Here is a 72,089-nt window from a genome sequence, read left to right on the forward strand (position 1 = left end):
TGTATGTTTTTTTTTTTTGAACGATTCTTTAGGTGTTTGTTTGGAAGCCATGAAAACCCTCATGGGAAAAGGGTCAACTCTCAAGCTTCTAATGTAGAAAAGAAATTAATTTCGGAAGATTTAGTTCATTTTTCTAAATTTATCACGGATGATCTTTTTGGTAGACGATTCCTTTTTTAGTCACTTGTGCACCTTTACTCAATCGAAGGTTATCACTTCAAACCCTAAATCATAAGCAGATTATGGTATTTGAAAATTATTATTTATTTTTTGATGTATCCAAAAAAAAAATTATTATTATTATTTAAAGTCAATATATATGAAACTAAAATTAATGGTGGCTATGGTTACCCTTCGAGATTAATTGTAAAATAATTTTCAGTAAATGATCTTTAAATATCGCATATTAAATTATTAGTTTAGCAGTTAAAATTCAAGTTACTAATCATAAAATTGTAAGTTTAAATTTCCTACAAATAATGTGCTAAATATTAGGTCCATGTCCAATCTTCCCTGCCAAACCCCGTCTAATAGAAACTAAATCAGGGGGCAATTTGGAAACTTGCTAAAAAAGTTAGTTTTTTGACTTTTTAGTTTTTTTACACCCAAAAAAAAAAACATAAAAAATATCTTTTTTTACACAAAAAAGTCACCAAAAGCCAAAAAAAAATTAAAAAGTCAATTTTTACTAACTTTTTCAAAATACTACATAGGTGTACTTTTAAATCTTTAAATATAGTAATAATAATAATAAAATAATGATGATACAAGAAGAGAATGATGATAACATAGTTATAAGTGAATTTAATGCACAAGTACTAATTTCTTTGAGGTTAAATAAATGTTATACAATAATACTAGAGATCTAGAACTCTAAATTCTTGGTTTCTTGCATTAATTAATGTTATATGATATAATTATCAAATTCTTTTTTTTTTTTTAGATTTATTTTCTTGGATCTTTGGAGATAAATTTTAAATATGTAAGCTTATTTCATATTTTATTTTTTCACTTCTAAACATAAGTCAAATGAGACTCATATGAGACCACTCACTCGTAACTAGAAATGATAAAATACAATAAAGAATGAAATTATATGTAACATTTTTTAAATTATTAACGAATGCTTTAAGAGCATCTCCAACGGTAATAGGCATTTTACCTATTTAAACATTACTATAAAGTATATATTTTATTTTGCCTATCAACTATTTCATGATTTTATTCCAACCATGCTCTTTATTTTAGCTATTCATCTAAATACTATTAATTTTATCAAATGCCACATCAGCAACAAAGATGGAGGGAAATGATCCTAATAATTAAATACATTTTGCCTAGCCTTGAAGGCTAGCTACATGTAGCTAGTGAATGTGAGTTGAGATGCCTAATCATATGCCTAGTGCATTGGAGTTGAAAAAAATGAGTTATACTAGGCATTTTGACTAACAAGCATGATATACCTAATGGGTTGGAGATGCTCTAAGAACCAAAATTTCATCATATAATTATGTTGCATCTTCTTGTAATTATTGATTTTATTTACATGGGTATAGGATGTATATCAGTTTATTGTCAATCTATAGAAAATATGTTGCCGTTATATGTTGGTCAGAACTTTAATGGACACATTTAAATGATGGAAAGAAATCTTTTAGAATCATTTCCATTTACTCTACTCAAAGATCTTTACTGTCATTTTTAAGAAATAATTTATGCATATGATTATTAAGCTAAATAATGATGTCATTTATTTATTCAAAAGCAATACTGGAAGGCAATATAATGTTTATAAGTTATATATTAGATATATATACATATATTAAGGGAAAGTTTTTAAACAAAAATAATTGTTATAGGAAATATTATGATCTCCTTCACATTTCATGCATATAGAAGATTCTGTATGTCTTCAAGATGTGATAAGGATTTACTCTCTCCTTGGGATATTATTGCACATCCCCAAATTTCATTTCCTGTTTTTCCTTGAAAATACAGAAAACATATGGCCTTTCATTGATAATAACCACACAAGCTCAATGAAGCTCGGCTCATTGATAGCAGTGAGGCCTGTTTGTTTCTTCATCCTTCTGGTAATTTCTATAACTGAATGATTACTTGTACTATATTTGATTTTCTCAATCATGTAGCGGGATCATAGTTCTAAAAAATAGCCGGTGAGTACATATCGTACAAGCCTATACGTATTGGAAAATTAAGGTGGCGATACGGATACGAACCAATATTGCGGTGTGACTGAAAATTGCCACCGAACCATCTAGTTCCCGTTACCTAATGGATTGTAACCATTTTTCATAGGCTGATACTCATGTAAAAATAGTTAAGAAATTTTATGGCCGCAATATCCGATACTGATACTCTACCATCAATATCGTTACATTACGCGATATTGGAATTCAGAGCCATGATTGGGATTGCTTGGTTTATGTAAGTGCCAAATAAGATGTAGGAAAGCCAAAATGATTTGGATTCTTATGACTACTTATTTAAAATATTCAAGATTTTAGGGTTTTGTTTCTTTCTTTTTCACTCATATCACTGACACAAAATAGAGCATAACATTCAAAAAGAAATATAGTTGGAATATAGGGGTGTTCGTCTTGTTTGGCTAGCTAAAAATAAAAAATAAAAAAAATACTGAGCTTTTCTTAAATATTTTATGCAATTTTCTTGAATAGTGGTTATGATTTCTTGTTTCTTTTCTTTTGTTTTTTCATTACAGAAAAGAACTACTGTATTTAATTGCATCATGCAGGCTTTCTTAGTGTTATTGCTTCCCAATCTGGTGATCCCATATTGGATTATTAAGGTTAAAAGAGTTGAGCAAGAACTGAGGTCGAATTCCCGCAATGTCATCCATGAAGTGCTATCAGAAATTGAAAAAACTGCATACTTGTTATCTCCAGTGAATTCATCGGCAACAAATTTAGCAAGAATTTTGAGTTCATCATTGGATGGAGTGAACCTTTCATTCTCTACCATTGAAACTCATGTCTGTATACCAAAAAAACCCTTGTACTAAAATGTAAATGAAAAAAAGAAAAGAAAAGAAGCTAATGTTAATTGTTTGATGCAGGTGGCCCCAGTACTGTTCCAAGCATTATCAACAATTCCACACTCGTCACATATTTCGTATATCGGAGCGGATGGTTTGCTATTCTCATACTACACCAATGGCTATCAAACATTCGCAGTGTATGCTAATTCTTCATTGTTTGTCAATGTGAGTGCCCCAATAGCCAAACAGTACACTCAGCCGGTGAATTGCAGCACTGGAATGCTATATGGAGAAGCTGTTCCTGTTAGGTCACATCCTTCATTTACAGTTAATGGAAGCTGGTTGCAAAAGGCCGTGGTTAGTACAAATAGGCATGTTTCATTAGGAACTGGGTGGGAAAACGATCAAGATCTTCTGTTTTTCAATACAGCTGTTATGGATGATAGAAGAGGAGCTCTCTCTCTAGGGTTTCCAGTGAAATCATTGACTGGCTTTTTCTCTGGGATAGACTTTCATGGTGGGAACTTGTATTTTGCTACAAAAGATGGGACAGTACTGGCTAATCAAGGGATTCCTAATACTCGTGTTGTTCTTGTTGGGGATTCGGTTTCATTTGAATCGTTGAATCCGAATGGAACTCAAATAGGTCTTGTTGGTAATGTTTCATGCAAAACTGATGATGATCATGGCACATTGAGAGCATCCTTGAACATTTGGGAAACCAAGTATAAGGTTTACTGTTCACCATTTGACATCGTCGGAGTAAAATCGGTAATTATTTTTTATTCTGTTATATAAAACACGTAATTCACATGGTTGAATTTTTGTCATACAATTTCTATTTCTAAAAAAATTCACATCACCAATATAATCTCTTTAAATATTATCTTTGCCTAGTAGTTACTATTAAGTAACAAAAAGTAAAATCAACATATAAAAAACCCTACATTCATAATGTAAGCACAATATTGTTGTACTTTGTGTTTAGTTGTATTTTCCTTTTCTTTCTTTTTTGTGTTTTTGAAATAAAATAATGAAAAGTTTAAAACTACTCGTTGTTCTCATATTATTTTCATTTTTTCAAAAATAAATTTTAAAAATTCAAAAAAAATCAAAATTCTGAAAGTAGTTTCCAAAAACAATTCACCAAATAAGAATAAATAAAACTAAATACAACCAAACGGATTCAATAGCACACGTCATAAATCACTTATTGTGCACACATGTTCTTGTTCAGACATGGCTCATTAATCCGTCATTACATGTAAGTAGCTTCATATATTGATCCATCAATTTGATTACATGTAAGTGAGCATATAATTATGTTTGGAAATTGTAATTGTGTTGCAGGTATATGTATTGGCCTTGCCACAAGAGGGACTGGAGAGCCTTGATAAACATATCACGTTTGCATTGATAATTCTAATAGTGGTGGTTGGTGCTATGGTTGTCTCCATTGTGGTTTTTGTGTTCTTACTTCTGAGAGGAGCAAGAAGAGAGATGTACTTATGTGCAACACTCATAAAACAAATGGAAGCAACTCAACAAGCAGAAAGGAAGAGTTTGAACAAGATCTTAGCATTTGCAAGTGCAAGCCATGATGTCCGTGCTTTGCTCGCAGGCATTACCGGTTTGATAGATATGTGCCATGATGACGTTACGCCTGAATCAGAGTTGGAGAAAAATTTGATGCAAATGGAGGATTGTACAAAAGATCTTTTGGGTAAATTTCTCAACTAATTTTTCTATCTTCATAAGATTCTAGTCAAGAGGTACATATATCATAACTGCAGCGGACTAAAAATCTGTGTACAATTCAAAAAATTTCTAGTGTGGTTCACATTCATTTAGTTGTGAGTCCATTATACAAAAGTTGAATACGGATCGCACATTATTTTTCTAAATAAACTTCTCCATATGAGTTGTGGGTCCTAGCTTTATTTACAAAATAAGCTTCTATGGAAACTTTTAGAGTAAATTATGCTCTTTTTTTTCCTTGAACTTTCTCCTTAATGTCACTTCTGTTTCTCATCTTCTAATTGTAACAATCAAGTTTTCAAACTTCCACCCATCCTTGATTGAAAGTTGAAACATGAGGAACCAAAGTGAAATTTGAATGAGAATTAGAGGGTGAAAAGTATAATTTGCCATACGAAAATTTTCCTCTAATACCCCAAAAATGTGCTCATGTGACCCTCATGTAAAAACTTTCCTTTCGAAATCTTAACAATAAGTGACTGCAAAACCAAATTGAAGCACAAATTAAACTTGAAGATTTGATTGTTGTGTGCAAAAAGATGAAAGACCAAAGTGAAATTTTAGTAAAAGTTTGAAGGTGAATTTTTTTTTAATTTTCAACTTCTATATATATATATATATACAGGTATTTTGAATTCAATTCTTGATACAAGTAAAATTGAAGCGGGGAAAATGCAACTTGAAGAAAAAGAAATTGACTTGGCTCAACTGCTGGAAGATGTAGTTGATCTGTATCATCCTCTTGGCATGAAAAAAGGTGTAGATTTGGTTTTGGATCCTTGTGATAGCTCTGTCTCCAAATTTTCAAAGGTTAAATGTGATCAGACCAAACTCAAACAGATACTCTGCAACTTACTGAGCAATGCTGTCAAATTTACATCTGAGGGACATGTGGTAGTTCGGGCTTGGGCTAAAAAAGCCCATTTTGATACCACCATGTTTTCTTCTAGCTCGAACAAGTCCTTGCATTGTCTTTCATGTTTGTTTTTCAAGGATGATGAATCATACAATGGCCTGGAATCTATGAACACCATCCAAGAAAATTCAAACAGTGTGGAATTTGTTTTCGAGGTGGACGATACAGGACCAGGAATTCCAAAAGAGAAACATAATTCTGTTTTTGAAAACTATGTTCAAGTCAAAGGGACAGCTCTTGCACCAGAAGGCACTGGCTTGGGGCTTGGAATTGTTCAATCTCTGGTATGTTGTAAATTTGTAGTAGTAGTTCACTGCTTGATTTCCATACTAAGATGTATTGATTTGCTTTCAGCTAATAAGTTACAACTGCTCTAAATTAAATGACTGATGTAGTCCTAAATTTTCTTCCTTTTTCTTTCTTTTCGCCTTGTAGGTTAATTGATTTCCAATATTTTAGCTTCTCAATTACTTGTTATTCCATTCCAGGTCCGTCTAATGGGTGGTGAAATCAGTATTGCAGACAAGGAAATTGGCGAAAAGGGGACCTGCTTCAGGTTTAATATATTCCTTACTATGTATGAGACGACAGATTCGAGCGCTAATGCAAGAGAAGATGATGTTGAGTCACAGGGCGGTTACATATCTTGTGATTCATCTCAACATTCAAGGCCACTAAGCACCCGCACCACCAGCCCTAAACCGGAGGGATCACATGTTGTACTCTTTATCGAAAGCGAAACGCGACAGAGAATTTCACAGAAAGTCATGGAAAGCCTAGGGATAAAAGTGTCTGCTGTGAGAGATTGTGAGCAACTTTCACATACCCTAAAGAAGCTAAAACAGAAGCTAAACCTCTCCCACTACAGTTCTTCGGGCAGATCAGATTTGAGTTCGGGCAGTCTCAGCAGACCCGTGTCACGTGATTCCAGTACGAGAGCCAAGGAAGTCCCATTAAGTGCATTAGATGGGACAGACAACATACCACATTTTCAGAAAAGGACAAATCTGAAAGGTGTGTTAAATTTCATACTAATTGTGATCGATACAAGGGCCAGTCCATTTCGAGAACTAAGCAGGGCAGTGGCAGAGTTCAAAAGAGACCTTCAACATACTTGTTGTAGAATTGTTTGGATCGATAAACCAGGTGCACATAGCATCCATTCAAAAGGACTCGACTTGGATAAGCTCCCTCCTACTGATTTGATCATATCTAAGCCTTTCCATGGTTCTCGATTGAATCATGTGATCGGACTTCTACCAGAGTTTGGGGGTACTTTGCCCGATATTTCACCCAGAAAAAGGAGACGAGACGCTCTTCAACTTGAAAAAATTCCTTCAGGATTGCGCTTTTCAACAAGTGAGGATCATATGATTTCAAAATCGAAGAGCGGTGAGAGGCCCTCTAGTAGCAAGGAAGTTTTGGGTTCAGGTGACAAGCTCGCAGTCAAACCAGTTGGAGAAATAAAGGAACATGGTGGGACAAGCAGTGAGAAGCCTTTGAGTGGGAAGAAAGTATTGGTTGCAGAGGACAATGCAGTGTTACTTAAGCTGGCTGCTACTATTATTTCAAAGCTTGGTGCAGATGTTGAAACATGTAGAAATGGTGAAGAAGCTTTTGAACTAGTCTGCAAAGGTCTAAGCAATCGAAGGAAAGATGGAGGTTCTGCATTTCTTCCTTACGACTATATTTTGATGGACTGCGAGGTAAAAGAATCTTCCTACCATTTCTTTATGCACACCCTCTTGCTTGTGTTATGTTGCATTTTTATCAACTACTCTATCAACTGCATTAGCGGTAAAGTTGTTCCAGTGTGACTTAGGCATCATAGGTTTAAAACACCAAAGCCACATCTCAATATACAGAGATAAAGCTATGTATATCTAATATTTTCTACCAATTGAATCATATTATAATCATAACTACAATAAAATAAATAAAGGAAATAAGAAAATCTTATAAAATCATGAACTATGTTTAGTTTAAGATTACATTTGTTTATCCAATTTTTTTGTCCTTGTGATGAAATTAGTACTCCTATTTTGATTATAACAGATGCCGATATTGGATGGGTTCACAGCAACAAGACGAATACGGGAGGAGGAGCAGCAATATTATGGTGTTCACATACCCATCATAGCACTCACTGCTCATACATCTGGGGAGGAAGCAGATAGGATGATGCAAGCCGGAATGGACTTTCATCTACCCAAGCCACTGAAAAGAGAACTGTTAATGGAAGCTATTTCACAAATCAATAGTAATAGTAACCAAAACATGTGAAGCATTTCTTGTATTTGCCTTTTACCTTGATCAGTTCTTAGGTGTATTAGATGTGGACTTTTTTAAGCAAAATTATGCAAACATGTCAAGTCGCAGGGCTAATTAATGGGTCAAATAATTTGAAGAAAATGAGTTCTTTTGTTGTATGAGATTTTTGCAAGTTTCTGGTACCGTTGTCCCATGATGATGTAATTGAGTTGAGGTTGAAATCAAAATTCAAAAGAAGTGGAACGTAATATGATAAAACATATATGAAATATTTCTTATATTTGTCTTACTTTGAACAATGTGTACTTTTTTTATATGTTATGATAAAAAATATTTTTTAGGAAGATTTTATTTACACACTGTCATTTTTCTCAATTTATATTATTTTTTTTAAAAAAATTATTTTTTGTACAAATAGAAACTCTTTAGATTATAAATTTGATTTTAAAAATATCTAGCCTTCGTTTGGGATGTGTGTTGATTTTTTAACTTTTTGACTATTTTAGCCTAAAGTTAAAAAGTTTCGTTTGGGAAAAGTTTTTTAGCTTTTTGTGACTTTTGTAAGAGAAAAAATGAAATGATTATGTGTTGGACATGATATTTTGTTTTATTAATTTTTTAGTATATTTTATCTTTTTATAATTATTTTGGTTCAGATTTTTTTATGTCAAATGAGATCTTACTGCTTAAAAAATCTTAAATGTAGAGATATTAGAAAGATAATTTGTAATCAATGTCACTATGCTTTTTTGATCAAGAACCGCACTAACATATGAAATCTATGATCAAAATTATTGAAAGTAGAAAGTGATGACAAAAGTAAAATCTAAATAAAAGTAGGATAATGATTGCACAATTTGCCCTTTCTAAACTTTCATAGCCAATAGTATGAAGTCTAATAAATCTTCTTTTCACAAACTTCCACATTACCAAGATTGTACTAATAGAGTAACTCGAATACGAATATTTCGATGTAATAGAATTAATTTTTTCCACTTCCTTCAACGGTTGAATTGCTTTGGCTGGCTGATGAAAAGTTGAAAACTCAAAAATAGAACAATTAAAAATCAGGTAATGATACTAAAATTTTGAACATAGGTCAAAATACAAAATACAAAATACAATTTAACCATGTTGACTTTTGACTAAAATAGTAAAAGAAAAATCAAAAAATCTTTCACATCTTTCTTTATTTTTTTTTACATATCTTCTTGGTGAAAAAAATAAAAATAATAATTAAAATAGGCAATTTTCAAATGAGATGTAAAGCAAAAGAAAGCAACAGGTACAAGAAAACTTATTTTCCAAGGTACCAATTGAACGTCATCATTGACAACATTAAAGCAGAAACATGCAAATATATTGTAAATATTCCTAAACATGAGAGAAGCAAGAGCCAATAAATTACATGCAAAGGACCGAAAAGCAAACTACCATTTTCCAGACCGCCAAAGAAAAAAAAAAGAAAAAACTGACATTTTCCAACTTTTGACTCTATTTGGAAGAGCTTTGGAATTGTAATTTTAGCTCTTAGTTTGCACATAGTGTTTAATTGTGACTTTCAAAAATTAATTTCACTCACTTTTGAAAACTCACCGAACGTCCTACCAGGCGTCCAGCCAGTTAAACGGAACACTGCATAATTTTTATTTTTATTTTCAATTGACACATGTTAATTTTTATATATTCAACAAAAAATATTTTTCAAATTTTTTAAAACTTATTATGAGTTTAAAATAAAAGTTTGAATTGCATATTTTGTTATGAATTATAAATTTTTGTATCAAATATCATGTCACATCAAAAAATTTCCACTTAATTCAAAACTTTTTTCAAAACTCACTCACCAAACAAATTTTTCACGCTCAAATCATAATTCTAAAACTCACAACCTCAAAATATTACTCTATTATCAAATCATATTTAAAAAACTCTACCAAATATAGATTGATTTCCCCATACATCTTTCTCGCACAAGTTGAAAGAATGTTTCGACAAAATTAGATCAGTGAATCAGAAAATTAGAAAAAGTAAACATTATATCTGTAATAAACCTTAATACAACCTGGATAATTTCCTACTAAACCATTCTGATAGGCGCGCCAACTTTGCTGTGAACTGTGAATCAAATACAAAATATTCTCGCGCATTTTTCATCATCATTGTGATGTCATGTTGCACTGCTTCCAAGCTTCGATAGTATTTATTCTTTAACCTCGATTCAATTACTTCAGGAGACAATGGTGCCGGGAACCTGCAGAAATCCCATACAAACAAATAAGTAAACTTCCTTATATGTTTTACCCATCAATCAATAATATTCAAATTCAGACCCTACGACTATTTCAGCCTTCAGATTACCCTGATGCGTTTGATGTATAATTAGTTAAAATATCTCACAAGTACCTATAGCAAATAAACTTACTAACTGAATATCTCACAAGTACTTATAGCAAATAAACTTACTAACTGAATATCTCACAAGTACTTATAGCAAATAAACTTACTCCACTATGCATTGATGCTGTACCAACTTAATTGTCATTTTAACTATAGAGATCTTTTTGTAGTAGTCTAGCAGGTTGCAATCACAATTTATTAGCAAGAAGTCAACCAGAGAAATAATATGCACTACAAATTACTAGAGGAATTTATCAGAACAGCACATTAGCATAATGCATGACACCCACTATGCAACGAGTAAAGCTAGATTAGTTCAAAACTCCACTAGAACAAATAAAAATGTGATACCAGAAGGGAAAAGAAAACAATATAACAAGGCCTCACAAAAGGATTACCTGTTTATGAAATCCGACTTCCGAGCAACTTGGTTCAGTCTTAGGATTCCATAACCATCCTGCAACATTCACAAAATATTCATGAAAAAGAATTTGAGACAAACTACATCAATCCCTTTGTTCTTCCTTCCTCAATCACAACAACTAAAGTTTCACATTAAATATAATAGCAACTCAAAGCAAAAGAGAAAATAGAATGTCAAAGAGAGTAACCTGGTTTTTGATTGCTGACTGCTGCAAGTGATTGAAGGAAGAAAGCAGCTTATCTCTACTTTCATCATCAATATGGGGGTGCCCCCACGGAATATCAGGATCATGTAGTTCCCAAGGACTATGTAGATGAGAATTTGTGGGATCACCCTTGTACTGGATTTCATATCTTTCCCATGGACTGCCAGGGAACTCATTAGATTTGTCCTTTGAAGAAAGAATCCGACCTTCCCACCAACTACCACCTTGCTCACTCTCATCCCTCCACCACACCAGGCACTTGTCCCTACAGGTCCAATTTCTCCTAACAGCGGCATCATACCGCGCTCTCTCAACCACAAAATCCGGAAAATTATTCAGTTCTGGAAGAGTGAATTTAAATGATTTACCAAACACACTAGAAGAACAATCAATAAACTCGAGTGTGATTTTACAACAGCTGTCTCCAGAAGGAACTGTGGAATAATCAAGTAAATTGACTGAACACAATTCCACAGCTCTAATGTTATTCTTAAAAAATAACCAAGGACCTGTTTCTGACAAGCAACTCGTTCCTAAATACTCTTGATGGCCCTGAAAAATCACACAATGCCATTCAAAAATCATTTACAAGAGCAACTCAAGAAACTTAAAATCAAAAGATACATGAAGGTTTAATATCTCTAGTCAAGACAAATCAGAAGTTTACCTGTCTCAAGTATAAAACTTCATCACCTAGTTGAGGGATGTAACGGTAACCTTCCTCCTGATGTGACAGCGTTAACCAATTAGGGCCATTAGATGTTCTTAGATGGTAATGAGACTTCCTTCCACCAGAAGAACTTTGGTCATTATCATAATAAACGCTTCCCTTGTTTCTACTAGACCTGGATCTAATCGAAATTTTTGAACTTGTCATCATATCTTCCGAAAGGTTCTGATCGTAAAACTTGGAGAACTTTTCTGCACTTTTTGAAGTCCCCACTGATTTAAGGCCCTGCCGCACCTTAAAGTTGTGGTTCACAGCATCTGTCTCCCGAGAAGTTGCTGTCAACCCCATGGATCTAGTTCTGCGCGTTGCATCAGTTGCAGCTTCAGGGAAATTAAATCCCAAATCAAGATTACGACCAGTGGCCTTTGCAGCATTCTCTCCTAGATCAACACTGTAATCTTCTGGATTGCTTCTAGACCAATTTGACTTTACTGCTCTGTAACCAGCATCATCCAACTTTCTGTTAGAATCAGAATGCAACCTCCGCATTGAACTTGATAGATCACAGCCTTCATCCTCTTCTGGTACTCCTGGGACATCCACTGGGGTAATGAACTTTGGTTGGGAAGGGCTTTCAGGATCCCTGAAAATCTTCCTTGATTTAAACCTTAACTTTGTTGGCTTGGGTGGAGGGTTCTCCTTCAAATCGTTGAAGTGGTTTGTAACAACTACCGAGTCATAATGTCCGCATACATCAGGTCCAGAACAATCTTTGTGTTCCTTTCTGAGATTTCTATCATCCAGGGGTGAAAAATCACATAATGAAGATTTATGCACATCTTCAGTAGAAAGTTTTTTATTTTTTGAACCATCCATGTTCTCTAATGGACTAGTTTCAAACCATTCATCATCCCTGTAAGCCCCACTCAACAACTTGTCTTCATAATCGAAACTTGCACTAAACCCAATCGATGCATCTGTTGGCATGAGATCTTCTGATTTCATTTGCTTGGATGTTCGTACTTTAACCTCCCCCCATTTGATTTTGTTCTCCTTGTAATCTACAGATGCCTCCAGGTGACCCTCAGCCTTTTTAGGTTCTCTCTCTCTCAAATCAGTTCTTTTGTGGTCTTCAGGAAGCTCTGCATTGGTAGCATTTGCATTTGCATTTGCATTTGCAGAAGATGACCCCAGATTCTCTGAGATCAAATTGACCCTGCCTTCTTTTGCAGTTTCTTGAGTAGGTGAAGAAGACGAAGGTGCTAAATCAACCAAATTGTCAATCTGGGGTCTAGTGTTTACTAAAGTTATAGACTTCTTAGAATCACGAAGTGAAAGCTTCACCACCAATCTCCTTGTGTTTTTACTATTAATCTGAGATTCAAGCGGTTCAGGAGGCTTGACTACATCCTCAGACTCATATAAGGACACTTGTTCAGTTTTTGGATCTTTCAGTTGCACATTCTGTAAGCTATAATTGGGTTCATTGCTCTGCATGTTTGAATCCTGCAGCATAGTCTCGCTTTCTGATGAATCATCTTCTGAGCCACCTTCATCTTCATCTGTAGAAGCTCCTGTTGTAATCTGAGAGAAGAGATTCAGAGCATTGCGTGCAGCAACTCGCTGAGGTCTCGATGAATTCACCTTAGAAGACTTCCTCCTAGAAGTTTTCCTGCCACTTTTTTGCTTCTTAACTCTTTTAGTCCTAGACGAAGTGCCATCATGCTCATCCAAATTCCTCCTCTTGACACACCTCCCAGAAGAAGTCATCAACTTGACCTGAAAAACAATGACATTCAATGTAAGCCAATGCAAATAAGAATGAACTGATATTAGTGAGGACAACACTTACTCCTGCCTTGTGTTTTCTCCTCTTCGATCTGCGGAGACCATCTTTATGACCCTGTTCAACCATATTGTCTTCTGCACTGCACTCTAGATCACTAGAAGATCTGGAATTTAAAGTTCCCTGCTCACCTTCACTGGAATATTCGTCAGTAACATTATACTCTGAATCAGTGTCATCATTGATGACTTCATTCTCTGGTTCCCAGTACATGGCATCTAGAAACTCCGGTAGTGGCTCAATCACTCTGTCCAAGTCTGCTAGGGGTAAAATTTCATGACCCAAACCAATATCTGTGCCAATAGCAAATTTTATGGAAGATGGACGCCATTCAATACCCAGTGCACCCAGCCGACGTTGCTGATACATACTCTGATAAGGTTCTGGATACGGTATCATACCTGGTATTTCTCATTAAATGGAGATGATTATTTGTGTTAGAAAAGTATTTTAAAAGAAAAAACCTTCAAATAAATGGATCCATTGACATACTTGAATCACAGAGTGGATCTTGAATATTCCTTCTGTATGGAGAAAGCTGCGTCTCCTGCATCAGGTGCAACATATTTACCATGCTAAAATAAAAGCAATGGAAGATCTTTGACCAAAAATCAGTAACCTACTGATGTATAAGCAGTGATTGCGACTAATCTTAATGCATGGTGATCTAAATCTTTTCAAAATTGCTAGAGTCATAAGCTTGCATGAATTAACAATTCTTGAAACAAGTAATTAAAATTGATTAGAATGTATTCAAAACTCTCTCTTGTTGCATACATAAATGGACCACAGCTACAGGAGACAAACCCCACCATGCACAATGATGTGACGAATAATTAGTCAGCTCACCTGATCAAGAATATTTCCAAGAGTGTCCTGGATAAGGGGGCGATAATCCCCTAGGAAGAACTGTTGAAAGAACACAAAGAAACAACCATCATACGCAGGAGTGAAAAAACTGATGAACTCGTAAAACAACTGCTGTATTTAATTAGAAGTTCTTATACCTGATCATATTTGGCATCCTTCTGGGACTCGCCTTGGCCAGTGTTCAGCAAATAAATTTGTCCAGCTTCATCTGAAAGTACAATTGACGTCCCATCCCTATGTTACAAAGAAAAGGTATGTCTCATTAAGGACAAAGCTAGAACTTAAGCATTGTGAGAGATGCGCCTGCATAAATGTAGCAGAAGCATAAGGATTCAAAATGCATGAAAACATAGGACCCTATTTTTTGTTAATGTAGAGACCCCCACTTCAAAACATAGCTTACTGCAAAGCATTTTACCCCTCGTAAGGAGAGTCACAAGCATATATAGAAAATAAAAATAGTAGTAGCAGTTGTAGTAGTAGTAGTAGTAGTAATAATAATAATAATAATATAGGAGGGAAATTTACACCTTATCCTATTATCGTGGACTACTTTACTGACAGTTGTCTATTGCATGGAAACCTTTGCCTATTTCTCACCACAAGCAGGTGCCTTTGTGATGCTCTTTGCCCACTTTTTGCTAAATCAAAGATTGATTTAATGCGTCACATAAGGTGAACACCCTAGTTTGAGTGCATCTGTAGGAGAAACTAGTATTTTACTAATCATTATGGATTTGCATAGGCAATCAGATTAAGCCTTAGTTTTTGCAGTAGTCATAGAAAATTAACTAAACACATTTTGGATGAGATAATGCATATCATATTTGGTAATATATTGTTTCAGTTGATGAAACAAAAGTAGGGATAGATGCTAGATATTAAAAGTTTGGAGAGAAGCTTTAGAATCAAGAGAGTTAAAGTAAGACTAGAATTTGAATATGTGGAATGTAACATTAGTAGATCCACAAATAAAGATGAGAGGGTAATTAGGGTTGAAGATTGATGAATACCAAAGGGTGACCGATTTCAATACCTAGGCTTGAAGATAATGAAATCAACAGAATTAAAACAGGATAGGCCAGATGGAGGAATACTTCCAGTTTATTGTGTGATCGACTTGTATCCATGAAATTGAAAATAACATATTAAAAATGACTATACTACCAGCATGTTTTATGGTCAAAATGCTGTACAACTAAGAAATAACATGTCCATAAAATGAGTGTGGCCAAGGTATGAATGTTGAGATGGGTTGTGATAAAATAAGAATGGACAGAATTAGAATGAACGCAATTGTGAGATGATAGAAGCAGCAGTTAAAGGATATAAATAAGGGAAAAACAACTCACATTTTAGAACCAAAGAAAAATATTATGAAACAAATATATCATGTCTGCAAATGTCATTCTTTGTAGATGAATGATAAATCATGTTAAATACTTTTTCTTATAAAGAATGATAGGAAACCCAAAAAAAATTGAAATACTAGGTTCTACTAAATGACTTACGGAGAGAACTTTCCATCAACCAACTTAAAGCGTCCGATTTCATATATCCGGATAGGCGTGCCTTCCCATATCTTGCAACATAGTACACAAACTACTCAACAACTAGGAGCAAATTTTAGGTGGTATAACAACATATATATTTTTTTTGATAAATGGTATGACATATATTAAAGAAGCAGTAACTCACATCCCAAACTATGGTTTTCCCATCATATCCAGCACTCATGGCAATCCGGGGGTTGAAAGGATGAACATCCAAAACATAAGTCTGCCAAGGGTTGAGGTTGAAACAGTAAGAAAACATAGAAAAATCAAAATTGAAGTTTTACTTCAAATGACAAAAAAATGGATGGAGCAGATAGTGTTGATCAAATAACCAAGCATGTCAAGAACAATAAAGTATCAAAAGCAATCACAAGTACACAACATTCTACAAGAAATGAACTTCGTCAAGGGCAACCAAATTTGAGCATCAAGATTTTCAATAGACAATGAATCAAAAAACAATATCTACCCTAATCAACTTCTGAAAAAAATTGAAAGATCGTTTAACACATACTATTCTCACAAAAACTACCTGAACAGGATTTGTTTAACCCACAGAAGGAAAAGCCCTTCCCTTTTAGGCCACTTGGCCAAGGAGGAATTTGAGTCCTTGATGCCATGGTCATAACCATATGCTCTCAGCCAGTGCTCTACAAGCTCAGCCCAGTTATCTTTCCTTTCCCAGGCCATTTCAGATAAAATTAAATGAAAATACATCTCTAAGAAACAAATTCCAAATTAATCGGAGTCTAGAAAATAACATTCAATCTAACTAGCAGGCTAAACTAAAGAGCCCGATGGTAGAAAATAACATTCAATTCTAACTTTAAGTAAAGAATTTAAAAAAAGATACTTTCAACCACAATATCATTCAAAAAGTTAGACACCACTTACAGATCCACTGTGACCAGTCAAGGAATGTACCAAGCTACCATCACTAGCATTCCAAACACATATTCTGCAATCTGCATTTAAAAAGGCACTAACAAACAATTCATAAGGGAGAAACAACAGAAGATTTTGCCCTTTGACAAAATCCATAATACAAGGTTAAAAACTGCAGAGAGTAATTGGAAAACAACCTCCAGGTAACCATCATCTACACTAGCAGAGAGCCATGTGCTATCTATGCATATCAAATTAGATATTTGAATAATAGTGATCCATATTATGAGAAGCAGCAATGGTTTCACATACCATGAAAAACATGTTTTGAAATAGACAGGAAGCATGAATAAATAAGCATTATTCAAGCACATAGACTATCAAACTGAAATCATTGCTAAGAAAAATAAAAAATAAAAAATTGAAACTTGTTAAGAAAATAAGTCATGGACAAAAAATTAGCAAGTCAAAAACTATGTCATGAAAAGCGATAAAGACGGAGAAGCCCTAAAAAGTTTTATAGCTTCCAAAATCTGGGAGGGTTATTAAGGATCAAACCATTGACAAACTTATGGTTTAAATTTTTTATAGTAAAAAGAAAATTAATGTGTACACACCTATGCCAAAGGTTAGGTGTGTACCCAATTTTACCCCTCCCAAACACACATTAATGTATACTAATTGGGCATTGTTTAGTTTTAAAAAAACAAAATTACATGCTTCTCTCTTTTTCTTTGTTGTTTAATTTTTGTGCTGATCATCATTAACGGCTATCCTGTAGTGTATCCTTTTTAGGCCACTATGGCAAAAACAAAGGGGGTACTAATCGTTTCAATTAATATTCAAGGAAGCAACATGTGACTACATAGACAACCAATTTCAGATGAGCTGAATAGTTGTACAAAATTGCCTTGTTATCCTAATTTTATTTTTATGCAATAGGGATAGGTTTAAGTTACATAGCATATTTGGTCCCATTCTTGAATCCTGACACACACATACTTCAACATAAAGAAGGATACACAATTAGAGCTATTAAAGTTCTCTCAATAGGAGAAGAATATAAGACAGGCCAAATAGATAAATATTAAGCAAAGCAACCACAAACGGCAACAAAGAGCAGGGTTGCAATTGTATTTAGCAGGTTAAAAGTTATATTATGTACATATATCAAGTAAATACTTTATTACCCATCAAATGGGGAAAAAATTATTCATAGTAAGTGGATTACCCATGATGGCAGCAAGCACAAAGCGATTATCCAAACTCCACACAATCATATTAACACCCCGAGGAGTTGGAAGAAACCTCTGACGTGGGCCTCCTCGAAGAGGCTGAGGTGGCATAGGGGGAGGAGGAACTTTGAGATGATAAGCTCGTGTCCAACGTACAGTTTTTCCCTGAAATGATTGAATGATTATGACAGAAAAGGAAACCAAAGCTATAATGATATGTTTATAAATCCATTCCATGGATATTGAACTTCACAGCAATCAGCTAGTACAGCATCTAGGAAACAAATTTTTTAACAAAAACAGAATGCGTTTCCACAAACATAATATATAGTGCCTAAAACAGTAAACACTCCAAAAAGAACTCACATGAGATTTGCGTGACCTTGGAACCCAAATAATCGCGCTGCCATCACGTGAGCATGTAACTATGTTATCGTGATTAAACCTGTGAATATTATTCAAGCAACAAGAGTTGGATATGGTTAATAAGTGAAAGAGGGTATACAGACAATTGAGCCTACCGTGCCCTTTTTTTATTCTTCTTCTTTTGGTAAGTTAAAATCAGGAAACAATATAATACACAGATTAGGAAGGAAGATGTCTACGAACCAAGAATTTTTAAATTTTTGTTTGTTATCCTCAGTGAAGGAATCAAGCGATGAAGATCTTGGAGCCACAGCACAGCCACTGCATATAAAAGGCACTGGAGATGATAAGAAATTTTGTCAGGAGACATTTGATTTATTCACCAGTACTGACTAACCAGAACTGCACGTAATTGACATCATTCTCATGGCCAGCCAATAAATCAATTTCATGGTTTGGTTGCTCCGAGTCATTTGTATTGGACTTACAAGCACCCCAAACCTGCAAGCAGCTAGTTCTTAAGAAATCAATCCAACTACATTTTCAACAATTTTTACTGGCACCCATCCCGTAGAGAGGAACAACACACGCATGGTAAGAACTACTTTAAAAATTGTGTGTTGGAGGGTACCCTTGCAAAAGTGTCAGAGCTACCAGTAACAAAGACGGTTCCATTAGCATTGTAAGCGCAACATAGTATTTGATGACCCTGCAGACCACTGCTTGAGGAGGGACCATTACTTGAGGAGGGGCCATTGTTCTTTCCTGCATTAAAACCAATATGTTCAAATAAGTCCTGTCATCCAAATGCCACTTAAACAATAAGACAAATATACAAGCAATAATCTAAGGAGGAAACACCATCTGTTGGCTTTGGCAGGTAAACACGTGGACTGCACTGGGAGTACCTAGCATCCCAGATCCGACAAGTTCCATCATCAGATGACCTACAAATGTCCAGAACAACAATGAAAAAAAGCCAAAAAAAATACCGAGTTACCAAAGCTGTCTGCACAAACTAACTTGCAGTAGAAAGTGTGAACAACATTTTTTACAAGTTGAGCCTAAGTGAAGAATAGACAAATAAAATGCTTTAGGTGAAATACAAAAATGGGAAAAAAAAAAATAAAGAAAGAAAGAAAAAGAATCATGATCAGGATTAGGCCCAGTTAGACTAAAATAAAAATCCTTCACAAGATTGACAAGATTCATCAATTGGAATGTATCTGGTGCTAAAGAAATGGATAGGACTTGAATGTAGATAGGTCCAAGCAAAGCCTGATTTGAGTCCAAATAAACCTATTCACAAGATATAATGATTTTACATTTATGCATCTACATTTTGACTAGACAACCCCCTTATTCCCTCTAGTACTTGAACCCTACACTTCAATTTTTACTGCTGGTAGGAAATAACACTTGTTAGTAGCTGATGGTAATCTTAAGAGAGAAAAAATGGCCTGATATAGTAAACTGCACAAAAAATTTTACCAACCTCCAGAAGATACCATCTTCATGTAACATAGCAAGATTATCTCCACAAATTCATGTTTACCTAAACATTTTCAAAGCTATAGTTGGAAAACTGAAGTTAACCCAAAACTTTAATGAAGATCCCCAAATGCCCGAAACGTATTCGATTCTAAAAAAAATTAACACAACACATTTGGAGGTGTGTCCAACATTTGCTGAGGAGTGTCCAATGAGTGTCAGTGTCTGGCACGTGTCCAACAAGGCCACAACACCTTAGAAGTGTTTGTGCTTGTTAGCTTATGATAAAATTTCTGGGTGCTAGGAGAAGAAAGAGCACAACTATCAAATGACATATTAAGAATAAAGCCATTAGATCAATGAGGGACTATGAGGAATAGAACATGCATTTAGAAGTATGGGATGCAACATACGATAACAGCTGGTACATAGAGCTAGGCCTGGGACTAAATGCAATGGCAGTAACAGCTCCTATATGTCCACGCAAAACTGAAATAGGAAATCCATCTGGCAAGCGCCACTGTAATACACAAGAAAAAACTATTAGGTCACCAAGGCATAAATAGTATGATGGATTTATATTTTAAGTGTAAACTGGAAAGAACCCTTACAACTCGAATGCTGTAGTCATTTGAAGCAGATGCCACCAAAGCATTGTTTGAACTTACAGCCAAGTCAGTAATGTCACCCTTTCAGTAAAATTAAGACGAGTAGACAAGTAAGACAAGGAATGAAAATGGAGTTCTATCCAAACAAACTGAATATGGCAATATATAAACTATTAATATTGTGCTCTAAAAGCCAATATGTGAGATGTGGTTGGGACAATTTCGTAAAACAGTCCTATTTAACTAATTAAAAAAGAGCAAATTTTATTAACATGTTTACTTTGTGCGTGTGCATGTTTGTTTGTTTGTTTGTTTTTTTTTTTTTTTTTTTTTTGATTGGTAAAAGTCAATTGTTAGTTGTTAGATTAGCTCCCGAGGAGAACGAACCCCCTCCCTATCCCTTGCAACCACCTAAAGTGTTGCCTGCATGCCACAAGGCCATCGGCACTGTGTGTTACTGTTTACAGGATAAGGCCATAGAATTAAAGTTGAGAAGACATTTTATTTTTATATGAGATTACTGAATATTGAAAGTTTCAAGTTATAGGATTATTAATTGGGTGTTAATAATCTAGTAAGACTAGCATGTCACTAGTGTGGAGACATGAAAACAAAGAAGTGGGTGCTTGTTAGAGAACAAGTTCACTGACCATAACTATCACATAGATGTTCATTAGTTACAGTTGTGCATGTAATTCTTAAACCTGAGAGCATCATGGTTATCTTGTATATGTGTGATTAAGCTTTAATCATATAATTTGTTTATGTTCCAAGTTCTAACCATGAAATATAAGCACTAGTTAATTGGGCTTAGTGAGATATGAATGGAGGCATTTGAATGTTCAATAAGGGATTTATCACTCTCAAGTAAAGAATCTTGTAGGATATGACTCGAGGAAGACTTTGGCAAGGGTAGGGGATAATTATGTGGATACTTTTTAGAGGCTGGACAATTGAACGGCATCGGATTCGAGTAGACCCAAAAGATCAAGCGTGGAATTAGATTTTGTGTTTGAAGTATTTATTCTAACTATCTCTATGGACGGTTAATTTGAGTTTTGTATAGATCACAAACATGCTCATTGGTATTGTATTGTAATTGAAATTTAAAATTTTAAAAATTCCATTGTGCATACAATTCTTTCTGTAAAATTGAGAAAAGCAAATAAGTAAAATAAGTAATAAAAATGGAGTTCTATATATACAAACTGAGTATGACAATATGAAGACATGTTCACATACTTCATGTCCACGGCAGCTGGCTAGGCAAAATGCAGTTTCCATTGACCAAATCTTGACCAGACGATCGTCTGATCCAGTAATCACGTATCTCCCTGACCGATCAAATATTGCTGTACAAGAAAAATTATTACAAAAGCATCCCTAATGTGTTATTTCTGTTTAAGATACAACAACATGAAAACATATAACCCACAGTGGAATCAAAAGGCATGGTGGGATAGATAGATAAACAATAATTAGCAGAAGAATAGGGAGCAGCAAACAGCAAAAATTTTAAATAATAATAACACTAAAATTGTTATCCAAAAAAATAATAAGAAGCTAATATGTTGATTTTTTTACAATTACTGCCACCAAAGAACCACCTAAGAATAACTCTACCATTTGAATGAATGGAATTCCCAAAACCACACTAGTTAAATATAGTTAAGGATAAGAAGATTACCACAATAAACAGCATCCCTATGTCCCCTTAGTCTCTTTATGTTTTGCATCTTTTGCACCATTGTTAAGGGTTTAGCAATAGTGTAACAAGCAAAGTGAAGAGATGGAGCACGATGGTGTTTTGGAAAACCACCTCCGATTTCTCTCAAACTTAGTCCACGCACCTGATCAGCCTGCATGTGAGGCCAACGCAAGTATGCAGGCACAGGATTGACTTGCTTGTTTTCTTCATTCCTGCCAGCTGCATCATATAATAACAATACTAATAAGAAAAGAGCAAACAAAGCTTATCCAAAGCTATACATTTGCATGAGATTTCCACAACTACATTATGGCCGTTATGAGCTCTATATATGTGCAAAACAGTTACTGCAGACGGAAATCCACCCATGGGACACTAGTAAACCAAGTTCATTACTCTACGCAGAACAAGGCAATCCAATGGTGAATGAATGCAACGCTATCTCTATAATCGTGAATCTTTTTTTTTATTTATAGGTAATATGTAATTATGAGCATATAATTAAAAGTATACACTCCAAAGTTTAGAGAAAATTGGACATTAAAAACATACTCCCATGTTGATAAAATCTGTGTAAGAATGAGAGATGTTATACGAGTTGCCAATCAGACTACTATCTTCCAGGTAAATCATCCACGCTTACTTTTACAACTAGTATTATTTCCCAACTGAGACTTCAATTATGCACCTTTTCCTAAAGCTTATTCTAAGTGGTGTCAAACAGAGATTTTTATTTTAATTGTTCACCATCCAGATAATACACGAAGTTTACAACAGCCGATCAAAAATATATATAAAAAGTTTACAACAGATACAGAACCAGAAGCAATCCAGGGTTCCACTTGTCCATGATTTGAAGCACACATGATCATGAAATTAATTGGCAGAACAATCCTTTTAAGAACAAAAATAAGAGTGAAGAAATATAGTTTACGAAATCACGTACAACCCACAAGTGAAAAGGGACCAGTTCCAAGCAGTGTAGGAACGTCAACTGCAGTTAGAGCACTCATTCCACCCATGCTCTCCAATGAAGGGGCTGCATTCAGTATCAGTTGTTTCAACAGCTTTACCAAGTGATCCTTTTCAATGTGCAGATACCTAAAGGAGGTGCATAAAAAAGGTCAGCAAAACCCAGTAAGAGCAAAGTGGGAAAATTGTATAGGTATAAAAGGAAATAAAGAAAGAATATATATGGAAAAAAAATAGATCACTAATATTGTTGTTGGATGGGCTCTAAAATGACATCACCAACTCTCTTGCTTGCTCAGTTTACAAGAGCTGCACCCAAGTTTTGTGCTTTGGTGGTTACTTTTACTTCTTTTCTTTTTAAAAGAAACAGCCACCTTTGAGCTTGGACTCTACCAGAAATCATTTTCCTTTTTCAACTTTCTTTCACTTCTAGTGAACCAGTTACTCTCAATCTCAGCAATTTTTAATCCCTAATTGTTATTGGATCCATCAGGAAGCATTTTCTTGCAATAGTAACATTTGATTAAAGGAAACTGATTTATCTTAGGGAAGAGTATACATTGATTCCAATAAGTTCAGGTGAAAAAAGGTAAATGTAAAAGAATTAATTAGGGAATTCATCATTGTGCTAAAACTGAGAAGAAATACCTACCATATAGAGAAACCACACTAAGATTCCAAATTTGGCATATGGTCTGTTAGGATAATATCAGTTTCCATAGTAGGCATCCAAATATAAAATTCACGAAGTAGACTATGGTTAATTCAACCACAATCCACAAAAGAGCTACCATTAATTCATGCATAAATCATAGATAAAATACATAAACAAGATCTAGAAAAGGAATGTTAAAGTTGACTTTTTTTATTTTTCGAAAGAATATGGCCTAAGAAGTTTAGCACAGACATTACAACACAGCCTCATACTTTTGGTTCTAAATACTTAATCAAGACAAGAACTAATGAGGCAAGCAAGATATTTGAAGCATATGTACCTTTCAACTAATTTATTATAACTTAAAGGAAAAGAGACACCATTGTCATTTTCATGCCCACTAAGTGCACCACTCCTTGAGTACCAAGCATGATATCTCCTAGGCAGTAGCTGATGTTCCAGAAGTTCATTCCAAAATTGTCCAAAAGTTCTCTGACATGGCCCAGCTGATAAAAAATGCATAATCAAAAAGTAAACTTCTCTATGGTCAATATCTACATCTGCAACAGCAGCGTGATCAGCAACCGTCTCCTGTTCTTCAAATTGAGCCTTTGCATGGTCCTTATTGACAAAATTCAAAGGTGCCATACTCATGGAAGGTGCATCAACGACAGACGTGCACTTTCGAAAATCCATACTTTCATGTACAACAGTACACCTGAAGCAATACACAAGCACCAGCTCAAAACCCTCGCTTCAAAAGCACAATTGATGCAAAAAAAATTCACACACACAGAGAGTTGTTACAATCTTGAGAGTTTTATTAACAACAGCTTAATCAGCAACAAACCTTTAACAAATTACAAAGTTCTTATGATTTAAGTGACAACAACTACATAAACCAACTGTATAAAACTAATCACTTGGAGCTCAGTTTGCTTGAGCCTGTGAGAGAGCTTGAATGAGTTGGCATGGCAACCTAGCCGTGCTTTACGAACCTGATAGATTGAGATTTGTGAGCCATGATACACCACCAAAAAAATCAAATTGATATAAACCTAACATGCCATTCAACTAGTTATAAGTAGTTCCCTTTATTAGTCTCATTCACCGTAAGTATCCAGGGAAAGGTTGCTTGAAGAGTAGTCATATGGTCCAAACCCATCGGAATAGGGCCAATTCTAATTGAAAAGGATCCAAATGATAAGCCAGGTCCTTATTAATATTAATTAGAGAAATTCAGAGTGTTTTGTAACTGTCTGATCAGATTCCACAGAGAGTTACATAACTAGGGTTTCCTCAAAAAGGATTGCAAAGAAGACATTAACTGTAAAAAGACTTTGCCTCCACAAGTACATGTATATTAGTTCCCCCAAATCTTAACGCATTCAATAAAGGCACTTTTGCTCAAGAATTCAATAAAATTATACTCATGTCTTTCAGATTCAGATTTCAACAACCAATATGGATGATTAATTATACAATCAGACGAGAGAGAGAGAGAATATAGGAATAATTTGATGTGAGGTTTTAACCTACAGATTGTTTATATAATAACCAAAAAAATGCAGCATAAACATCAAAATCAAGTCACTATTGTTCACTGATTACATGAAGAACGGACTTAGATCAAATCAAAGGCACGTGCACAAGCACAAGCACTAACCCTATGTTTGGTTGCCGAGAAAACTAATAGAAGAAAAACACATCTTGTGTTGTGTTGTTTTCGGTTCCCACAAGAAACGAAAAAATACTCATTTCAACTACGCCAAAACAGTGCACTGAACGCAGTCAGTGGAGGTTTTGCTTTTTCAGGTTCAAAAAATCGAAAATTTTTAAAATTGAAGATTTCATTTTCTTCTTTTTCCAGCATTTTCTCCGCACCCAAACAGAGCGCAAACTAAGCTCACATGGGTAAATTAATGAATTCCGTTTACAAATTTGCAACAAAGATCTGATCATTTTACCTTTACCAACTTCGATTCGGACATATAAAAGGGCGAGCTTTTAGAACACACTGATCCCTTGTAGAGATCTTTCAACGAAACAAGTTTCGTGAGAATCCACGATGAGGTCTGTTTGGGTTATGAGAAAAAAGTGCTGAGTTCGTTTTATTTTCTTGTTGGTTTTCTCGGAGGGTGCTATTCAATAAAATGGAAGAGAAAACCTGACATATATATTTTTCGGACAAAAATAATAGTAAAACAAATGTAGGTTGGATGGTAATTAATGACCAGATATAGCTGGGGTGGGATCTTTAAGAAAATGTTTCGTAATTCAAATTTTGTGGTTTAAATGGTCAAAACGATGTCGTTTTGGTCATTTTTATATTTTCCTGTACTCAAAACGACGTCGTTTTGGCCATTTGAGCCATTTTTAAGTCACAAAATTTGAATTACGTAATATTATCGGATCTTTAATTTCCGCACAACAGACACGAATTTTCTTAAATATGTACAAATAATAAAATTTAATATCCTAATCTACACCTTACTCACTTTCCAACAATATCCCTAACATCCTTTAAATTTTTTAATGTTAACCCTAATCTTAGGTCTCATTTAGAAATATATTATTTTAGAAAAATTTTAAATTTTTATAAAAATATATACAAAAAAATAAAGAGTGATGTAAAAACTTATAACGACTTTTTGTTAAAATGTATAGTTAACAAATGACGCTTTAATCCTAATCATAATCCTAACAGCTATTCTTTCAACAACTTTTATTATTACTGATCGTCGTTCTTGCCCTCCCTTCTATTCTCATTATCATCTGCACCTTTCTCCTTCTATCGTGGACTTCCTTTTTCTTTCTTTATTTCTTTTATTTGAAAATATCAAATTTGTTTAATAGTAATTTTTTAAGCAAATACTGTTGGTTCAATAATTAGTGCTTGTACTATAGTCCAAACTGTGAACAATAGAGTGGTTAGGGTTTAAAAATGGTAGTGTACGTGATCTATTTGGGTTAGGGCGACAATGAGACTTTGGATAAGGAAGGAGTTGAGGGGATTGCAACGTCAAATAAAATGTTAGAACTAATCGATGTCGCCAGAGAAGGGTTTAGGAAGGTTGGCAACGTTGGCAACATCGAGGATGATAGGAAATTATAATTTCGAATGAATAATGTTATTTGTATAGTTTTATTTTAGGATAAAAATATAATTAACAAAAAATGGTTTGGGAAATTTGACTATAAATCTCTCCTAATTTTTCTTTATTGTTAAAAGGATTAAAAAAAAAAATAGTACTTTTAAAATCCCCTCATAATTATAAAATTCTATACAAATGATAAAATTTATTATTTGAATATTTTATTTAACCATTATACCATCTTTTTCTTTTACATCTCTCTCTCTCTTTCTCTCTAACTCTACGGTTGTTCATCGTCTCCACTATCTTCATTGTCTATCGGTGTCGCACATCCTTACCATCGACCGACAACCACCATTTTTACTATCAAACCACCACCATCTCAAATTTGATACCTACGAACTCATATTTGAGATCAATAACTTCAAATATAAGATAAAAACAAAAGTAAATAAATAAATAAAAACTTAGATTTGCTATAAAAATGAGAAATCGATATATTATAATGAAAAATCAAGAGTTTTTTTGTTTGTTTGTTCATAAATCTAAAAGTAAAATTTGACTCTGGTTCGTTCATTTAGTATGTACTCTATTTTTGTAATAGTAAAATTTACTCTAGTAAACAACATGATGATCTGCTTAACGATAGTAAAATTTTACTTTAATTCAGAGTAAAATTTGACTCATTTTTTTATTACTGAGTAAAAGAGTAAAGTTTATTACGATTAAAAGTAAAATTTTACTTTGAAACAAACTGTGAGGATGGCTTTATACAAGAGTGTTACGTCATGAATCAGAGTAAAATTTTACTGTTAGAAGAACAGAGCATCATGAGAGGAAGAAAGAGAGATAGAATTCAAAAATAGAGAATCAATAAAATAAGAACAAGAGAGAGAGAGAGCATAAATGATGAGTGACATACATACACACATATACACAGAGAGAGAGAGCATCAAAACCAAAAAGAGAGAGAGTGAAATATCTCAAATTTGAGGTTTGTGAATTGTCGCAAATCGCATTTTCCGGTGAAAAACAACTATGAATGATCTCAGATCTGAAGTTATGAATGCAACAAGTGATGGTGTCGATGAAGACGGTAGAAAAAGAGTTCCATGGTAAACAGCGGTGGCATCAATGGAAAGCGGCGATGGTGCAGATAAAGAGCAACAATGACAAGAGTAAGATAGATAGAAGAGAGATTGAGATGAGATAAAGTAGTTGAAATCTAATATGCACACACACATATATATACAAGGGTATTATAGTCAAATAAATAAGTTTTAAAATATTTGAGGATTTTGAAAGTATTTATATAATTCTTATCATTTTGAATGACAAGTTAGACATTGAAATGCCTATCACCAAATCCCCAAAAAAGTTTTACGGGAGCCTTGCTTGGAAATGTTTTCATTATTATTATTTTTAAAAATTAAAAACGAAAACTTGTTGGATATATACAACTTTATTTTCAAAAAAGTAAAATTGATTTGATTTTTTCTTTTATTTTTCTTTGAAAAATGAAAAAAAAAATTACTTTCATTTATTTTCAAAACTCTCTCATCCCTTTTGATGCATTACTCATCTCCACCAACCAATAGATAAAATGATTGAATGAAAAGCGGTTTTCTTTGGATTATGTGTAACATTTTGAATTGTTTTTAAAGTATGATAGATTAAAAATCGGTAAGATAGTGGCCCTGTTTGGTACAGCTTAATTTCAGCTTATTTCAACTTTCAGCTTAATTTAAGCTATTTTGATGTGTTTGGTTTAGCTTATAGCTTATAGCTTATAGCTTTGTGGAAGTCAGAAAACAGCTTATTCTTTAAGTGGGGCAGGAGATGCTTTAAGAATAAGCTGGAAATCAGCTTAAGCTGAAAGTTATAAGCTATAAGTTGTTTAGCCATAAGCTATAAGCACTTTCCCACAGCTCTACCAAACAGGGCCAGTAAGATTTTTTTTAATTAGGTGCAAGTCTCCTATATACTGTGCAAATTACTTTCTTTGTCTAAAATCTTTCTTATGTCAAATTTATGCCCAAAAAATTTTATATATAATACAAATATTTTAAAACAATTCTCCCAAATTATGTGAGCTATATGTGTTAGGTTTTATTATTAACAATTTAATTTGACAAACCTCATTTCAATTGTAATTTTATGAGAGACTATGAGTTTTTAGATGCAAATTCAACCTGAATTATGTCTATGTAGAGGAGTTTATGATCTTAATCCTATCTTGATTGTCACTTCGCTAACTATGTCGAGGAGTCAGTTCACGGGAGTCCAGGGGACAGCACCTTTTGGCGGGTCCAAGGCCCCTGATAGCGTCGAGAGGCAACACCTCTGAAGCAAAAAGTAAAATTGCAGTCGAAGTTGTTTGCCCGTTTGAACGGTCATTCCTGCCCTCGAGCGTAGACTCTATTTACTCACACGCGTTTTAGTCAGTCCGTTCCAGCGGCCATTCCTGCTCTCGAACAGAGATCGCAGATCTGTTTGTTATAAAAACTGCAGTTCAGTCAAGTTTTGGAATACAACTTCTAGATCTTCTTCTTGAGTATTATGATTTTCATATGGAGTTTCTTTATTTGTTTCCTTTGATATCTGCGAGAGTTTAATCATGAATTAAGTAGATTATGTCAAAAGGCTTGTTTAGTGTGTTTATTCAAAAAAAAGAAAATTGTTCTTCGATGGATTCTATGAAATTTAAGCCTGAAGTTTTGGTAAATTCTAAAGTGACTCATCATCATGGACTCGATATCAATGTTGTGAATTCAACGTTAAACAAAACAATTCTAAGATAAAAACGGGACTAAAAGAGGCATATAAAAGTCAGTTTGATCCAAGCGTAGATTCACTAAGTAACTGAAAGTACACTTGTCTAATTTCCTTGTGTATTCTTATTGAATTATTTTGTGACTTTGACTCGTAATTTTTTATCACAATTAAAGACACTCCAATTGAGATTTTTCCAAATTAAAATTGTTATGTCAATTTATCTTTAATTATTTAATTGAGATTATTATTTATTATTTAAAATTAATACATAATCACAAATCAATATCTCTAAAATTTTATATTTCTCAATATGTTTTCAAGTCAAATCACAAGAGATTAAAACGTAATTAACCTATTTGGAAAAAAATATAAGAAATTCCATTAGAAAATCTTATTTGTAATAGTTGCACTTGGCATTATATTAACTTGATGATGTTGAGAGGTCAAACGACACAAATAAAAACCTCAAAATAAGTTTCTAAATAAAAGTCAATATTCGAAAAACACACAAAAGAAGTTTATAAAATTTATAAAAACATTGGAATATAATCTCAAAATAATTTTTTACCATTTGCAAAATTGAAAAGCTAAAATGAATAATAAACAACAATTAAACAGCAAGCTGTTTAACCTATTAATTAAAATTTCAAAAATTCTTTAATTTTTAATTTTTTCTTTTAAAGACCAAAGTCACTTCTACTTCATTTTTCTTTTTCATCTGCAAATTTCTACTAAAATCCAAATTCAAATTTAGCCTCAACACTATATCAGCTAGGAAATCTGCAATACCTCAGGCCTTTGTTCAAGGTTTCCTATGCTTGCTAGTTGTACAGACCCAATGTATCTCTTAAAGCAACCTTAAATTCACTTAAAAAAATATTAAAACACTTCAGAAACTAATTGGTGAAGATTGTCCAGTATTAGGCAAAAAATAATACACAGATCTAATATTTTAAGCAAATACATCAAGCATCAATGAAGCGGATATCAAAGGTGTTTGGATGAATTTGCCACACATTCAAGGCCGCATATTCCTCTAAGCATTCTTTCAACTGGGCTTCGCTGTATCCCTGGTCAGAACAAAACATTTCAGACAATTAAAAGACTAGCAAGTTGAACCGACTGGGCTCCACTCCAATGCACATAACACCAAAACTTTGAAGATGTATACATAATCAAATTACAAAGAAATCTTAAACAACCCAATACCCTGCTTTCAGATTTGGACTAAATGAGCATTTTAGAGTTACCAGCAAGTCACGCTTTGATGTACTTGATAAGTCCAGATTCAAACTTAGACCCCCAAACAAGGACCGTCATGTTCCGAGATAGGACTCCCCGGCCCATAACCAATCTAATTATTGTCTGAACATTTCCCTATCTTACACTTCTTTCATTTGATGACATCAAAATGTGATTATAATTTTTCGCTAAGGTATCAGATTTTTATTTTGTTAGTTTTTATTCTAGTTGACATCCCAAGTGGACTAATTGAATCAGAGCAATGTCCCCTTACTACCGTTTTGACCTCCACTTCAGTTCTGAAGTACACTAAGCAAGTTCAATTGTGAATTCAGAAAACCAGTCCCAAATCAATTCCAACAATTGGTTACTGACCTTCCTAGAAATCCAGTTAAGTGCATGAGCATAGCTCACATCCATCTTGTTAGACCTTGCAGCTTCATCTCGCAAAATTGAATAGATATCCGAGATCGCATCCAAGCCAGATCTCTGGCGATCCTCCGAGTACAAAGAGAACTTTGACATCTGCATTAATCTGAGTGCCTCATCGACATCACTCTGAGCAATGGTATCTGAGAACCGAAGTCTTGCCAGTGCCTATAAATAAATGGAAGTAGAAGAGCAAATACATTTTGTCAAATATGAAAGTAACATAATGACTTCTAGTTTTGCATCTTAAGGGATACTATGTTCATCAAGCCAATAAAGCCAACTGGAGAACTGGCTACCCAAACTGATTCCCTTGTGGTATCTCTATCCCAGATGGTGATCCAGTTGAATTGTATATCAGGCTAAGGTTGTTTGGAGACCCAGGGCTGGACATACTAATCATGCTATGCATTCCTTTTGGCCACTGCTAACCTAACCACACCACTCCATCTTAACAAATGCATAAAAAATACCTATGAGGATACCGCAGTTAGTATGAGTTGGAAATAAATTAAATAAAAACTTACAGCTGATATCCGGAGAATACTGAGCAGAGTTCTCACAGTCGTATAGGAATGGGGAGCGTTTGATTTGGCTTCATCTTGCCGGATGCCAGAGTACGCACTAGCAATATACTCCTCGAGCTCTTTTGGAACATAAGGGGATAATTTTCTAGCAGTCGAAATATACGCCCTGGCAAAAATGAACAAGAAACCAAATTTAACGTTTTTTTAATATTAATTCTCTAGACAGCAATTGAAATGTCAGTTCAGTTATATACTGCTAAAAAGATGATTTGTATACTACCGAAGAACAGATGGTTCAAGAGGAGTGAAACCAAGAGCTGGAGATTCTTTATTCCGGTGGACATAGACAACATGCCTAGCCAATTCAAGATCACTATCCATATCCGCCCGATCTAAGATCAGCCACAGAAGATCAAATCTTGATAAAAGAGCTGGAGGGAGATTAATATTTTCAGCTGGAGTTCTTCGTAGGTCATATCTTCCCCTTCAACACAATTATAAAGAAGTACTAATAAAATATAAAACCCATTATAGACTAACTTGTTTCATAAACAATTTAGAAGCCAGCCCTAGAGCAAGGCAGAAACCAAGATGAGTAGAAAAATAAACGGAATGGTTATAAGCACTTGACAATATTTTCTTTTCTTTGGACAAGTAACTTCATAACCTGTAGGTATTATTTTTACCACGCTGGATTTGCAGCAGCAAGAACAGCAGTTCTTGCATTCAGAGATGTCGTGATCCCAGCCTTTGCTATGCTAACAGTCTGCTGCTCCATTACTTCATGTATTGCTGTACGATCTAATTCATCCATCTTGTCAAACTCATCAATAGCACAAATACCCATATCCGCTAGCACCTGAAAGAGTATTAAATCACAGAATTTGATAAAAGAACTCTATTGAACCCCAAAATTGTGAGAGAACTTTTTTTGTTTTTTGCTGGGGTAGAAATATGAGATAAACAGGAAAGAGCTGGATTTGTGAAAACAATCATTCAATGTTTACTTTTTTTTCTTTTTTTTTTTTTTTGGCTCAAGGAAATTAGGTTAACAGTTAGTTAATACACAGCTCCACCGTCCAAATTATAATGCATGCATAAAAAGGACTACACACATTTCTATGCTATACTCGCTTTTGTATAAAAATAGCAAGTATATGGACAAATTTGATGCACACAAAAAGTATAGTCTCACCAAAGCTCCACCTTCCAGGACCATCTCATTTGTTACAGGATCTTTCTGAACAGCAGCAGTCAGACCAACTCCACTGCTTCCTTTGCCTGTGGTATACACTCCCCTTGGTGCAACATTGATTATGTGCTTAAGGAGCTGACTTTTTGCAACCCCAGGATCACCCATCAAACATATATGCAAGTCTCCTCTAATCTGCATCCATAGTTTTTTGTATTATGAAGTGATAGTAAAAATGTCATTTTTTTTATAGGCAAGACATCACTTAATCTTAGGCAAGAATGTGTGGAAACCTGATAACAGGAATTAATTAAAGAAAATATAAAACTTATTTACTAGAAATACAATAAATAACAGCTGGCCGATAACATATATGACAAGGTGAAAAAAAAAAAAAAATCAATGGTCTCAAAGAAGAAATGAGTAATCTTCCACCTTGTTCATATTGCGTTAAAATTACTTTCAAACTCAGATTCTAATACAGTCCCAATGTTTTTCAGTTAACTGAAGTGCTTCTATGCTTTCGTTTGGCAAGTGACTTTTTTAACTAAAAAGTCAAAAAGTTACTAAAAAATCAAAAAGCCAATAACATATATCAAAAAGTCAAAAATTCTCTTTTCTCTCTACTTTTTACACATCTTTTCGTAAAAATTTAAAAAGTCATCCCAAACATACTAATTTTTTTATATCATATTCTAGCTAAAAAGCCAAAAAAATATTAAAAAAACTTGTTTCCAAACGAGGCAGTTTGCCAATCAGCGCTTAATCTCGGAATGCTGGAATAAACTTCATCCCCAGGTATTTACCTTCATCCCATCTTTCAAATTCCGATGAGGAGCACCCACAAGGAGAAGAAGAAGAGCCTTTTTAATATCTTCATGTCCAAAAATTTCTGGAGCTAAGGATTGTGATAGTTTGTTATAAATATCACCATCCTCGCTTAAGCGTGCAATTTGTTCTTCCTCATCTCCTCTAAGTTCATACCTGCAACAAAAATGACTGATTACATCAACTGACCAGTTCTTCTTTGACCCAACTTGTTTAGTTTTTAGCAGATGCATTGAAATACACATCCAAATAAGATTGCATATTTGCTTAAGAATGGCATCTCTATTCATATACTGACAATAATATGAAAAAGGAAACCTTGTTTCTGCATTAGAATATCTTGTATGTATTTTTATGTTAGATGAAGGGAGTGGATGTGTGACTATATGAACATTTTTATGCTTTATTCATAGTTCCATTTTAGAAAGTTTGCTTATAAAAGTTCAGTTTTAGCTGCTTTTATCATCAAAACCCAATCAGAAATATCTTTCTCCTTGTCACAAACTGAATGATAAGCATTGATCTTTAGGGTACTATTTAAGCTATATAATATATTTCTCCAAATTTCTTTTGTTTAAACACAGCATTTCAAAACTTTCATTATCCTTTTGCATTTGCAGATCTTGCACTAAACCTCTATGTACCATAGACCATAGCACTGCTAAGTAACGTAACTAGCAATTATATAAAAAGATACAGATGGTACATTACAACTTTTCTTTTCCTTTGACCCTTTTTGCTCGGCAAGGCATAAGTTATCCACTTTGAACGGTTAAACTGACCTCCCGTTTTAGATATAAATAATTAAAAGGAAGGCAAATTTGCATCAATTGCCTCTCCAAATATGGGGTTAAGGATGCATACATTTGACCCTCCAAAGTGTACAAAGAATATATTTATTTGAAGTTAGATAGAACGAAAGGACTAATGAAAAGAGCATAAAAAATAAAAAACTTCTTTTTTGCAACTGCAAGAATTTGCAACAGGTAAAAATAGCCATTTCCATGATTAAATATTCCTTAAGCTAATTAAGAGATGGAAATGGCTTACTCCTCATATTTTTTCTTGAAATGGGAAACGGACATGGCCTCCAAGTATGTATCTGCAACTAAACCAGCTCGCATTGCTCTAAATCCAGTGTATGGAATTGGAAGAAAAATCCCTGATAACTCAGCAACATCACCAGGAGCTACCTGATAAAGTTTACGACAACAAATACCATAAAAAACATGTAAATAAAAACTAAGGATGTTAGAAGTGTGTAAAAAGAGCCAACAATCAATCTGCAACCAAGCAAATTCAAAAGGGAAAATAAAAACATAGCATAAATAGATGATAATATGCCAAATTTTAGAAAATGGAAGGTGAGATTAACAACCAATACTTTGATAACTACTAGTAGTGGGTAATGGATATCAAAAAATGTGGTGCAAAGACGACATCAGCTAGTAAGTCATATATATATATATATATATATGTATATATCTGGAAAATGATTGACATAAGAACCACCGACCTTCCTTGTAAGTTCTCCCCTAAAATGAATAGTCATTGTTCGTGGAATATGTCCTTTTGGGACATGTTCAGCTAACTCTTGAATCTTAGCCTGAAATTAGGTGACATCATAATGTTAATACACATAAGACGAGGCATTAGAAATCACCTTTCAAGTAATACAATATCAATTATCAAAAACTGTTGAAGAAAGTCATACCAACAAATCATTGTTATTATGATAAAAAATAATAATAATAATAAGAGACAGGAAAGAGATACCTCCTGAAACTTCAAAAACTTTGATGCCCTGAGTTGAAGGATGAGGTTCCCTTTTGTCTTGTTGGTCTTACAGCGGCTAGATGGGCACTCAAATAGTGGCATAAAAACTCTAGCAGTTACCTCCTGTTTGTCACGTAAAATATCTAAACATGAAACAGAGAAAAAACAGAATAAACAAAGCTCCACATTTTTTCAAAAATGTTCCATTCAATTCCAAGAAGATGAAACTTGCAAGAGTTATTGTAGCATAGTAATAAAATTGCTCAAATGTAAACCCCAAGGGGTTTTATTGGCAAGTTTAGCCCCACGATGCATAGGTTATGAGTTCCAATTGATAATTACCCAATATGTGTGGGACAAGAGGACGTCTATCTAAGAGGGAATTGCTAGGATGCCATAAAAGAGGAAGGAATGAAGGATTTGTTCTTACTTATATTAAAGGGGGAATGGGTGTGTTAATTGAATGGGATGAAATGTATCATGTGCCCAAAAAAACAAAAAAAAAAAAAAAAAAAAAAAAAAAAGCACACAAACAAACAAACAAAGGATCATGTAGGACAAGGGCTTGAGAAAAACCCTCAGGTGCATCATAGCAAAAACAGATTGCATCATAAAATTACAGAGAGGTTTGAAAAAGAAGAAAAAAAGGGGGGGGGGGGGGGGGGGGGTTTCTATTAAATTACCTGATAAATTTCGAAACCGCATTCTTCGCAGGTATATACAGCTACCTGCATCAATGGCTTCACATCCGAACAACGTGTCACAATACCAGATATCCTTACTAACTGGCCAATATTAGAAGCTCTAACCTCCCGAATAGTAAATGGGCGTCCCGTTGAAGATGCCCTGATATAAACCTCACTGGGTTCCATTTTAATAAGCAGATTTAAGTTATACAAAACTAGCACTCAAAATTCAGAATCAAATTTTTCACAAGCAGCAAGGAAAAAGGGTTTTCCTGAAGCTTACTAGAAACGTTTGATCTCCGGAGGCATCCTCTGGAGAGGATCAGAACCATCGGTGTTCTCTGTTCGATCCTCAGACCTCTGTGTCATCAGGATATCATGGTCATCATCAGGAAAAGCCTCCGTTGGCTCTGGCATGAGTTCATCAATTGCCTCTGCGAAAATGCCAATGTAACGCCTAGTATTTTCAGTGACCCGTCTGAGAAATTCTTCATCCAAGTCCTTATACTGAAGGGGGGGACATAATATGGAATTAGGGTTTTTCAAAAATCAAATTAAAACATCTAATAATATAAAGACAAGGATCGAGAAAATTTACACTAAGTAGGTCCTCGAGATCAATCTGGATCGCCTTAGTTTTATGGTTTGCAACATCTTGCTGAGATCAATGGAAAAATTAGGGCTAATGCTATCCAACAAACAAACAAAAAAGTGACTGGGTTGCTGAGAAGCAAATACTTAAAGAAATTAAAATTGTGACCTCAAATACTGAAAATTCTCATAGATTCAAGATTTTGATTAGAAAAGAAAGGTGAGAGTTAGGAACTCACAAGGATTTTCATGTATTTGGCTTCTCCATTGCCTTCAGCAAAGTTCAAAATAAAATCTCTCGCGAGATCTGCAGCAATAATCACTCGATCAAAGGTAAATACAAATAAACTACACAAGAGGGGAGAGAGAGAGAGAGAGCAAAATGCTTACCTTTGTCCCGGCTGAAATCAAAATCTTTCATCATTTTTCCTACCCACACACACACGCTAGCTGCTCAGAGAGAGAGAAAGAGAGAGAGATAGAGAGAGGGAGGGAGGGGCAAGAGACGATGGCTTAGGGATTTGGCGCCAAATGAAGGAAACAAGAGGAGAGTTTTGGCGGGAAAAGAGTTCAGCCCGACTAACTATAGATGTTTGACACGTGTACGCTTGCGATCGAGCTTCTCCACAAAATAGTTACCGATGGATCGGTTATTTTATAGGGCCGTGCTATGTCCCGAAAATCCCTCCTTAATCTACCGAATTTTCAAACCAAGGCGCCAAAAAAAAAAAAAAAAAAAAAAAAAAAAAAAAAAAAAAATTCCCCCAAACGACCTTATTTTGGGGATTAGGGGGGACATTTTTAAGGCTTCAAATCATTTTCCTATTTTATATTATGAAAATTATTTGACACCTCTTACTCGAATAATTTGATAGGATATGTATTAATTTTTGATTTGGTACATATTTAATAACCGTGAACATAATTTTCATGTTACATTATTGTACATGAATTTATGGATACAAATATAATATATAGGTTTCTAGGGGCTTTCCTCTGGTTCGTAATCGGGGTGGAAGGTATTGCTGGATTCGTGGAATTTTATCACAGGTCCCATTTTAATCATTCGAATCGTTAATGTGTATAAATCGTTGAGTACTATATGACTGTAAAAAATCACGTTGATTAGATGGCGGTAGCTATGTGATTAAATCAGATTTTTATAAGTTGTTTATTTTTCACCGTTCATTTTTTCATACAAAACTAATTTGATCACATAGTTATCGATATTTGATTAATATAATTTTTTATACCACATACAGTACTTGATGAGTTCTATGCATGAATGGCTCGAATTATCGAAATGAGACCTGTGATGGGCCTCCACAGTTCTAATAGTACCATTTAATCCGTGATTGGATTGAAAGAAAGTCATTCCCTTACCTTTATATTATTCCTCTATGTATTGGCTATTTTTTTACTATTTTATATTACATGATATTATTTGTATTTATTAATAATTATCTTTGAATAAAGAAATCAATTGTTGTACAAGTATCTAAATTGGCGGTAATACAAAATAATCATAAAAACTTGGTGATAGATAACATTTCTCAAATTATTATCAATGATAGAGTAATAATAATACAAATATCAAGATATATATATATATAATTGTATGCAAAAATGTGATTACATTAACATTTGAGGTCTCTCTTTCATTTTTTGTGATAGGATAAATTCACAATATTATTTTGTGATATCTAAGGTCCCTTAACCCTACACTCATATGTCAAAGAGAAAATTCACTCTTTTGCTTTCTCTTCCAAGCCATTGAAGGAGCCATAGTTTTCATCTAGCAAGACCTCTCTCTCCAGCTCTACGTTTTCTCTACGTCAGCAAGCGAGAGAAGTTGAATTTGGTATCACCTACCTTCCAGTCGATTCCGATGGAATCATTGACTTCGATTCGCGATTTGTCTAGATACTAGGCAAACATTTCGTACTCACTGTAGCAATTAGAACCAAAGCAATCTAGCGCCAGAGCAGAGCCAGACCAGCGCCGGAGTTGAGTCAAACTCAGGCCAAAGCAGACAAAAGCTCGCGGATCTACACTACATCACCACTCACGCTTTTGCAAGTCCAGAGATGTAACCCATCCTCTTATCTAATAATGAGAATTCAAAACCCCTCTAAAACAGTCACTGCATCTTACTCGAGAGATGATTCCACAAAGTATTTTGATTTTGCTAGATCGGTAATGGAGTTGCTGGACTTCATTATGCTTTTGAAGTTGCAAAACATGGAACTATTGCAGTGATTGCCAAGGCTATGCATCAAAATCACTGAAGCTATCAAATTACAGACAACCCAAGTGAATTTCTATAGTTAGAAGATGATTTTCTTTGGGTTTGAGTAAATTTCTCTGGGGTGGATAGGGGCATTTCTCTGATTTTGAAGAATTTCTTTGAGTTGAATCTAGAGAAAATAATCAAATTTTGTTTATTGGTTGCACTTAGTGTAATAATTTTGTGGATGATCTGTCTCGTATGCACATTTCTCTTTGCATCAGTACTAGTGGTGGTGGTGGTGTTTTTGAGTTAAAAATCATAGCTGTTAGTTCTTTACATAATCTAGAAATTTCTTTGGAGAGAAACAGAAAATTTCATTGGGTTGGAGAGAATTTCTCTGGTTCAGAATTTATCTGGGAAATCCAGAGAAATTATTTAGATGAAATTTCTCTAAATCAAATTGAGAGACCTTAGACATGAAAATAGTAGATGTCATTTATATTCTAAAATCTTAATACCAAGGCCGTAAAAATAAAAACCCCTAACATTTATTATTTTAAAATAAAACATCTATAAAAATAATGTTTAATTATCAAAATACCACCACCACCATATCATTTTGATAAAATTTTTGTAAGAATATCATTTGTTTAATATTATCATTTTTTTTTTAAGTTCAATTTTATTCACTTGCCAATCTGTACAATAATTCTACGAGGGTCACTGCATTATGAACAAAATTGTTATAACTAGTATTCATTTTCTAATTATGTAAAACAAAATTTCTAGTACATTCCATTTTTTTTTTCTTCTCATTTAACATATGAAACAATCATTTATTGAATATTTTTTCAAACCAATGGAGAAGGAATTACTAAGAAAAATTGCTGGACTTGCCAAACATTCTCGGTGGTGCATCAACGAGATTCCCATTCACAAATCAGATATGACTCTTATGCCACAAACTTAAAAAAAGCTATCATAAAATCATATATGTACGATTTTAGAAGCAAATAGATCACAAGATGGAAAGCTGATCTAACACTCCTTAGTAATTCAAGATTGGGGCATTCATATTCTCTGCAAGTTAACTTATTACACACCACAAACTTCAATATAAAGAGAGCAACTTAGCTGATGCATACAAAATACAATATTGGCTGATCATTCACTTCAGAAACCCATAGGTCCGATTTAGATCATCAACTGAAACCGCTGCACATAAAGCATTGATCCTACACTGACACAGACAATTGTATTATGGACTCGATATTCCATTTTGTCATGACGAGGCTGGATTCTGTTCTGAGGTCTTTGCCAACTTTGCTTCTATAAGCCTGTCCAAGATTGGGATTTCCAAGGGAACTGGATCAAGACAACGTTCTGCAGCAGCAACAATCACCTGCTCAACAAAAGAGCCAATGCTTGTAATTCCTTGTTACAAAATCAAAATGCGAATATGAAGTTCCAAACTTTTGTACTTAAAATGAATACGAACAAAACGGACAAAGTAAACAGTTTGTCAATTCCAAGACCTTTCCTATAAATTTATTGCTTATGAAGCTGCTTATAGCTGCTTCTTATCTTTTTTAATTTGAAAATTTGTGCCAAAAAGTGTTTGGTGCAACTATGATGCAGCTTACGAGGCAAAACTAGCTAAAAGAAAAAAAAACTGATTATTGAGGAGCAGAGGGAGAGTGCTTGTAGCTTATATTTTCTGATTATCAGCTTTCAATTTGTTAGCTGCTGCCTTAAAGCAGATTTCGTAAACAACCAAAATGAACTCTGGGATAAGAATTGTTTTGGAGCTGAATGTCAATAAACTTTGCAACCAACCTAAATCCATAGTCCTTTTGTTGGATCCACAGCACTCCCTCTTGCATTGGTGGGCCTCACCATACGAGAGAGGGGGCTGTAGATCTAGCAAAAAAGGGTGTGAATAAATTTCTAGACTTAATCTTCATTACCTCATCAAGCAGGAAATCAATTGCAGCTTCATCTTCAACGGTGTCCTTCAAAGTAGTTCTCAAGAACTGAATGTCCAACTGAATTTGCTGGAATCCACTCCGGTTAAAGGTCTGGAGGCGGACAAACTCTTGCAAACTCTTCAGACAAAGTTTTACAATAGTTGTTACCACCGATTCCTGCAATTCAAAAGTATTCTCATTGATTTTGTTCCAATAACAGTACCAGTAACTTTTTTTTTTTCTACCAGTGCTAGTACCAAACCTGTGTATGCTCAACTTTTGTAAAAATTTCCATTTTTTGCTTGAACAATTTTGCTAGATGGGTTTCCAGAAGCTGGCTCCTCGCCCTTTGGGTATTTGACCGGATGATTTTATCATCTCGTAATGGATTACTGCGTGAAGAAGTGGTGCTCCCATTGCTGTCTGTTCGACGATGTTTACGATGAACCCCTTGAGGCAAAATCTGCTTCACTTCAATTCCTATTGCTTCAAACTAGCACATGACGTATTCAAAGTGAATGTCTTGATTTCTTTTTCATATACACATGTTCATGCATCAAATGTTCGCGACATAATTATGCAAGTTGAAAGAGACAAAATGATTTGGTCATGTGCAAGGAAGACCAATAGATGCAACGAATATATATTTTTCAACTAAGTTGGTTGGTTTGGTCATGAGATATTCAAAATGATGATCTCTCCAACCCTGCTACTAATTAACTAGATTAGAACCTTACACAGATCAAATTAACAGAACTGTACCTCTTGAAGAAATAAATCAACAAACATATGAACTTCTCTCGGTTCCTTGTGCTGGGGGAAAAAGCACAAAAATATTAGTTGAACTATAGGAGAATTGCTAAACTAGGTAATGCCCTTCAAGGTTATAAAAAATACTGGCTTAAGCTGTACCGACCTTGACCCAATTTGGTGTTGTAAACCTCTTCCTCAAAAGAACTGATATTTTGTGACTTCTCATATTGATATACTGCAAAACAAAGCAAGATTGAAATCAGGTTTCAAACAAATTTTAGACAGTATCTATTTCAAAGAGGCTCAATTTGGTTAGAGAGACAATACAGGAAAGTGAAAGAAAAAAAAACAAAGTAATTTTTTATGTGTTTGTTTCGACAGAGAGTCATAGAAAGTAATGGAAAGAAACTAAGGTTGCGTTTGGTAGAGCTTTAGAATTATAATTTGAGAATGGAGTTGTATTTTGAGTTTGTGAGTTTTAGAATTATGATTCGGGTGTGGAAAATTTGTTTGGTTATGAGTTTTAAAAAGAGTTTGAATTGAGTAATGTGGCATATAATATTGAAAAGTGAGTGTGGAATTAATTTTCTAAAGCTGTAACCAAACAATACACTCAAACTACGAGGTAGAATTAAACTTCAAAAACTCTACCAAACAAAGCCTAAAGTTTTATGTACAACTCAAATTAACTTGTTGGTTATTCACCCAAAAAAAAAAAAAAATTAACTTGTTGGTTAGGCTAACAATTTCTTGCAAATATACAGGGAAATTTATTTTTCCCACAAATCTTGACAAGATTTATTTTGTTTTCATTTTTGCCCATGTTTATCTCCATAACTCCCTGTTATGCAGTGATTATATTTTTTTTTCCCATCATTTTCTTACAAAATTTTTCATCTATTCAAATACATAATTTTTCATTTCTTATTTTCTTTCTTTCACTTCACTTTCTACCATTTTCATTTTCTATCATCCGTTTCTTTCTAAACAAAGAGTCATAAGGAAAACATTACACGTTCCATCTCGTTGCATATAGCAAGCTAAGAAGCATAAACACTCCTTAGAAGGTAATACTTCGAGTTCGACAGCGACAGAACACAATACACTTGTAAGACACTACCGAACACTTCACACACAAGAAACATATTACAAGTTTAAATAAAATAACTTGAAATCCAATAATAAAACAAAAACAATGTAAATTCATATCGATTCTCCACCTTTAAACTTTAAAATGATTACATTTGACTTAAATATTCCTATATAAGAGATAATAATTTTTTTACCTTGTATATGACATATAATAAATATATTAAATTCCATATTTTGCACTTGCCCCCACGTGTCGTGTCTTATGTTTTTAAAAATTCTGTGTCAACGTGTCAATGTTCTACATATGTCCATGCAGGAGAGGTATATGAAAATGTGCTTCTTAGATAGCAAGACAACTCAGAGTTGCAACAACCTCAGTTAGTCTTCTAATTAACCCATAAGTTAGTGCCCATCAACATTTCACAGTTAAAAATCAGGTATAACCCAATAGTTAAACCACAATGGATACTGAACACTCAAATTTATGTGCTCATAATGCTACATTAATGAATTACATTCTAGAACTGAAGTGTCTGACAACGTATCCAATATTTAACTAGTGGTCAATTTGCAAACTGACCACTTATAAATGCAGTTTGAAAAAGGATTCAGAATGCGGTGTGCAAGTAGAGCTGGAATCACCGAAGAAAACAAGTTTTGTGAAAACAAAAAGGCCAATGTTGATTTCTTGAAATACATATGAATATTGAGATATGATAGGTTTCAGTAATCATAATAAATTTTTAAATTTTTTTTTAAAAAGGAGAAAAAATAGTGGAAAAAAAGAAAGATGTTTTGGCGGAGAAGAGCCAATTTTGGGCTGAATTACAGAAACTGACCCCATGAATCTTGTAAAAATTCCAAGAAATGACGTTTCAAATGATGGAAATGCACATCTCAAACAATTTTTGGATTTAGTCTAATGAGCATAGAGTGGTAAGATCCAAAGATAACTTAGTGTAGTTGTCATAGATAACTTAGCAACAAATTGGTTAACACACAACTACAGTTGATACTTGATATCCACAATAGAGACTATCTAATTTGATAACTTCAACAATCCAGGCTGTAGCAAACTTACCAGGTGTAAAAACCTTTCACCAGCCGACCGAAACATACGGCAAATTTCTGCAGGAACAAAAGCAGGCCCATATTCACGACCTCGAACACCACCACCACCAGAAAAAGAGGCAGCTATTTCCTGGTACATTGAGCATGATAGTTCAAATTAGGCTCTTAAGACTGTGAAAAGGACAAGAACTGTGGTACATAAAGCTTAAAAAACAATAGAAACATGTAAACATTAAAGAGCTACTAGCCTCAGTGATTCTTGGGATGGTACTTTGTTCAATGAAAACTGAAAGTTGAACCAGCACAAGAACAAGCCCAGAAAGAATTTTGTCTCTCTGTGTTCCCTCTATCAAACCCTGATCTTGACTGGCAGAATTATTCTTTCCTGAAAGCAAGAGGAAGTGATCATCAAGTTTTCTAAAGAAGTCTTGAAACCCTTCTTGAACCAAGTCAATAATCAAGTCTCTCAACTTCACCAGTAGCCCCTGATTGTCATCACGTATTTGGCAGAAGTCCTACGATACAGATAGAATATGAGATCGAAAGGTGAAATGCAGTAGCATAACCATAAACAATTTCAACTTGCAATGCAATGCTTGTTTTACATAATAAAATGCAAAAAGTTCAAGGGCTATGAAGTCTATAATAACAAAAGAAATCAACAATAAAAAATTATCGCATGAATAAGCTAATCACCAAATAATTAAAATTAATACAAATTAACTCAATGAGTTACTAATTATATTACAAAAAACGTTGAAAGGTTAGCTCTACCTGCTTATGCCACCACATGGTAAACTCACGGTAGGCTTAACAAATGGTTTGTTTTCAATCAATTTAATAAGATCAATAATGTATGGCTCCAAAATGCACTAGTCTCCTAAACACTTGCAAAAGTTCATTTAATATGGATTAACCATTTAAAACAGAAATGTTATTTCGCTTTGCAGTTCCTATTTGCATTGGTCAACTGATGCATGATGCCTCCTATTTGTGTTCTTTAGCTGACCCACCATTCCACATTCTTTTAGGTGTAATTCATTATTTATTGTATTCGCCCCATAACAAGAAAAATAAAGAAAAAAAATAACTCTTCAGGTAGATATTATCGCATATTTGCATATCAGTGGGATAGTACTGGATTTTTTATCAAATAAAGCAGCTTAAGTACTGAAAACCATCAACAACGTCCAAGTATCCTTGCAAACAAAAATGAAGGCACAGAACCACCAACTATTGATAAGTTTTTCATGCGAAATGACAGCTATGGTGAAATAACAGCATAGGTAAATCCAAAGTTGAGGATAAACAAACTTGCAATGACTCTAGACCTATGAAGCACGGACACTTCAAAATAGGTGACGTAGCGGTATCGGACACGTACAGGACGCGCCATGTGACGTGTCCCTTTAATTTTATTATATTTTTGCATGGGACACGCTGGAGTTTTTTTTAATTTTTGTAAATGTCTTTTGGGGTCAAAGTGTAAAATTAAGAAAGTAAAAAAAGAAAAAAGCATAATTCAACCTTTGCTTGAACAAAAGAAAGAGAAGAAAATAAATCAGAAGCTCCAGTCGTCTCTCACTTGCCTCTCGAAGAACACAGTCTCTCTTTCTCTCTCCTCTCTTCCGCCTGTCTTCTCTCTCTCGCCTCTCTTCTGAAACTCTCTTTTCTTTTTTCTTTTTTTTTTAAAATTTGTTTTTTGATTATACATTTACTACACGTTTCTCTATATTTCTGTATTTGTGATGAATATTTTCTTTTCCCATTAGTGGTTTATATATATATATATTGAAGTAATGTTAGTTTTTATTAATTTTGATTGTTTGGTAACATAATATTAATTTACATCGCAAATATATATAAAAAATTTCCGTGTCCCGTGTCCGTGTCCGTGTCTATGCTTGTGCTTCATATACAGACAGAAAGTCTTCATGACAACTCATGTCTTACTTGTAGGACATTCATGCTGCCTTCAATTACTGCTTTTTTGCTGGCATCAAGGGCAGACTGCAAAGTGTATTCTTCTGCTCCCTCCTTCGGTCTATATTGGACTTTAGTAAGGGCATCTGCCAGTTCATGCAAATCAGACATTCAACAACTGAAACTCATGCAGTCAACATGGGTTGTTAACATCATATATTTCTTTCTGTAGTATCTTTGAGCAGATACATAATATTTTTTAAAAAACAACATATGGTTCGATTTCTAAGAGTCTACGTCACCCTGCCAGTTATTTTTGAGTTACTGTACCTAGTGCATCTGTGTCAACAAAAGCAAGCTGAGATATCAAGTAGCACATGAAACTACAACAGTGAGACTAACCTGAGATATCAAGTAGCAGATGAGAAAATGTGGTATCAATATACTGTTTGACAGCAACACAAGCAGCCTGTACCCATATAAGAGTAATCAGTATACTAACTTCGTCCAAAAATATAAGCATCACAGGGTTTGTTAAAATCCACCTACTCTCCACCTACTTCACCCACTTAAACCTACTCCACTAAACCTAACCCACTACACCACTACCACCTCACCTACTCCACTAAACCTAACCCACTACACCACTACCACCTCCACTTCACCTACTCCTTACCTACTACACACTCACCCTCTTCTATATATAGGAATCATGAATCATTGTAATGGATATCAATATAAATCAATCAAATACATCAATCAATAATACATTGTATTTTAACATGGTATCAGAGCTATAAGATTTAGGCCCGTATTTTGTTTTCTCACCGGCGGGCAGCCGGCCGGCAACCTTGCCTTCGCTGCCCGCTGGAATTTTCTTCACATACCTCTACTTTCAACATCACATGAGTGAAAACCACACTTTTCCATCTCAATTCCCACCCATTTCCAATTCCCACTTCTTCAATCTATCCAACTCTTACTTACCATTTTCTGCGTCTTCCACACTCCTTTTGTCTTCTTCTTTTTCTGCAAATTGGAAAGCCTACTAATATGTGTACAATGGACAGTGGTTTGAAATTGGAGCAGAAGTCACTGATCAATGAGTTGACACAAGGGATGGAGATAGCCAAGCAACTAAGATTTCATCTGAATTCAGCATCCTCTGCTGAAAACCGACAACTTTTACTACAGAGGATACTATCTTCTTATGAGAAGTCTCTGTTGATTCTCAAGTCATCGGCACCAACCACTGGCATGCCTGAGTCTTCTATTTCTGGTGATGGAAGTCCTCAGAGCGAGGACTGTAATGGTTGGGGGGGGGGGGGGGTTTAAGGATCATCACCAGGACCAGAATGTTGTCTCCAAGAAGAGAAAGGTATTGCCCACATGGACTGATCAAGTGAGGATTAGCTCAGAGAATGGATTTGAAGGGCCCGTTGATGATGGCTATAGTTGGAGAAAATATGGGCAGAAAGACATTCTGGGCACCAAATATCCCAGAAGCTATTACAGATGCACAAATCGTAACAGTCAAAACTGTTGGGCTACAAAACAAGTGCAACGATCAGATGACGACCCCACCGTATTTGAGATCATATACAAAGGGAGGCATGAATGCAACCAGACCCCCCATACAGCTCCACCAGCACCACCCAGTAAAGCTGCTTCAACAAAAGCAGACCCATTATTCACCACTTTTGTCTCCCTCTTTTCGTTTCTTTTTCTTTTCCTATTCTCCTTTTCTACTTTCCAACAAAAACTCACACTGCTCTCCACTCCAGCACACCCATCATTTTGCCCTCTCCACTCAAGGCCACCCTCATAAAATAAAATAACAACATATCACCACACTGCAGCAGCCGAGGGACAAGGTTCACACACACACACACACACAACACCCACGTTCTTTCCCACTTTTCTTTTCTTTTAATATATATATATATTTTTATTATAATATTTTTCCACCAATATATTTCCACCATCCTCTAAAATAATATTTCTTCCCATCCTCCCACTTTGACCCATTCTTTGTATTATTATTATTCTTCTTCTTATTATTATTATTATTATTATTATTATTATATATATATATATATATCTTTCCAAAAAAAAAAAAAAAAACACAACACAAACATTTCAAATTTGCACAACAACCCATATTTTATTCATCTCAGGGATCACCCCGATCACAATTTTACACAAAAAAAAAAAAAAAAAAAAAACAACAACAACAACAACAACAAACCAAAACAGTGGCTTTTTTTTTTTCTTCTCTACTCTGCCGCCGGTCTTTTCTTCTTGCCTCCGTCCTGGGCGGCCCTTGCCGGTGTTGCCTCCGTGTTTTCCACGCCGCCGAGCACGTTCACTCCCCCATACTCCTCCACTGCAGCATATGGAGGACCTCCAAATCGGAACATCACGGTGGCCTTCCGCTTCAGCTCCTTATTTTCTGCCCTTAGCACGCTTATCTCTGCTCGCGCATCCTTATACATGCGTTGGAGCAGAGCCAGCTGGGAGTTTAACTGCTGCACCTCATTTGCCCTACTCTGCAGCCGGTTCGACAAGTTTGTCACCGCAGTCATGGTTTCCACACATGACTTCAAAGTATACTGATTGGCCTCCACATCCGACTGCACAGCCATTTTTTGCTCCACCGACCGCATCGGAAAGTTCAACGGAGCAAACACAGAGGTGTTTGGTTGAGGTTCACTGGCCACCGCACCAGTTATTTCTCTTGTGGACTCGTTAAGGTCTGGAAAGAGAGTGAGCAGACCACGGGAAGATGAAGCCATTTTCTGGACAACAGAGTGTTACAGAGTGTCTCTCAGGAATCTCTCTCAGAAAACAGAGTGTTACAGAGTATCTCTCTCAGAAAACGAAGAGTTTTTCAGAGTTTTTCTAGCAGGTTTTTTGTCTCTGCTTCCAAGCCTCAGCCTCTGCCTCAATTTATAAAGACCCTGACGAAGAGGCAGACACGCGCATCATGCGCCTCTCGGTGCTCGCCGACAACTTGGGCGCGCCTTTTGATGGCGCGTCTTTTGATGGCACGCCTTTTGATGGCACGTCTTTTTATGGATTGGGCACCCCTTTTGATGGCACGCTTTTTTGAAAAATTGGGCACACCTTTTGAGGGTGCGACTTTTTATGGGTCCGACAAGACTCTGTAAACTGTCCCGACATTAATTCCGGTTAGCTCCTTCATGGGTCCGACAAGACTCTGTAAACTGTCCCGACATAGATTCCGGTTAGTTTCTACAAGGGTCCGACAAGACTCTGTAAACTGTCCCGACATTGATTCCGGTTAGTTTCTACAAGGGTCCAGCAAGACCCCGTAAACTGTCTTCTACAACGGTCCGACATGACCCCATAAACTGTCTTCTACAACGGTCCGACATGACCCCGTAAACTGTTTTCTACACCGGTCCGGCATGACCTCGTAAACTGTCCTGCTACAACGGTCCAACATGACCCCGTAAACTGTCTTCTACAACGGTCCGACATGACCCCGTAAACTGTCTTCTACATCAGTCTGACACGACCACACAGTGTCTGCTATAACGGTCCGACATGACCCCGTAAACTGTCTTCTACACCGGTCCGGCATGACCTCATAAACTGTCCTGCTACAACGGTCCAACATGACCCCATAAACTGTCTTCTACAACGGTCCGACATGACCCCATAAACTGTCTTCTACATCGGTCTGACACGACCACACAGTGTCTGCTACAACGGTCCGACATGACCCCATAAACTGTCTTCTACATTGGTCTGACACAATCATCCAGTGTCTTCTACATCGTTATGACACCACCATACAGTGTCCTCTACATGGTTATGACACTCCCATACAGTGTCCTCTACAACGTTATGACACCACCATCCAGTGTCTTCACCAATGGTCTGACACGACCATACAGTGTCTCTTATCCTCTTTTATTTTTCTGTATTTTCTTGTTTTGTTACTCTCTCCAAACTCAAGTTGGTTAGTTCCTATCCCCCTTGAGTTTGCGGGGGGCTGTTAAAATCCACCTACTCTCCACCTACTTCACCCACTTAAACCTACTCCACTAAACCTAACCCACTACACCACTACCACCTCACCTACTCCACTAAACCTAACCCACTACACCACTACCACCTCCACTTCACCTACTCCTTACCTACTACACACTCACCCTCTTCTATATATAGGAATCATGAATCATTGTAATGGATATCAATATAAATCAATCAAATACATCAATCAATAATACATTGTATTTTAACAATTTTCAATTAAAATCAGAAAGGAGAGAGACATATGTAGTGAGGTAACCATCAACTATAAAATTGAAGAGAATGACAAAGAAAAACCTTTAAAGAAAAATCAGAGAGAGCAGCCTCAGGCAACACTTCATCCATCAAGAGCACATCAGACCATATTACCCCTGCATGAAGATAGCCATTTGATTATAGATCATTTTCAGAGTGCAATATGCTAATGTATAAGAGCATGAGTGAAATATTTTAACTTCAAATCAAGATCTTCGCGTCAAAATTTGAAGAGAACTGATTCATGATTATATTAACAGAAGTGTAATGGTGTTCAGCATTAATTCTTCACGGGCCATGATAACAATTAAATTTTTGTTGAGACTTAATTTTAATATTAATTAGGATAACAGGCAATATTTAGTGACTTTGGTGGTATTCTGAAAATGCATTCTCCAATTGGCATCCAGAGACTTCCCGGAACAATAAAAAATTCTTAAACACAAAATTAACTCAGCAAGCAGACTGCTTGTTCACTCAGGAGGACCCAAAGGCTCTACTGTTTTAAACGGCAATAATTGGGAAATGATTAAAGAAGTCCACAGTGCAAAGCCCCTAAATTAGAAACAAAAGAATTTCTTATTTACAGGATTTCTTCTAAAAGATCATTAAGAAGGTTGGTTTTGCTCTTATCAGGTAAATGAGATAGAAGAAGATTTTGTTGCATTTAGGTTATGAACAAGAAAAAAAACCTCTATATTCAAAGGGCATGTGCGAGGACTTGAAAAAGTCTAAACACTTCACAGTCATTGAGAAGCACTTATTGTTTACAGCGGCCATCTAAGTGCTTAGACAGTTGCCTCGCTATTGTCAGGATAGGTCACCACTAGGCTTTTCAAAAGCAAGCTTAACAAACTAGTTATTGTGAATACTACTTGGGGCTAAGAAACTGGTTATTGTGAATAAATAAAAGTAGCAGTACAGTACCAATACAATGACATGTATTGATGTAATGGCAGGCATTTTGAACTTACAAAGCATTCCGAGTAGATCTGCTGAACAAATCCGTCTCTTAATTTGTTGTTGAATAGCTTCAAAGTGCCTAAGAAACAAATGTCAATGACATGTTATGAGCAAAATGCATTTTTTCTTCTTTAAAAGATCATCCAAGAAAAAGTACATCATAAATGCTAGCAATTGTTTTTAAAAATTTGATGAAAAATAAAGTCATACTTGGTAACAAGGTCTTGGGAAAGTTTGATTAGTTGCTGCTCTGAATCAGGGAATATTACCCGATAAGCACGGACAGCTTCCACAAATTCACGAGTAGAAGCCTTATACAGAAAATAGTAGATAAGCAATGGTTATTGTGCACAAACTAACTACAGGCATTTAAGAAAGTAAAACAAAAAAATAACACAGGCACTTGCTATAAGAACCACATAAACAAGAAAGAGTACATGCTTTAGGGAAATGAAAATTTGGCAGAATCACAGTACCAGCTGGCTCCTATTTCTGAAATTTAGATTTTTTTTTAATGTGCAATACAAGCAGAGTCAGAAATTGAAACAGAGTTCATCTCATTCGAATCGCATTAACGGCTAGGAATGGTTTGATATTGTACGATGGTACAATCAAATTTAAATTCAATCCAATAGTGTTCTAATATGATTAGGAGCTTCTAAGTTGGCAGAAGCAAAAAAAACTACTTGTGTTCAACTACTAACCTCAATTGCACCCTTATATAGAAACTTCCAAGAAGATACACACATGTAACTAATAAATAAATAAATAAGTTAATATTCTTCATACTAAATATGTATTAGAAAAAAACAAATATAATGTCATTTTGTGTTCACTTACCTCAGAAGCAGCAGAAGGAACTGAGTTGGGGTAACTTCCTTGCTTAAAAGATCCATCATGATCCAATGAAGCATTGCTTACTTCTCTAGAATCAAGTTGAAGGTCGACAATGAATTGTTCTAACTTTTCAAGGAGTTTTGCCTTCAAGGTGTCAACCTGTCAATATGTGGCCAAACTGTCATGCTGTATAGGCATGGCTGTATAATCTTTCTGAATATAATTGCATCCAAATAATTTGGGTGTATATTTAGCCCACAAACCATAAAATTTGTAGGAAATATAAGTTTCCAATATGTAGCATTATCTTTTTCACTATCAATATCCAGTAATATTTATTAAGACTATCATGTAATACAATGACAGACAGAATGACTTGGTTCCTTAAGAATAAAACATGTAAAGCAAGTAACAAATAAGTTTGATTGACAAAACTTTAAAATAGTTTTAACACAAACCGGGAAATCCAATTGCTTAAGAAGCATTACAGCCTCAGCTCTCGACTGTATAGATTCAGAATCTGAGAACAGCTTTCCCTGAAAGGAAAATTTGTATGAGTTTACATTTTTTTGGTATTATTATATCAGAAAAGGAACCAGAGATTCAGCAAGTTATACCAATAAATAGGAGTCACACATGACAGAGCTACTATACGAGTTATTTTTCAAAATTCAAATTCAATAGGACCAAATCCTCCTTTAAATTAGTGCATCCCTTGATTTGTATTCACATGACAGAACCATCATATGTAACTTCCTTCATCATATGCTTATCTGGTGACGTAACTAACCTAAATCAAACACCCTTAGCAACTAAACAAAAGAGAAGTAACCTGCAAGTTCTTTATAATAACAGCCACTGCTTCTTCAGATGCTCTCTTACAGTCCCGGAATGATGAATCCCCATATGCCTAGTGAAACAAAACAAGTGCCATGTCATTGGTCGTCAGTGATTTGTGAAGTAGACAATTAAGCAGGAAGGTTGAAATTATACGAAAAGAAAATAAAATGATAAAGAGAAAAAGAAGAGAGATAGAACTCATAAAAAATTAACCTTAAAAATCGGCATGGCTCCAGTATAAAACCTGACTGCATCAGCATAAGCTTCTGATTTTATACACTTCCCAAGCCTAGAAGGTAGGTCATATATGAACTGCTCTTTTCCACAGAAGATGAAATCTGTGTAACTCATACATGCCCAAACACCAAAATTTACATAAAATATGGGGCTTGAAAAAAATTCTATATCCATCTAATCGGAAACTTAACCACAACAAATCTAAATAATAATCATATAGATTGGCAAAACGATACATTCAGCGCAAATATAATCACTTTTCAAATAAGAATTGCACTAACATGTTAACTGGCAAGTAACTCAGCTGCTCTTAGTTCATTTGATTTGATTACACATATACAGCAAGTAATAAGTTATTTGTTTCTGTTCTTTCTTCTCAATGTTCTCATAAGGCAAGCTTCAGGTCACTTAACAAAAAGTCAATGTCCAATCAAATCTGCTGAATTATAGAACTTCGCAATTAATTAGAGGTGCGGACAAACATTTGATGCTTCATTTTATTACCTGAACTTTACGCAAAAGATTACATGTTCGATGTAATTTCTCTATGTGCTCTCTCTTCTCAAAAAGAGAAGTGTTGACCACATCACTTCGAGATTGCACAGACATTATCTGCAAAAAAAAATGATGAAGAAGATATGATTCTTTATGAAAACTAACTTCCTTTTCTTTGATCTTATCTCTTATACGGAAATCACTTTTTAATCAATAACAGCAAGAAATGCTTTCCAACACCTTTTCGTGAAGTTGTTCCGTGTTTGATTCCATGCCCACAATATTATTTTTCATCCTGGACAAATAAAATATCAAACATATTCTTGTTGTCCATGTTGCAATGAAGACAGTTAAAACTATATATACATACATATATATATATCCATCTAAAACATGGAAAATGATTTTGCAATAATACTGTTGCCATCACCAAGTGCATCAATATCAGGCCCACAAAAACAGAGGATACTTAAATAAATTAAGAAAAATATTGGTCAAAATCCGCATTATGCCAAGGTTGAGTTTACTAAATTCATCTATGAAAGTATTATTTTCCTACTACTACCAAATAAGCTAACAGTTCATTCCAAATGTGATGAGAAATATCCCTACCTTTTAATTGTGTCTGTGGCGCTAATAAACTTGTTGTAGTTTTCATACACTAACATTTGCAAGTCAGTGTCGAGATTTTTAATCTCAGCAGCCATCTCCACATGTCTCTGAAGCAGGCCCTCCAAATTTGACTTTTGTACCTACAGATTGTAATAACAAAAAATTCATAAGATACAATTTGCTTAGATTGTAATTTGATTAGATTGTACTCATCCAAACCAAGATTGTAATTTGATTAGATTGTACTTACCCAAATCAATTATTGTGGAACAATATAAAAAGATACAATTTCAACCCAATAGAGGAAGATGAATTTAGGTTTTCTGAGTCAAATTCGTAATATATATATATATATTAAATGGGAAGTGAAAAATACATAAATGGCATGTATATGTATATATTTGAGTATTGAGCGATGTTGAAGATATAATTGAGAGAGCGAGAAGTACGAGGAGATTCATGTACTGGTCGGGGTCGAAGGAGGAAGTGTTGATTGTGTCGAGCGTGGCGTATTTGGAGGAAGATGGAGGAGGTGGTGGATCTGTGGAGTAGAAGCTCGACAACAGATCTCTCATTCTCTTCGCCTTGTCGTCCATCGGAACATCATCATCATCGTCCACCCCCATCTTCTCTCCCTCTCTCCTCGCCATTCAACTTCTACCTACGTTACTACTACTGGAGACTAGGGGCTCTAGATCAAGACTCGAAAAAGTGGAGGAGAGGGCGATGACTGAAAACTATAGAAAACTAACTCCACATTTTTTTTTAACCGACTCCGGTGGAGCCGATCCGGAGCGGTAACTATGGATTATTTATTGAATCAATAAAAAAAAAAAAAACTATGGATTATTTTTTTTTAAAATTTATTTTAAGAAAACACACAAATATTTGGTGGTTAACTATTTTTGGGCTTTAAAAAATCATTGATTGTTTTTTGGTAATTCTATTTATATCCAAAAAATAACTCAGTATGGCATTGTTTGGGAAGTTTGTTTTTTGATTTTTTTTACTAAAAGACAAATTAGTTACAAAAATAAATAAATAATAAATTCAAACAAAATATCACCTCAAACCCCATTATCATTTTATTTTTTTTCTCACTAACATCACATCCAACCACAAAAAAATTTAACTATCTTCTCAAATACAAATTTTTTTTTTTCTCCAATAATGTGAGTGTTTGGGATGTGAATTTTTTTGTAAGTTTTTTTAGTTGTAGGATATTATTGGAGAATTTTTTTTTTATGTTCGGGAACATAATTGGATTTTTTTGTTATTAGATGTGATGTTTGTGAGAGAAAAAATAAAATAATTATAGGGTTTGATGTGATATTTTGTTTGGATTTGTTTTTTTTTTTGATTTTATAACTAATTTGTTTTTTAGTGAAAAAAAAAATCAAAAAATTTCCTTCCCAAACACCCCCAATATCTTACAATTAAAAAAACTAACAAAAAAAATCCACTTCCCAAACACCCACTGTATCAAATTAAAAGTTTACTTTCTATTATACGTTAATATAAATTTACTAATAAGAATAATATCTATTAAATCTTAATTGTACACCCTAATCACTTACACGTATTCTTCATATTTTAAGTATTTTCATTTTTTTCTCAAATTTCAATTATTTTCTCTTTATCTTCTTCTTCAATTTAAAACTTAAATTTATCCCACTAAAATTCACAATTATTATCAACATTATTTCTTATTGTGTTATTATTTGTAAATAGAAAAAAATTTAAACAAAAGTAAATAATAGATAAAAATAATAATCAAAAATGTTTTTCTAAAGATTTTAGGATTTCTTTTATCAGGACGGTTATGAACTTGAATAACCGAACTATTGTCTATTAGATGATGCATCAGTTAGAAACATTATCAGAAAAAAAGGTCATTTGATTTAGGAAGGGTTAGACTTCTTACAAAAGGAAATGGAGCTAGGGTTATTGCAAATCTTAAAGTGCCATTACGGATGCTAGTAAAAGAATGCTCTTTGAAAGTTCAATCTTGTTAACTGTTGGGTAAGGTATTTTTGCCTTCAAAGCGTGTTAAATATGACACTTTCATGTCTACGAAGGTTTTAGGGTTCATGAAAGATTTGAATTTTAAGGTTGAGAAGTTTCAAAATTCTAAAGAATAGGTAAGGGTTATTGATTTTTTTTTTCAAAATGGTGTAATTTGGGATTTTGATTTTTTATTATTTGAGTGTATCACAAATTACAAATTTTATTTTGAAAGATAATTTGTGAGAAAATAAAATAAAATAAAGTTTACTGAGAGTAAATTATTGTCATGACCCGCTTCCTATATCCAAGGGTTAAGTATCGTGATGACTAGTGACTGAAGTTACTTACGATCAATTCTTGAACAAATAAATAAACACGAGTGAAAATAATATTTAAGTGAGGATACCAAAATAATCATCGGAGTTTCTATTTTATAACAAAATTTATTGACCAAAAAGGCCGATATTTACATATGAAGAATAGAATTATAAATACTATAAAAGTACTATATGTGTTTATTCCGCAGCCCCGTGTCTAAGACTCTCCAAAAATTATTTCTAAATTGCATTGTTTCCTAAAAATTGGTAAACAACTATAAACACATGGCAGAGTGAGAATATTATACTGAGAGCATACTTACCACATATAAGCTTTAGGCTTAAAATAGATAAAATAGAATACTTTTCTATTAGAGTAAATAAGTTGCTCATATTATAACAGAAATCCGTTTCAGAAATCATATGATATTATACTAAAATATATAACCATAATTACGGTGCAGAACAGAACAGAGGCCAATGGATTTATGACAATGCAGAGGCACGGATTCAAGAGGTGGCACGGATTCAAGAGGTGGCTCGTACAGGTTCTAGAGGTTGCTCCCACAATAGTGTAGTACTTAGATCCGCGCAAAACAGAGATTAATAAATCCATGACAAATAGAGGGCTACAAGGTGACCAATCAGAAACCAATTATTTATTTAAATCTCCCAAGGCATGGGACTCCTGTGGTGGTACTTACAGAAAATAATTATTTACAAGGTTATTGTCAAATACTTTTTAAAATTTAAACAACATATCCATGGGTTTCAATTTAAGCAAATAAGGGTTAGGAAATAATTCACGTAATCGAAATATTAATATAATTTATAAAATACAAATTACATAAAAAAAATTATAATAACTTAACATACGTAAAATATATTATAATGACTCAAAATATAATATAACTCACCTTATTATTAATTTTAACTTTTTACTTTCCGTCCACCGTAACTCATTAAATACTTATAAAATAATTAAAGAGAGAAGTGCCGAAAGGGAGAGAAAAAGAGAGTTTGGGACATGTAGGAATGGCAACGGGGCGGGGCGGGGCTGGGGATCGCACTCCCTGTCCCCGATCCCCGAAGCTACAAAACTCCCCGTCCCTGTCCCCGATCCCCGACGGGGAAACCATCACCCCCCCACCCTCGCCCCCAACGGGGATCGGGTTTCCCCGACCCCGGAAAATCCCCATAGCTCCCTCAACATCATTTTCATCAACATCATTTTCCTCAACAACATCATCAACGGCAACATCATCAACCACAAAAAAAAAAAAATAATAATAATAATATGGAGACAAACATATTACAAACACAGTGACAAATACACATACAAGTATATACATAAATGGTGGGATTTGATCTTCTCAGATCTGAGATGTGAGATGTAAAATCTGCGGTGGTGTGGTGGAGATGGGATCTACTCAGATCTGCCCAGATCTATCGTGGTAGGAACCGAATCCGGAGTATGAAGGTTTGGCAGTGGCGCGGAGGAGGAGGAGGAGGCGGCGACGGAGGAGGGTGTGCACACTGCTGCGGAGGAGGAGATGACGCCATCGCCACTGGGGAGAGGAGATCGCACCGTCGCCACTGCAAAGAGGAGATCGCACTCGCCACTGGAAAGAAGAGAGAGTGAGAGAAGATAAGAGAGAATGTAATATGTAAGTGAGAGAGAGTGTTGACCCAAACATATATCATATAATATATAATATATAATATTTAATATTTAAATAGAGGGGCTGCTCCTGTGTTGTTCAACCAAACCAAGCCGTAAACATATATATATATATATATATATAATATAAATCGGGGCTAACGGGATGGGGGGCGGGGCCGGGGCCGGGGATGAAATGTGTATCACCGTCCCCGGCCCGAATGTCACCGGGGATTGAATTTCGAATACCATCCCCGTCCCCACGGGGATATTTTTCAGGAAAAAACCATTCTTATCGGGGACGGGGGGTCGGGTCCCCGTCGGGCCGGGTTCAAATTGCCATCCCTAGGGACATGATGATGATGCACACTGTGAACATGCCTATATATATGGAGGAGAAGGCGTGGTCAGCAAGAGCATGGGGAGGGCACGCGCCCTTCTTATACAGGAAATCTTACATTCAACAATGTTACAGATTATTAAATTTTTATCATTAATATCACTATTAATGATATGACAAGTAAAAAAAAAAAAAGAAAAACTAAGACACAAAACACATGTGGGAGTGGGTGGGACCCACTGCCACATCCCTAGTGCAACCACTAAGTAGTGGTCTGCATTATTTTTCATCTTACATTTTAGTGTATTTCGATTTAGGAAAAATATAATAAAAATATTATAATACTTAGAAAATAATATTGACTACTAATATAAAGTTAAAATTATTTTTTTGAAATCATTTATTAAATAATACTAATATAAAATTTAAAGGACAACTTAAATTTTTGAGTTGTTACAATCTTCCTTCCTTTTAAAAATCTTGTTCTCGATATTTGTCATATGTGTAAGCTATCTGCTGCGCACTTTGATAAATATATATTTGATGATTAATCTGATATAAAATATTATCTCAAAAAACTTTACCAAAACAATTCACTGTTTATTTGTCAAAAACTGTTTTGGACAAAAATGAAAAACAATTGGTGACTTTAAAAACTTTCATTGGTTTTGTTAAAAAAATAAATAAAATGAGAACACAATTAAAAAAACGACTGGAAATGAAATGACGGAATTATATGTAAGAGTTAAAGGAATTCGAGATAAACTTCTATTTCTTTTATCCGTGAATTTTCCATTGATGATAAATAGTTTTAAAATCAATATTTTATAAATTTTGAAAGATTATAAATTTGAACCCACTTCTAAAAAGTCAAAATATATATATTTTTTTTCAAATGCTACGGAACATATAATACGGATTTATTTGATTTTATTTTGTAATTGCTTTTTTTTTTTTCTTCTTCAAACTATTCAGTATATACATGAAAGATATATACAATTATATATAAAGTAATAAATAACTCATCTTAATTACAAAATATAATGAAATACCATAATTATATATACCACGATTGTTGCTACACAAATATTTACTTTAAATACAACCTGTAATCTAGCTCAACGTTTCCTCCATCCTATTTGTACACGTGTCTTATACTCCAATGCTTTGATAAAAATAATTTTAAAAACCTAGGACTTGATACCACTTGTCACGACTCGCTTCCCGTACCCAAGATTTAAGTATCGTGATGGCCAGTAATTGAAATTACCTACGACCAATTCTTAAACAAATAAATAAACGCGAATGGAGATAATATTTAAGTGAGGGTACCAAAATAATCATCGGAGCTTCTATTTTATAACAAAATTTATTGATAAAAAATGTCGATATTTACATATGAAGAATAGAATTATAAATACTATAAAAGTGCTATGTGTGTCTATTCTGCAACCCCACGTCTAAGACTCTCCAAAAGCTATTTATGAATTTCATTGTTTCTTGAAAATTGGTAAACAACTATAAGCATATGGCAGAGTGGGAATATTATACTGAGAGCATAATTACTATGGATAAGCTTTAGGCTTTTGTATTAGAGTAAATAAGTTGCTCAGATTATAACATAAATTTGTTTCAAAAATCATATGATATTATACTAAAATATATAACCATAACTAGGGGCGTGCGCGGTGCGGTTTGGGCAGTTTGAAAGTAAAATTACAAATCGAATGGCGGGTTAGCGGATTGACAAATTGCGGTTTGGGCGATTTTTGGAGGATTGGCGGATTGAAGAATATTCTAACGAATTATTATACATTTGCATAATATATAACACTAATTTGTATAATATTTTTTAGATATATAACACAAAATAATTTTACGTAACATGTTTCATAGATATAACCACTAATTTGTAATAAATTTCATATCTCAAATATCCCTCACACTCATTTTTATATTGATATTTCATTAGAAGTTAAAAAATATACATGTATTAACTATAGCGGAGCGGAGCGGTTCGGTTGGCGAATTATAAATTTTAAAGTTTAAACCACGGTTAGCGGTTAGAGCGGTGCGGATTGATGCGGATCGGTGCGGTTTTAGAGAATTGGGCAGTATTTTGCACAGCCCTAACCATAACCACGGTGCAGAATAGAACAAAGGTCAATGGATTCATGACAATGCAGATGTACGGATTCAAGAGGTGGCTCCTACGAATTTTAGATGTGCCTCCCACAGTAGTGTAGCACTTAGCTCCACATAGCACTTTGCTCCGCACAGAACAGAGGTTAATAGATTCATAACAAACAGAGGGCCATAAGGTGATCAATCAGAAGCAAATGGTTTGTTTAAGTCCCCCAAGACATCGGACTCTCATGGTGGTAGTTTACAAGATTATTGTCGAATACTTTCTAAAATTTAAATAACATATCCATGTGTAGACACCTCATTTTTGACCGACCTTAAGACTCAGACGTCATCGATTGAGCGCTCGATGATTGCGCATGTTGTGCTCGTTCTGAGGTTTCGGAGTTTCGGTTGAGAGCCTTACCCTCGAACCTCGGGACCCTTTTGTGCTTTGCCTCGGTTTGCGAACCAGGTCTTGTTTTCTCTTCTCGAAAGGAGGGAGAGGTCTCGTAGACCATCTCTCAGTGGCCGTAGGCTACTTTTCGTGGTCGTAGGCTACTTTTCCCGTTTGGAGACCAGTTTTCAGTTTTCGGAGTCGTCGGCCGTGCGCTTCGATTCGGGGCCGCTTAACTTTCTCCGTTTGGCACGGTTTTTGGCACACACCTTGCTTCCTCTCTCTAGAGGGACACTGTGGCCCGGGCGACCACCTTTGTGGTCGCACGCCACTTTCGATACTTAACAGCCTATTTTCGGGGCACCCGGCTGCGCGTTTTGACCTCCGAACCCTCGTTTTGCATCCGTCTTGGTTCATTTTTGGCATGGACCTTGTTTCATTCTTTGGGAGGTGGTACAAGGGTGGGAGACCACATTTTTTCCTTGGAGACCACTTTTCTCCCGCCAGCTGATTTTCTTGTCAGGAAGCTGGTCTCCTTGGTCTTTGAGCCACATTTACTGGTCTCCCACCATACCACTAGCTTGCATTCAATGTGGAGACCATCAAATGGGACTGCCGACCACCTTTCTTTGAGTTGAGCCTTTTGAAGTGGTCGGTGACCAGGGGAAGTGGTCGGCCGACCACCTGAACTGGTTGGCCTGCCTCCCCTAGTTTTGTCTCTGTGAGTTGTTGCCAGCTGTGCCAGCTGGAAGGCACGGACTGGGTCCTCCATACACGTGTATGGAGGATCTTCAACCTTGGTTTTTAGCTTCTTTGAGAAGCTTTAGTCCCTTTTGGCTATAAAGGAGGGCCTCCCCCTCCTTTGTGAGGGTTCAGATTTTGGTCTAAGGCAAAAGACTTATTTCTTTCTATATCTCTACATTTTGGCCCTAAAGAGTGCGTTATTCTTAGCCCTTTGCATCACACCTCATGGCCTAACACTTCCACCATTGCTTAGAGCTTCTTGAAGGCCATTTTCAGAGGGTAAGGAGTTGGGTTTTGGGTCCAGAAGTTGCTGTCTTGCTGAGCTTCAAGGGTAACACACTTTTTCCCTCTTTTAAGCTTTATTTTGATCCATCTCTTAGCCTTATTTGCATGCATATTTGAGCTTTGTTGTCAACTAAAAAAAGTCTTGTTTTGAGGTCCTTTTGATGTTTGTTTAAGGTTATTTTGTTGTTAGGGGTCATCTACCCCCTTGCATGCTTCATTTTGCCTTGTTTTAAGCCATGCCCTAAGGCCTTTGTGTTGACCTTTGCTTGGCCTTTTAACCACTGAAATCCAGCGGATTTTCAGTGGTTAACATGTATTTTTGAGAGCCAAAATCAGAGAGGGGTGACCTTCTCCCTTCTTGTCTTGTTCACTAGCATTTTTGGCCTTACAAAGGAGCCTTCATTTGCACACCTCCAACCCTTGTTTCAGGCCCTTTTCAGTGACTTTTAGGGCCTTCCTAGGCTCTGTCCAGAGTTGGTTTTGTCACCTTAGGTGTGTCTCTTGCATGTGTAGAATAACCCCTCTTATAGCCTATCAAAGGTGCATGTCATTATTGCATGCATTGATCATGTTTCAGTGGGTTTTTGGGCTTTATTTGGCATGTCATGTCTCTAAATTTTGCTGGTTTAGTGGCCCCTTGAATGCTTTGCATGCTTGTAGTGTAAACCATGCTCACTAGCTCACATTGCATGTTGTTTTGGCCCTTGATTCTAGCATATTTTGGCCATGTTCTAAACTGATTTTACTCATGATTTGGGCTGTTTTAGCTCTTTTTTGAGGTCCCATGGTCGAATGATGCTTGCCATGCATGCTTGTAGTGTAATACCCTTGCCTAGCTGCGAGTTTTGAAACCTCTTGCATGCTTAACTTGAGTTGTTTTCATGTTTTGGCATCATTGAACATGTTATTTCAGAGCTTATACTTGTGCCATATTCCCATGTTTTCCACTCTTTAAATGCGTTTGAGAGTTTGTGCTTGTATACCTCATTTTTGGGCTATTGCATGAACTTCATTTTTGTGCATTGCAAGCCATCATTTTAGTCCATTTTGCCATTGTTTTGGGTCTGCATAGGGACTGTTTGGGGTTGGTTTGGTCATTTGGGCATCGCTTTGCATACCTCTAGTGTAATGCACTTCACTAGTTTCGGTAATTGTGCCATCCAACATGCATCGGGTGAGTTATTTGCATGATTCGGGACCATCTTGTATGTCATTTCAGAGCTGGAACATGTGTCATTGTATACCATATTTCATCCTTGTCATGCTTTGATAGAGTTGCACTTTGTTCCTTAGGTTTGGTCCCTTGCATTTGTGCATGTTTGCATGTACCTTGTTGCCTTATTTTCATCATATTGGCCACTGATTTGAGTGTGGCCGAGGCCCATCCATCTTGGTTTAAGTCCATCTTACATTGTGTGTGCCCTATAGTCCATGTTATCACATGTTTGATCATTGCATTGCGTATGCCTCGTTCATAACATTGCGCATGCTAGTGCATTGTGTATGCATGCCATATAATCCATGTGCATTGAGTATACCATTGATTAGTTCATAGCATTGTGTATGCCATTTGCATGCTTGCATGTCATTCCGTGTATCTTCGCATCACTTAGTTGCATTGTATTTAGATCGCATGCTAGAGTTGCATTTGTCCATACATTGTTTGTTGCATTGTGTTTGGAGTAGGGTTTAGTCCAAACATGGGAAACGAGGGACGTTTCGTGCTCAAAGTGATGAAACGTGCCTCGATTCTTGGTCACCGACACTCTTGACTATCCATGATAGAGTTGTTGGCTTTAGGTGTTTATATGTGCATTCATTTCACATTGAGTCGTGCAATCCGACTCCTCGGCCATCATGCATCAAGATGCGTGATTGGTGGCCCGAGGATCAAGGACTACACTCCCTAGAGCTTATGCAATGATAGGGAGAGTGGTCGTGCACACATGTGTTGCAAATACCTTGCTTTCTCTCTCTTTCTTGCCTTTGTTGTAGAAAATGTAGAAACAAGGAGAAGAAACTGGTCGGCCGACCAGGTTTTTTGGCAGACCGACCACCTTTTCTGGTTTTCACCACCAAGGGTGGTCGGTAAGTGGCCTCCAATGCCTATAGCTGGTCGGCAGCCTCCCCTTAGATTCCCAGGGTAGAGTTTCATCTCCTTGGAGCTTTGTGCAAGTTTCTGAAATCAATTGCAAACAAAGGCGAGCCGGGGCATCGCAATGGATTTCCCGACAAGGCGACTCGAGCATGCATGCATCTTTTATCATTCAAAGCAGAGCTGAGGCAGCCCATTTTACATAGTTTGCATGCTAGTTTAGTTAATTTGTTAATTAGCTAGTGTTGTGTAATAATTAGTTAATTCGATTTTGTATTATTTATTCGGACCCTCCGAGAGAGGGCAATGTTGTAATAAGTGTGCGTGTGTGTGATGTATGTCTTTCAACCCCACGTCTTTCTCCCTTTTATTTACCAACTTATGATGGTTAGTTTTAGGGCATGTTTCAATTAGCATCCTTATGCTCGTATGTTTGCATCCATTCATCTGTTTTGCATGCACGGCGCTCGGTGCATCATACTAACTGCATCGTATTTTAATTCCAAGTTGAATACATGTTACCTGTAGCATCTCATATGCCATCTTAGAATAGCTGAGCCTATCTTAGTTGCATTCTTGCATGTGTTGCATTAAGCATCTCAGCATAGTTAGGATTCATGCATACTTTCTAATTAGCTTCTTTCTTTGGCTCGGAGTACTCGGTAAGTGTTTATGCTTTAGCATCCTTGCATGTGTGTGCGTGACTGCCATGATAGCATGCTTACCATGAGGCTATATGCTTATGTGATACAACTGCCTGGATGCCTGTGGGTGAAGGTTGGGTTGCTTGAGTTGGAATAATTCGTCGAAACCCGTGTTTTAGCCTACTTGCAAGTAGCAAACTTCAACCCATTTTCAAAACAAACGGATATGCGATGCTTTGTTCCAAATTAGGCAATCCAGTCTATACTTGTATGCTGTGCATCACATAGTAATTCTAGGCTAATAAACTGGAATAAGAGCACATGTGTTTTCAAAAACTCGATATCATGCTTAGTAGTGGCCGATCTTCGATCGGGCGAGCGGGGGTGCTCATGAAATGACCTTCCCCAATCGTACCCAAGTTCTCGAGCCGAGGCAACTTTAGTGATGACGGACACGTGGCCTTAGGTACGAGCCAGGGTTTCCTAAATTCCCCCAAAATAAAATATTTAGGTGGCGACTCTGTATTTGGCAAAGCAGTCCATGTTTGGCATTTCTTTCTAAAAATCAATTTTTCAAAACGATTTGCCGGATTTGAACTCTTTGGTGATTTATCGATCTTGCATTGCACTTTGCGAGATTAGATTCAGAACCGTGACATCGAGTCCAAACTGTAGTGAGCCTAATGAACAAAACGAGATTTTTCTCAGGACGTTCGGGGACGTCTACACCATGGGTTTCAATTTAAGCAAATAGAGGTCAAAAAATAATCCACTTAATCAAAATATTAATATAATTTATAAAACACAAATTGTGTAAAATAAATTATGGTAGCCTAAAACATACGTAAAATATATTGTGGTGACTCAAGGTATAATATAACTTACCTTATTGTTAATTCTACCTTTTTACTTTCCGTTCACTATGACCCATTAAATACTTATAAAATAATTAAAGAGAGAAGTGCCGAAAGAGAGAGAAAAAGAGAGTTTGGGACGTAATGATGATGCACACGGTAAACATCCCTATATATATATATATAGGGGGGAAGGCGTGGTCAGCAAGAGAATTGGGGGGCATGCGTCCTTTTTGTATAGAAAATGTTACGTTTTTGTTGGCTACATATTTTGTAAAAGCTAATCGCAGCTTGACACGTGGTACATGAAGGGCAATTTGGGGAGTTAATACAAGTCTCCAGTCAAAGACAAACACGTGGCAGGTCATATTGGTTATAATGGATCTACGCAGCACTGGAATAGCTAGAAGGCACAAGATGACGTCGCCCAACGGTTACTCACGAATTCAAATTTAAATCCAAGAGGGAAGCCTAACTACAAGAATGGTGTAGTGGGACTGACTGTGAGAGAGCATGATCAGCAATCATGGGAGGACATTTTGACGATTGGAAGCCCACTTTGACGGTTACCCTTCGAGAGTATAAATAGCAGGGAAGACCCCAAATTGAAGGACCTAGACTTAGATCCAGAAACCAGTTTATTTGCTTCTTATTCGCTTTTCAATTTTACATTTCCAATTATTTACATTTTAGCACTTCAATTCCTGTACCGTACTTTATTTCCTAAGAGTAGTTTCAAGTAGTCGTTGTCGTAAACCTTTTCAAGGTTGGGTCATTTCATTGTAAGTTCCTATTTACTCAATGAAATTCAGTTTTTGAATTGTTCTATACTTATTATTTTCTTACAAATTTCTCTTAAAACAAGCCACCAGTAAAAGTCCTCTTCATTGAAGCTGAAAGAACTTCAACACAATCGTTTAATAATTGGTTGGCAATTAAAATTTTGTAAAGACTGATTGATCCTTACTAGCACGCTTAAATTTACATTATTAACCTTTGAAAGCCAAAAAAGCCAACATATATTTTTGGCACGCCGAGTGGGACTATTAAAAATGGCTAGATGTAGAGCAAAAGAAGAAAATGAATGCCTGGAAGAGGGGGTAGAAAGAGAGGTAGAAACACCTAACCCAGAGGAGAATGTAATGGATACACTTGTCCCATTAGATTTTCCACAAATGGTCGAATAGACCAACACTTCATGTAATAACCCGCATTTATGTCTTAGTCATGTTCATGAGCATTTGTATGATTATGACTCGTTGAGCTCGCATTTGTATGTTTATGACTTGTTTTGCCAAGTAAGGTCCATGCCTTGTTTTGTATTTATGTGATTTGCCTAAGTATTGTGTACATGCTTTGTTCCTTCTTTGGTGTCTCAAGCCTAAGTTATGTTAAGCCTAGGTCATGCCAAGCCTAGGTTATGTTACGCCTAGATCATTCCAAGCCGAGGTCATCTTCAGTCTAGAATTATCTTGGAACCACTTTGTTCAACCTCCACCTTCGCCCTGACATATTGGCCGAGATGTCATCATCTAGGCCGAGGTGTTCATCACCAAGGCCGAGATGTATATTATCTAGGCCGAGATGTTACCCTTGCACCTAAGTGATCTTGTCCTGGAGAGGTATGACCTAGACTGAGGTGTGGCATATCTAGGCCAAGGTGTGGCACAGCTTAGTCAGGTGTTGTCCTTCCTAGCCGAGGTCATTGTCACCTTAGTTACCAAAGCTTTGTCCTTAGCCGATGTCATCACTTGCGGGAGTGCCTTACCGGGTAGCTTGTTAGATACACTTTGTCATAGTCTTGTTTTGTCAATCTATCACTTTTTTGAGGAGAGCCAACCAGCCGTTGCCACGTGTCCAAGCTGAGTGTTAAGTTAGCCGACAGAGGGAGAAAACCTATCATTTCTATATCCTTGTTTTGAAGAGGAGAGAGAAGCTCTAGGAGAGGAAGAGGAGTTCTTGAGGGAGAGTAGATTTCCAAGCTTGATCCCTAGAGATCGAACCGTTAGATCCGTGTTCTAAGGTTAGATTCTTGATCTACCCATGTTGTTCTTTATGTTCATGTTATTGCATTGCATGATTGAATATGATTTGTAAGCCATGCATTGCTTTGAAGTTCGGTTTTAGAAAGAGAAAATAGTATTCATGTGTTCTTCAAGAAAAGTCATGTTTTGATCCGAAAGTTCATTCCAAGATCCATGTTTTTGTGTTTGTTTTCACATGATCTTCAAGTATGGGTACCAAGGTCCATGTTTTCGAACTCATAGCATGAAATCCCAGATTTTGTAATAAAGAAGTTATGATTTTAGCATTCATATTCTTCATGTTCATGTTCTTCACGGGTGGAAACCCCGATCTCCAGATGTCACTTCCCTAAGTGTAGTCGCCGAGATCACTCTTACCTAGACCTCACACCTAGGCCAAGCATCGTATCTCACCTTGGCCTACCTTGCATGATCACTTACACCTTTAGTTTGTCTTGCGCGCACCTCGGCATGCAGTTGCACGCTGAAGCCTAGGTAGCCACACCTCGGCCAGGAGGTGTGGGACCTCGGCAAAGACCTGGTTGGTACCAAGCATGTCTTCCTGACATGCAAAACAGTGTTTTGACTCCCAGTATGTTTTCCGAGATAATTTGCATGCATGTAAGACTTGTTTTGAGAAGTACGTTCAGTAGACTTTGCCATGTGTTTGTAGGACTTGGACCCTTGCCTTAATCCCAACGTCCCAAGAACTATGTGAGTGGTATTTTTAATAAAACTATGTTATTAATGTTTTGATAAACTTTGCTTTGCCTTGTTTTGAAAAGTATTTGTTAAGCATGAATGATATCCCTATTTTATGTATCAAGTATAAGCTTTGTTTTGGATGACATTCTTGGAACCGTCCTTTCGTGTTAGAGGACGTTAAGCCTAAGTAACGCCGTCCTTTCGTGTTAGGGAACGTTAAGCCTAAGTAACACCATCCTTTCGTGTTAGGGGACGTTAAGCCTAGGTAACATAGTCCGTACGTGCCAGGGGACTTTAAGCATTTGTGGCACTAGTCCGTATGTGCCAGGGGACTTTAAGCATTTGTGGCATAAGTCCTTCCGTGCTAGGGGACTTTAAGCCTAGGTAGCACCGTCCTTTCGTGCTAGGGGACGTTAAGCCTAAGTAGCACCCTTGTTAAGATATCGGCCACCGACAGACTATGAATGGGTGTGCTCGATGCCGAGGTTATGCTTTTGTTTTGCCCGGAATGTCATCACCCCACGTTTTAAGTTGACGTATGTTAAGTAAGTAAGTAAGTTTTGAAAGACCAGGGTTCGATTGATGTTTTATTTCAAGCCAAGCTAAGCTATGTTATGTATGGTTTTGATAAAGATATACTATGTGTAGACGCGCCCGCGTGGGGCCTCATGCTACAGTTCGGACTCGATTTGTGTCACGGTTCTAAATCTGAACCAAAGAGTCCAAATCTGGCAAATCGTTTTGAGAAACAGATTTTTGAAAAAGTAGTGCCAAACATGGACTGCTTTGCCAGATACAGAGTCGCCACCTAAATATTTTTTTATGGGAGAATTTAGGAAACCCTGACTCGGTGCCGAAGGCCACATGTTCGTCATCACCGGAGTTGTCTCGGCTCGGGAGCTTGGGTACGATCGGGGAAGGTCAGCTATGAGCACCCCCTTTCGCCCGGTCCGAAGACCGGCCTCTACTAACCGTGATATCCAATTTTGAAAACGCTATGTGTTCTTAAACCAATTATTAGCCTAGAATTACTATGTTATGCGCGCAGCAAACAAGTATAGACTAGATTGCCTAATTTGGAAAGAATCATTGCATATCCGTTTGTTTTGAAAATGTTTCGAAATTTGCTACTCGCAAGTAGGCTAAAAACACGGATTTCAATGAGTTTTTCCAACTCAAACAATCCAACCTTCACCCACAGGCATTCAAAACATTTTAACACATAAGCATCTAGCCACATGTTAAGCATGCTGTTATGGCAACATTCACACTCATGCGATATGCTAAAGCGGAAATACTTACATCGTACTCCGTGCCAAAACGAAGAACTCGTTAGCAAACATGCATGATCCAAGTCCATGTTGAGTGTCTAATGCATCGCATACAAAATGTTGCTAGAATAGGCTCGACTATCCTAAACATGTCACGTGAAAATGCACAATTATCACATATTCAGTTTGGAATTTGAGATACATATGCAGTTAGCATGATGTACCGAGCTCAATGCATGTAATACAAATGCATGGATGCACGCATGCAAAGCATGAGGTATGCTAATTTAAACGTGTCCTAATACTAACCATTAAAGCGGGTAAGTAAAAGGGAAGAAAGAAGTGAGGTTGGAAGACATACACACCACCCACGCACACTTATTACGGATTTGCCCTCGCTCGGAGGGACCGAATAAATATTACAAATTAATTAACTACGCAAGCTAATTAATATTACAAATTGCCTAATTTAATTAACAAATTAAATAGACTAAGAAAAACAGTAAAACGCCTTGAGAAGCGCGCCGCCATGCACAAGCTGCCTCTGTTTTCTTTCCTATGCTCCTCTGGAGGCTGTCAAAACCTCAGGGTTACATCCCTGGGCACTGGGGAGTACCACCAGCTGAGTGGGATCATCACCGGTACTGGTATATGTCCATCGGCACAAAATTGAAGCTGTCGGCAGAGAAAAGGTTGCCGGCCGGCACCTTACACTGCCGGTCGGCAAAGAAAGTCTGCAGGACCTGCAACTCACAGCAACAGAGGGCAAAACAAGGCATGGCAGCACAATTCAAGGCATGTATGCACCAACCATGTCTCTTATCATTGTAATGACTCAACGGGACATGTGCCTCGGTTCTCGGACCACCAATCACGCATTTCCATGCATGATGGCCCAAAGAAACAAGTATGCAACTTTGATTTCAAACGCATGCAAACCAATCAAACAAATTAGGCCCAATTCCTATCACCATTTCAAGGAACAAGGCATGCATGCAAGATGCAATGCAACCTAGGCATACAAGCTAAGAATGCAACATGGCATGGCAAGGCACTTATGCAAGCATACAAGCATGCATATGGCAATGCAAATGGATGGCAAGATGGGCTTATACATGAATTAGGCAGCTCTAATAAGGCCTAAAACAGTGGCCATTAATGCCTAAAATGGATGCTAAGCACACATGCACACACACACATGTTAAGACCCAACACTTAGGCACAAAGCAAGCAACATTCAAGCACACTTGAAAGAGACATTCATGGACTAAAAGCATGCAACATAAGCTCTGAAAATCATGCTAAAACAAACCTCAAGAATCATTTAAATGGCATTCAAATGACTCAAAACAAAAGCATGAATAAGCACCAAAACATGGAGCATTGCTACACAAGCTTATGAGGCATTAAAGAGACATGCAAGGCAATCCAACAAGCATGGAAATGGGACTGAAATGGCATATAGGATGGTCCCAAATCACCAAAACAATGCAAGGATGGCATGCTACACATGCACATGCTCAAGGCTAACAAGCCTAAATACAAAGGAGCTATATCAAGCATACCAAAATCAACCCAAACGCTTATGGACAGACCTAAAACATGGCAAAATAAGCACATAATCTTCACAAGACTAAGCCTAAAACATGCTCCAACAAAGGCTAACAACCTAAGACATGTTAAGGCATAAACAAGGCATTACATGGCAACTATGCTAATCATGCATGGAGTTCCAAAACCAACTTTAAATCATGTTATATCATGGATATATAAGCATGAAAAACAAACCAAACATGCTCAACACACACTCAAGCATAGGCTTCCTTAAGAGGCCAAAATATGTCCTTTTTAAGGACAACAAGGAGAGGGGGTGGCCCTCTCCTTCTTGGGACTTCAAAGCATCATCTTCACCACTGAAATCCCTGAAGATTTCAGTGGTGAAGAGACCTCAACACCAAAATCCCGGAGCTAGCACAAAATGACTCTAAATGAGACCTTTTAAGGCCTAAGGGTGGTCAACAACCCTCAAACAACAAAACACTCTTAATAAACGATAAAGAGGGCTTAAAAATAGAACTTTTTTATGTTATACAATAAGCACAAAAATAGCTCTAAGATGGGTATAAAATCAATGCAAAAATGGGGAATAAAGGTGTAAGTTTCTTACCCTTGTAGTCCTCTTCAACAATGGTGCTCCAATGGCCTCCTTTAGCTTGAGTCTAACACCAAAACTTCAAAACAAACCCTTTAGAACCTCAGCTCCAAGAGGAAGGTGAAACACTAGGTGTT

General features: G+C 35.8%; 4 protein-coding genes and 1 pseudogene across 6 annotated transcripts; 2 read left to right on the plus strand and 3 right to left on the minus strand.

The window, feature by feature from the left end:
- Nucleotides 1–2,039: 2,039 nt before the first annotated feature.
- On the plus strand, nt 2,040–8,242 carry CKI1 (Signal transduction histidine kinase). The gene is made up of 7 exons (XM_028235576.2): nt 2,040–2,093; nt 2,744–3,013; nt 3,098–3,790; nt 4,370–4,742; nt 5,403–5,977; nt 6,182–7,399; nt 7,749–8,242. Exons 1-7 carry the CDS (start codon nt 2,040–2,042, stop codon nt 7,974–7,976), a joined length of 3,411 nt encoding a protein of 1,136 aa, XP_028091377.2. The 3' UTR covers nt 7,977–8,242.
- A 1,644-nt stretch (nt 8,243–9,886) lies between these two features.
- Nucleotides 9,887–26,065, minus strand: LOC114291715 (uncharacterized). Its single transcript, XM_082904292.1, has 24 exons — nt 25,823–26,065; nt 24,196–24,573; nt 23,175–23,329; nt 22,208–22,447; nt 21,763–21,872; nt 20,524–20,601; nt 20,326–20,432; nt 19,283–19,368; nt 19,053–19,186; nt 18,819–18,922; nt 18,665–18,742; nt 18,422–18,500; nt 18,052–18,220; nt 16,830–16,900; nt 16,078–16,158; nt 15,891–15,961; nt 14,517–14,613; nt 14,359–14,418; nt 14,002–14,056; nt 13,516–13,910; nt 11,661–13,442; nt 10,976–11,545; nt 10,763–10,821; nt 9,887–10,218 (listed from the first exon to the last, which is right to left on the minus strand). The coding sequence occupies exons 2-24, from the start codon at nt 24,549–24,551 to the stop codon at nt 10,020–10,022; spliced, it is 5,136 nt and encodes a 1,711-aa protein (XP_082760418.1). The 5' UTR covers nt 24,552–24,573; nt 25,823–26,065; the 3' UTR covers nt 9,887–10,019.
- Nucleotides 26,066–30,450: 4,385 nt separating this feature from the next.
- On the minus strand, nt 30,451–37,657 carry PRL (Minichromosome maintenance (MCM2/3/5) family protein). Its single transcript, XM_028261998.2, has 15 exons — nt 37,387–37,657; nt 37,236–37,303; nt 37,004–37,063; nt 36,689–36,912; nt 36,403–36,580; nt 35,720–35,842; nt 35,460–35,549; nt 34,994–35,136; nt 33,922–34,099; nt 33,119–33,310; nt 32,610–32,782; nt 32,204–32,407; nt 31,924–32,089; nt 31,343–31,564; nt 30,451–30,795 (listed from the first exon to the last, which is right to left on the minus strand). The coding sequence occupies exons 1-15, from the start codon at nt 37,418–37,420 to the stop codon at nt 30,691–30,693; spliced, it is 2,160 nt and encodes a 719-aa protein (XP_028117799.2). The 5' UTR covers nt 37,421–37,657; the 3' UTR covers nt 30,451–30,690.
- Nucleotides 37,658–40,260: 2,603 nt separating this feature from the next.
- Nucleotides 40,261–55,221, minus strand: LOC114315400 (vacuolar protein sorting-associated protein 51 homolog). 2 transcript variants are annotated; one of them, XM_028262001.2, is made up of 20 exons: nt 54,783–55,221; nt 54,334–54,473; nt 53,962–54,016; nt 53,731–53,838; nt 53,203–53,301; nt 52,982–53,059; nt 52,608–52,685; nt 52,153–52,308; nt 51,523–51,623; nt 51,324–51,391; nt 50,392–50,465; nt 46,435–46,501; nt 46,063–46,178; nt 44,358–44,624; nt 44,120–44,239; nt 42,110–42,181; nt 41,956–42,006; nt 41,456–41,686; nt 41,194–41,370; nt 40,261–40,628 (listed from the first exon to the last, which is right to left on the minus strand). In XM_028262001.2, exons 1-20 carry the CDS (start codon nt 54,981–54,983, stop codon nt 40,509–40,511), a joined length of 2,379 nt encoding a protein of 792 aa, XP_028117802.2. In that variant the 5' UTR covers nt 54,984–55,221; the 3' UTR covers nt 40,261–40,508. The 2 variants fall into 2 exon arrangements, with proteins under 2 accessions (XP_028117802.2, XP_082760419.1); XM_082904293.1 differs by lacking the exon at nt 53,962–54,016 and having other exon boundaries at nt 54,783–55,038.
- On the plus strand, nt 46,941–47,929 carry LOC145806700 (putative WRKY transcription factor 53; annotated as a pseudogene). Its single transcript, XR_014350144.1, has one exon. The product of XR_014350144.1 is annotated as a putative WRKY transcription factor 53 (transcript).
- Nucleotides 55,222–72,089: the final 16,868 nt, after the last annotated feature.

Source organism: Camellia sinensis, chromosome 14, assembly GCF_055761805.1.
Source record: "Camellia sinensis isolate YWXY chromosome 14, ASM5576180v1, whole genome shotgun sequence".
NCBI classification, from domain to species: domain Eukaryota; kingdom Viridiplantae; phylum Streptophyta; class Magnoliopsida; order Ericales; family Theaceae; genus Camellia; species Camellia sinensis.

Bases quoted from the DNA above. Each gene is read 5' to 3' on its own strand.
- CKI1 (XM_028235576.2), top strand. From the start codon at position 2,040: ATGAAGCTCGGCTCATTGATAGCAGTGAGGCCTGTTTGTTTCTTCATC. The intron at 5,978-6,181 runs GTATGTTGTAAA...ATTCCATTCCAG, and splicing joins TTGGAATTGTTCAATCTCTG to GTCCGTCTAATGGGTGGTGA. The intron at 7,400-7,748 runs GTAAAAGAATCT...TGATTATAACAG, and splicing joins ATATTTTGATGGACTGCGAG to ATGCCGATATTGGATGGGTT.
- LOC114315400 (XM_028262001.2), bottom strand. From the start codon at position 54,983: ATGGCGAGGAGAGAGGGAGAGAAGATGGGGGTGGACGATGATGATGAT. The intron at 46,502-50,391 runs GTTTTTCTTTGT...ATATGGGTACAG, and splicing joins TCTCTGATTTTTCTTTAAAG to GCTGCTTGTGTTGCTGTCAA. The intron at 40,629-41,193 runs GTAATGAAGATT...TTTGTTGAGCAG, and splicing joins TTGATTTCCTGCTTGATGAG to GTGATTGTTGCTGCTGCAGA.
- LOC114291715 (XM_082904292.1), bottom strand. From the start codon at position 24,551: ATGGATTTTCGAAAGTGCACGTCTGTCGTTGATGCACCTTCCATGAGT. The intron at 23,330-24,195 runs GTACATATGCTT...CACCTCCTTTAG, and splicing joins TATAATAAATTAGTTGAAAG to GTATCTGCACATTGAAAAGG. The intron at 19,187-19,282 runs GTGTTTCCTCCT...GTTTTAATGCAG, and splicing joins CCTGCCAAAGCCAACAGATG to GAAAGAACAATGGCCCCTCC.
- PRL (XM_028261998.2), bottom strand. From the start codon at position 37,420: ATGATGAAAGATTTTGATTTCAGCCGGGACAAAG. The intron at 36,913-37,003 runs GTAAATTTTCTC...CCCCCCCTTCAG, and splicing joins ATCTCGAGGACCTACTTAGT to TATAAGGACTTGGATGAAGA. The intron at 36,581-36,688 runs GTAAGCTTCAGG...AATGGAACCCAG, and splicing joins CCGGAGATCAAACGTTTCTA to TGAGGTTTATATCAGGGCAT.